Source organism: Solanum dulcamara, chromosome 3, assembly GCF_947179165.1.
Source record: "Solanum dulcamara chromosome 3, daSolDulc1.2, whole genome shotgun sequence".
NCBI lineage: Eukaryota > Viridiplantae > Streptophyta > Magnoliopsida > Solanales > Solanaceae > Solanum > Solanum dulcamara.
In genome coordinates, this window is record NC_077239.1 from 70,547,088 (window position 1) to 70,614,633 (window position 67,546).

Consider the following 67,546-nt stretch of genomic DNA (forward strand, 5'->3'; position numbering starts at 1 on the left):
CCTATACTGCTCTACCAATCTCCTTAAGATATGAATGGCTTCTGTAGTCGAGCGCCCCGGCATAAATCCAAACTGGTTCTCTGAAATAGACACACTACTCCTCACTCTCATTTCTATCACCCTTTCCCACACTTTCATAGTGTGACTTAGCAGCTTGATACCTCTATAGTTGTTGCAGCTTTGAATGTCTCCCTTGTTCTTGTACACGGGAATGATTGTACTCCACCTCCATTCTTCCGGCATCTTTAAGGTCATTACATTAATATTCTACTTCGTTAGCTAACATTATACGATTCTTAACTAACGTATGTAAGATCGATAATTTCTTCTTGATTTGAAGCACCAACGAGAGTCGAGAAGACAATCTTATTAAATAATGATGGTATTTATCGATATTTGATATCTTTCACTAGTTATATATTATCGGATATTTCTTATCAGTATTGATATTGAGTAATTCTATCTATTAATGCATAGAAGAAACCACTTAATATATTTTCATTGGATCTCCACATTTTTTACATACCATAAATTACATTGTTGAGTGTTGAGCAAAAGAAATGACATCTTTTGTTAAAGCACATAAGAAAAGTAAAGTAAAATATGGTTGTCCTTGTCATCTTGCTCATACACACTATTTTTGTGAAGAGTCACAGTCAAATAACTGCTCTTGCTCACCTAAGTTACCATCTACTTCTGAATGCTCTTTTTCATTTTCTCCAGTAGAGGAAGGTTCTCTCTTTATTCTCTTGAGGGACATACTTGATAGGAATAACATAAATATAACCCTTAACTTGATTTCAACTGCCGACTATGATCTTTAACTTTACTAGTACACAAGTAGGCACTTTAACTATCCAAAATTAGAACAAATAGACATATTCATCCTACGTAACAATTTTGTGTCCTACGTGGCATCCTACGTATATTGTGTCACGTAGTACACATGTGTCTACTTGTTTGGTTTTATACAAGTTTAAGTACCTACTTGTATACACCCAAAGTTGGAGGGCATAAATACAAAATGAGATCAAGTTAAAGGGCATATTTATGTATTAAAATAAACGAAAAATAAATTAATTATTCTACAATCACTCACAACTTAAGTGTATATTTGGTATAAAACAAAATACTCTATGCTAATGTCTTCAAGAAAATATATAATTTATTTTCTGATGTTTAGTTATTAGAATCAAAAGGGAGAAAATGATTATTGTTTTTACTTATTTGCAGAAGTTAATTTTTTTTAATAAAATAATATCTCTAACTTTTAATTGTTAGATTTTCATTAAATTGTGGCTCACATAATACTAATTTATATATATATTATTAGTATTATATAGAGAGAGAAGAATAAGGATTCTAGAGGGAATAGACAAAGTTATCTTATTAGTTGTTCCTTTATTTATATGAGATAACTAATTCACTATTTCAATACAAATAATGAAATAAATAATTTTAAAATTAATTAATTCCTTTAATTAAATATAAAATAAAATAATTATGTATTTTATCATGAGATTACTATTTTTTATGCTTATATACCCAATTACTCCTAACTAGGATTCGGACTAGTGGGTTATTAAGCGGGAAACTTATATAAAATCTCATTAGTTTAGGAGTTAATTACTTAGATACACTTTAGTTTACAATATTACGTATATTACCAGATTTTGGTGCGTCCATCGTCCAGATACGTCCAAATACATGTATCTCGGGATAGCAAACATTAGGTGTAATTTATTCTAAATACATTATATCCTAGTGGATTCGCATATATTCGGGATACATAACATATCTCATTCACGTCTCTCCCATTTCACTCGCCACTCTCCTATATTTTTGGTATCTCAGATACGTGTGAATCATACCAGATACATATAGATACATGTATATAGTGTGTATCTAGTGTGATTCGCAGGTATTGGGGATAATGACGAATCTCGCTCTCCTCCCTCCCCATCTCACTTGTCTCTCTCCCTATTTTAGTATATCTGGTAGCAAAAATATATATATCTAAGTGTATCTCCTCAATATATAATGAAAAACTTTTAATTACTGTTAAGATACATAATATTTTAAAAGTATAAATAATAATAATATATATGGTAGTGAAGTGTGTCTAATTATGAAGGGTGTTAATACCTTCCATTCGAAATAACTTGAACTTTTATCTAGAATCATTTGGTTTGTAGACATTTCTATTAAATAATTAATTGGTTTCCTAATTATTCTAAAATTAGGTGACGACTCCTTAAATTAATTTTTTCTTTAAATTTTTTATTTTAAAATATTTAAATTGATATTTTATGAGTCTCACGATGTTGCTTCTTATTTACAAAAATAGAGATATCAACATCTGATATCTCAGATACATGCGAATCACACCAGATACATATAGATACATGTATCTGGTGTGATTCGCACGTATTTGGAATACATAATGAATCTCGCTTGCCTCCTTCCCCATCTCGCTTGCCTCTCTCCCTATTTTAGGTTTTTTGGTAGCAAAAATACATATATCTAAGTGTATCTCCTCAATATATAATGGAAAACTTTTAATTAGTGATAAAATAGGTAATATTTTAAAAATAAAGATAATAATAGTACATATTTGATAGTGAAATGTGTCTAATTATTTAGTTTTTCCTTATTAAACCACACAATATTCTTCTCTTTTTGTTCTATTTTAGGTTTACAATATAGGGGAATTTTCAGATATGACAAATTTTTTAAGCATAATTATTCTATATGGAAATAGTTTTTCTAATTACTTATAATGGGAAACATAAATTTGTCATTATACAAATGCTGTAACAAATTATACAAAAATTATAGCGAATTATACAAACATTATTGTAATGCCCCTGAAGGTCTTTTTTGAAATTTTATAAAATGACCATTTTACCCATCCCTTTAGTTGTCCCGAGTTATTTCTGATTGGTATCGGGTGTTGGTTTTAGAAATTCCTATGAAAAGTTAAGTCTTTGAAAATTTTGAGTTTTCATAAGCTTCAAGTATTTAAAAGTGATATTTGGGGTCAATCGGAGCTACGGATCTCGTAATGGAATTCTGTCAATTTCAACAGCTCCGGAATGTCGAAATTGGCATAGGAGAGTTTACGGAATCAGTTTTGGAATTGTAACCAAGATTTGAGGTCTTAAGTTGAAAATTTGAGAAATTTTAGGCCAAGGTTTGACTTTGGATAACTTTTGGAGTTTCGATACTTGGAATGGAATTCCAACGACTCCGTTGGATTCAAGGGATGGTTTTTGATCTAGAAGAAGTGATGGCTGAATTTTAAGAGGTCCCGAGCCCATTTTGGTATTTTGAAGGTCTAAGTTAGTTTAGTTGCGACTTTTTGAGTTTCGGATCAAGTAGATCTCGAATATTAATTCTAATGGTTCAATCAGCTTCAGAATAACCAAATTAGGCTAGTAACATGGTTGGAATGACTATCGAGACAATCGATATAATTTTGGGTCATTTGGCGCTTTTGACTTTGAAAGTTAGTCTATTGTTGACTTTGGTCAACATTCTTGAAAAATGCGCTCAAATGAAAATTCTGATAATGCGGTTAGGTACGAATTATCGAGTTTGGTCTAGAACGATCCTTCGTTTTCTTCCCAAATTTTTCAGTCTAATCCCGAGGCCCGTTTGGAATTTGGCTTAAAATGACATTTGGATGTGGGGTCCACTTTTCATTAAAATGACCTCGTATGGGAATTTTGAATGAACCATTAAGTTTGAAATGTCGAATTTAATGGGTAGCATATTTGGTTTATTTTTATCGAATTTCGAACGAATCTCAAAAAAACTGTTGGAGATTTTGGATTTTTCCAAAATCAAATGTTGCAGCAAAAATATGGTGCAAAGGCAAGCCCATTTTTGGGTTTTCTGTCAACTTTAAAATTCCATAACTTGAGTTGTAGAGCTCTATTTTGGGTGATTCAAAGCCCAACGTGTTTGAAAAATTTGTGGCTACGCATTGGAGTGCTTGGGGACTGCTGGGTACTCTCCGTTTGAGGTAAGATTCACGTTATAAAAGCTGCCTTTTCTATTTTCGGATTAGATTTTTAAAAAAATTTGAGAATTTATTTCTTGGTCTATATAAACCCGATTTTGATGATTCAAGGGTCTAAGTTCAAGAGAATTTCATGGAGAATCCGCTGGTAAACTCAGGATCTTGTGGGGAGGCTTCGTGTGAGGTAAATTTATGAATCTAACTACTATTTTGGCCATTTTCGGATTGAAATTGTGTGGAATTTTGGAAGATTGTATCTTGATCATTTGAACTATGTTTTTAGTGATTTTTTAGGCTAGATTGTGGTGGTTTTTGAAAGAAACGTCATGGTGTAATTTTTTTGGATTGAGAGGGTCTTGTTTTTTCAAAATTCGTTGATCAAGAAGCTGTCATTTTCATGTTTTAGTTCGAATTTTGTGAATTTTGGTTGCATACTCGTCCTGCGTAGTTTTCCACCCCGAATTGTATTATAGTCTTGATTTGTGAGCTTGGGTGACGTTTAAAACCTATTTTTGGACTCAAATTCGGAATTCCAGACATGGGTATCACATTCCCCGTTTTAGACCACAAAATTGGTCCGTCTTTAAAAATTATGAAATTAGTATCTAAATGATCGTATCGACGTTATGCTTTTATTTTTGATAGTGTGGCAACGTTTCGAAACCTCTTGGAAGGAAAAGGCTTTGACACTGTGATTTGGAGCTCGCACGTTTGCCTACAGGTAGGCTATGATTTTTCTTTCTTTAGATTGAGATGAAATGTGTGAAAGCATGTTGAAATAGTTGGAATTTGGGTTGAATAGCGTAATGGTATATCTTAGGTGTTAGAAATCATATTTTAGACTTGTTATCGAATTTTTCGGGTATTTGAAAGCATGTGTGTCTTACCGTTATTTGTTAGTATTATAAGAAGAATTGAATGAGAATGTTGCTCATATTGTGGAGTATATTGAACTTAGTATAGGTTGTAAACTTGCTTTAGTTGTCTCGGCGTCGCTCTGGCGGAATTAGATCCTTGTAGAATAGAGTAGCGGGCTAGTGCCTGGTAATTGGCCTTAGCTAGGCGATACCCTTGCTCTTAATAACACCCTTATTCATAACTCGGTATGATCATGACTTTAGGATGCGGCGGCAATACTAGATCTCGTGACCATTTGGCTTCGGCTCTGGTTCAAGTTTTGGCGGTATATCAGTTAGCACATTAGGGAGGAAATTCTCGGTTTGTTGTCTAGTTGGAAAGAAGAATATTCAGCACCATGGGATAAATTATCTGCGAGCATCCGAGTACCTAGTCTTGACCTCCGTTTTGAATTATCGGGAGCATCCGGGTACCCAGCCCTGGCCTCTGCCGGCTTACTAGTATGACGAGCATCCGGGTACCCGTCCTGGCCTCGATCATACCGATGCGTTACAGCGAGCATCTGGGTACCCAATCCGAGCCTCAACCGCATCGATGTATTATGGCGAGCATCGCGTATCCAGTCCTCACCTTGGCCGCGTTGGACATTAGGGCGAGCATCTGGGTCCCATCCCGTTCTCGACCCCTAAGGCACCCCTAGTTCATTGACTCTTGGAGATTCTGGGTTTGAAAATGATGCAGTTCTTCGGTTTCTGATATCATAGATTCTTGATTCCCAACCTTGGTAGTTGTAGCTATTCTGTGTACTTGGCGGGCTTATGGGGATTCATCCAGGTTTTTATTTAACTTACGCATAAGTGTCCCTGCTGGACTGTAGTTCTCGTAGATAGTACTCTTTTCACTTTAGATGCTTGTGTTGATTCCTATTTAGGCTTATTTCTCTTTTTCATATTATTTTCACTTTTTCTGCTTAGTCGGCTTATGATGCCTACTGGGTACATGATGTCTTGGTATTCATACTACACGCTGCATCTACTTTCGTGATGCAGGACCGAGCACCAACTATCAGCATGGATAGATCGAGCCTGTTGCAGTCAGCTTCAGAGACTAGGGTGAGCACTTGGCGTTTTTAGATCATTTATGTCTCCTTCAGTATGGATGGCCCGTCTTTTGCCTTTTGAGACTAGCCAGTTTTTGTATATATAGTTTCGGTCCACTTTCGGAACTTGTACTCGTCTTTTAGTTTGTAGCAGCTCGATACTTATGATTTATAGGTTGTGGGGGGGATCTTTAGTTGTTTATATCATGTTTTGGTTTACTTCCGCTTATTCTTTCTGTTTATCTTTATAATTTGTCATTCTTGTTTAGTTTCTACCCTCAAACCCATTACTTGAAGTTCCGGGTTGACGGATTGGCTTACCTACTAGTGGGTTATAGTAGATGTCATCATGACATGAGGAATCGAGTCGTGACAGTTATACCCATGAATTATTTATATACCGAAATATATAAACACTAGTATACATATGTATTTGTATATCTGACAAGCGAGATTGAGAGAAAGGAGGAGAGAGGCAAGCGAGATCCAGAAAAAGAGGAGAGAGGCGAGCGAGAGGTGAATTGTATATGTATATTTGTCAAAAAGTTGTATATAGGTAACTGGTATACATATGTATTTGTATATCGGGCAAGCGAGATTGAGAGAGAGGAGGAGAGAGGTGAGAGAGATCGAGAGAGGGTGGAGAGAGGTGAGCTAAATAAAGGGAGGAGAGAGGCGAATTGTATATTTATATCTGTCGAATTGTATATATGTATATTTGTCAAAAAAATTGTATAATGGTAACTGATATACATATATATTTGTATATCTGGCAAGCGAGATTTTTCATACTGCATAAATAGATAGCTATGTTTGTTGCGAGCCATAATTATTTTAAACTATACCCTAAACACATAATATAATAATAAGATTTGTTATACCACTTAATTTTCCCTACAATATTACTACGCTTCTGCACTTGATCATCAAACCGAACAGAACATTAAATTTTGTATCGTTCATATATGTATTTCGCTATTAAAATTTAAACTCCGACCACTAATTTCATATGACTGTTTCAACCAATAGGTAAACATTATATTATTACCGATCTTTTATTTAAAGAATGACTATATAAACTTTCATCTTATTAATAAATATTGAATTTTCATTAGCAGGAATTGTGGTACAGTAGTTGGACTGCTTCACCTTTGATCAAAGGTCTCGGGTTCGAGCCCTGAATATGAAAAAAATCCTGTTGAGAGCGTTATTTTCGAATCGATCCTGCAGTGCGCGATCCGAATTTAATCGAGGTTCCACACACTTCGAACACCGAATGAGAAACCAAAAAAAATATATTCAATTTTCCAACTTGTAATTTGCTCCTCAATTTTTTTCTTCTCCTACCCTTAACTTTTTTAATATAATAAAAAGTATCTTAAAAATTAAAATATTTGTACTCACCAATCAAACATTAAAAAAATATTCTTTTGAATTTATTTTAAGAACATAACTTATTTTTCAAAACTTCTTTTACAAAAATAAAAAAACTTAATATATATAACCAATTCCTTAAATTTATCATAATATATTTAGACACTTGAACTAAATATTGTTTCAATTAAATACCTCAACTCCTAAAAAAGTATTCAATTAGACACTTTCGATTCAAATTTTGAAAAAAAAAATTACATGTGATTTTATTTATCTATTAATATAGTAAAGTTAATCATATAAAATATACTCCTTTAATTATATGCATCAATCATAAGTAGAAAATATTTAAAATTTTATGATTTATTAAAGCGAATGTATAATTAAAATTAATGACATATTTTATGTGGTTGATATAATTATCTATTAGGCAAGAACACTCGCAAAAAAAAATGTAAAATTTAAATTAATATTTAATTGAAATAGACATTAAAATATTCATTTAAAATAAAACTGAATATCTAAATAAAATACTTTGACAAATATTTAATTGAAAATTTAATAATGGAATAACACGCCGCGACAAAAAAGAACACGGAAATTCACCAAAAAATTAACTCCTTAGCTCTCCCCTTTTCACATAATCAGCAGCTTTTTTATTCACCAGTAATCATTATATTCTCTGCAATTACAAAAGAATTAAACTATTGATTATAAGATCATCCTTTTATATAAATATATTGTATTTAAAAGTGACACGCTGTAGATCTACAAGGAATTAAATTAATCCATTTATATTGAACCTGAGGGAGTACCATTGTTAACTTTTATTTCTATGATAATAGTACAAAAATTGATTATAGATGGAGTTGTTAGACCAAAATTCTAGTATGATTTACAACATATTTAACTTGAGAATAGAAAATTAGAGTTTTTAAGTTTGTAATTTTTGAAATTGAATTGCACTTCACTCAACTCAAATTATATTTTTAAATTGTTTGTAATTACGACTAAAATAGTGTTTTTAACACGATGTATGTTTACACTTTACACCAAGCCATTGAAGTCAAGCTTTATATATATATACTATTAAAATGAAATTGTTCTATATAGAGTGATATCCTGAGTTAAAACAGGATTAATACGTCAATGTCAAAGATCACCAATCACCAATCTAAGAGGCCTACACAAGGACTGTGCAGAGCAGCAACTTCCTTCTGGATTTTGTGGTTGTTTGGTTGTTTGTATTTGGCTGTTTGTTTTTGCCTAGGGACATCAAAAACTGGCCCTCTTTGGAACTGCTATGAGGGATGCAATGTCCTGGGGCCTCTATGGAGCAGCCCCCCAACCACATTCTTTAACTTCAACACACCACAGCAACAATTCAACCAACTTGCAACACACAAGGAACATGGGTGCAGCAGCCTGCAGCTCTCTTTGGTGGTAAGGATTGTTGGTTGTGTTTGTCTATGCAGGTACCCCAACTACAGCCCCCTCCTGGAGAATGCATTGATCTCCATGATCAATCATTCTCAACTTCACCAATGCAGCTGGCAGACTCCCCATGCTAAAAAGACTGCAGTATCTTGAGGCTGCTTTGGAGCAACACACTCAGCTTGCCAAACACATTCTCAACTACTAACACATTCCAGCAACAACTCTATCAACCTGCAACAGACAAGAAACATATACAAGTTTGTTGTTTTTGTTTTTCTGTGCAGGTACTCCAAGAGGCCTAACCACCTCAAAACAAAGACCAACAAGCAACCTAGGGAACCTGCAGCCACCTGCAGATTGGCAGCTTTGGGTTTGGTGTTTTTGTTTTTGTTTGTCTGTGCAGGTGCAGATCCTCATAATTGTAAACAATTGGATACTAAAGCATGGATCATCTCTCCATGCATACCAGATGCATTCCATCAACATCTGCAACAGCTCCACCAACTTGCAGCAGCCAAGGAACAAATACAAGCTAATGCTACAACAGCTTGCACACCTCTTTGGTTGTATGTATTGTTGGTCTTGTTTGGCTGTGCAGGTACAAGAATGAACCACTTCAAAGCAAGGACCAACAAGCAGACTAACTACAATGGCAGCAACAAGGAGTTTGTACAACAGAACTCTTGGAATTGTTCTTATAATTGTGAGCTTGCTTGTTTGTTTTCTTCTTTGTTTATGCAGGTTTTTGGAGATACAGCCCAGAAGGAACTCCAACACCCTCATAGACAACATCCAAGGACCAACAACAATATCATGAGCAGCTGTAAAAGGTTACACCTCCATCAACTCCACATACATACTGTGGGAACACAGCACCAAACAACTACTCAGCCACACACCAAACAACAACTCAATCACAGAGCTGAAGCTGAAAGTGCGGAATTGAAAGATGAAGTTCAACAGCATCAGCAACAACAGATGCCAAAACCAACACACCCATGTACAGCAACCTCCAGACTTGGTTGCTTGTGTAGGTTTCTGGTTTTGTCCATCTGTGCAGGTGTAGGTCTGCAGCAATCATACATTTGGACCGCCATGCAGGTGTTCGAATGCAGATACACTTTCTTCCACAACAAATCAAAGGTTGTTGGCTACTATAACTCCATATACTTCCTATCCTTCCAGCCCCCATAGCTGGTAATCATGTTACTGATACAAAGGCATATTTCACCGGGATTTACTTGGTACGACAAGACTAAAAAGAGCAAAGATGAAAAGAATTTCCCATCCCATGCGAGATAGAAGTTTCGTATACTTGTTCTTCTTCAATATAGCTATGTCTGGTACGTAGCATAGTTGGAATAGGACTAGGTTACTTTTCTTTTTTCTCATGGAAGGGGAGAGTCGCCCTCATTTATGATTTCATAGTTGAATTGTACCGGGAGGAGTCCTCTCACAGGTTTACTGCTTTCTAGTTATAGTTAGTCTCTTTTTTGTATCGGGGATGAGTTAGCCGACCTTAATTGGTTAGTCGACTTATGAACCACCATAGGATCGGAGGTAAGGTTTATGTCCCCCTCCTTGTATTTTTTATTTTGATTATTTATGTTAAGGCTTGGGGGTGTTGCTTAACCCCTGACTGTGCACGAGAGGTGGGAGCCTCGTGTAGGGTCTGTTCCCATAAAAAAAAAAAAAAAAAAAAAAAAAAAAAAAAAAAAGTCATTACTAATATTATAAGATAAAAGAGTAAAGTGGAAAAGTTGCAGCAGAAACACTTGTGTAATTCTACCTAACGCACGCATTACGCTGAGAGACAAAAAGGGAAGGGAAAATTTCACCATAAATGTTGATAAAATAGGTCACTATGGGGCAAAGTTGCACCTCCATTCTACGCAACGCATTCAGGCCTTTAGCCAGCAGTAATAATTATATTCCCTACAGCTGGTAGAATTTCATGTCTAGATGTGCTTTTGGGACTTTTCTCACTAGTCGTCACTTATACTATTGAACCATCATAACATAATACCTAAGAGGTAACAACAGCCTGTTAGTTTTGGTTTCTCCCATACCTGAATGAAGAAAGACTTCTTTGATTTACCAACAAGTATCCTCTTCTGAATTTAACCAGAGAGCAAGCACAATGAACTTGCAACGTCAAAACAGCCACAAAATAAGGACTCATAACCCAAAGCACAAGCAATATAATGTATGAAAAGGTACATAAAAGAGAAGCTCAAGCTGCAATAGTTCCAGAATTTATTGCCATTATAACAGTAAAATACTAGCTGCTAACAAGCGTTTGCTACAATGAACACTTATGCAAAACACTCTTGAAAAATATCCAAGAACCGAACTGACCAGACCAATGACCAGCTCCAGCTCTCCTTTACTAATCTCTCGATACTATGTAAGTTTATATTAGTGGCATGGACTCATAGACCCTTACTATAAAATACGAAGGGAGACCACCGAGACAAAACCAGTAGGCAGTTGATACTACAACCCCAAATACTAAAACACACGGGGTTTTCAGCTCGAAACATATAACAGTAGACAAAAGGGTTAGGAAACAAGTCAAAATTTTATGTGTGGTCTTCAATCAGAGAAGTTAAACCGGTTATCTTCCTGGCAGTATTGCCTGGATCCTTGTGTTTAATCTCCAGTGGTTCACCTAGCTGCACCATCACATTCTGTTCATCTTCATCACAAGCAAATAGAGGAGATGTACTCACACTCTTGCCTTTATTCTCCACTAAAGGACTGCTCTCTCCTCCAAAAACCAGTTTCAGCTCCCCAAGAGAATCCTCTGAAGTCTCTTCCTTTATGGCTTCTTGTTTGATTTTACAAGCAGTGCCAGGTTCAGAAGCAGAGTTTGATACTATTGGCAGTAGAACAGGTGTCATACGGGTGTAGGTCGACAGCCATTTAGCTTTCACGTATTCAGCTTTACGCCATGGAGGACAAGGCATTCCTTTCTTTTTCAAGCTCTGCTTTGCAGCCTCTGTTAGCAAATGAACAATCTTCTGAAGGCGATCTGCTTTGCCTACAAAAATGTTAGGCAGCACCTGGAGAAGACATTTGTATGACCTAGTCGACCTTGCTATTTCAAATTCTGATCTGAAATCAATGTCGATTATAAGTCGTTCTCCTTCAATTACCACATCAATATATTCATAAGCTCCTGCAGAAAAGATAACGACTTTGTTGAATTCTAACTCGTCTATAAATTAGAACAAAGAATGAAAAGGCAGACAAAGAGAATAGTAGCCTACGAGCAAGCAGTAACTACTGACTGATGAATAGTTTTCAAAGGTAAGAGACATCTCAAAATTTAAAACAGAAAGTGAAGTGCTTCTGATTCTTCTCCTATCCAAAAGACCAAGTTTCTTATCATTAGGGTCATAACCTTCAAATATTTGGGATCATCATATGGATGATTTGTACTGTATGAACTACTCACTGGTACCCCCATTATATGAGCCTTTCTGAATATTTCTGCTCCATTTCCATCATTTACATTGCAATACCCTTTATTGCAATTATTTGGCAACTCCTCAAATTAAACTATTCAGGCTCTCACCATTACTGGTGTCTAATTCTCAAACCAAACTCAAGTGATTTACAAGTCTGCATACCTATAAGCAAGAAATTCATTTATTTTCCTAGTTTCTATACCTTTATATACCCAACACGGCAATAAATTATTTAGCTAAAAAACCCATAGCGGTGGTGTTGAGATTGTGGATTTACCAGCAGGAGTTGAAGGAGTTTTCTCCCAGCGAGACTCGCAGATTGAGGCGTCATATCCCACAGCTAGAAGGCCATCAACAACCATCTTTCGGATGAAATTGTCCTTTCGCTTAATCATCCTGTTTTTCTCAGTGATCTTTGTAATTTCCGCCACGACGTTCCTTTCAAAGATGGAAGGACAAGACACCAAACTCTGTACCAAAAAAGAAAAAAAACTTTCTGAGAAACACGCATAGAACAGACAGCGCATACTGATAAAAAATACTCATCCCACGGAAATTTACAGCATACATGTTAATTCAACTCTAATAAGAAATTTTAACAGCATAGTAATTGAATTACAAAATTGTATGTAAAAGATAGGTATTTGTTTCGTGCAAAAGACCAATATTAGGAGGTATATTCAGAACCAGGAAAGCAGAACACTGCCTGAGCACGTGCAATACCTTGAGGATTTCACAAGCATCGGTATAGCAAGTTTGATTCGATTCACCGAAGCAATTGACTGAATCCGCTTCCTCCTCTGAGCTCTCAGTTCCATTACAATTAAAGCAATTACATCGGTTCCGATTGCACCGATGTTTATCCTCGCCTTCTTCAATGAAAGTCTGTACCATTTTAGCCAAACAAATAGAGCTCGGCTCGAATTCTTCAGACGCATCCTTCCTATTTCCAATCAAATCCTCACCGGTTACCAGCTTCTCCGGCGCCGATGATCTCAAAAGCCCCGGAAATTGCCTCTCAAATAGTCGCTTGAACCGTGACTTCGGAACCGGCTTAAACGAGTCATATCGACTCGATTCTTCGACAGTACTGAAGTCAACAGGTTGAATCTTCATAGGGAAAGGCATAACCACAAGTTCTAGTACTAAAAATTCAAGTTTACCGTCTTCAAATCGAAAGCTAAATTTCAAACAGAAATGGATTGAGCCAAAACCGAATACCTTTTTATACGGTGAAAAAACCAATATTTGGAGTAGAAAATTAGTCTTTTAGCGGGAATAACTTGAAAACTCTGCTCTTTTGCTTAAGGTACAGCAAACAGTAGACGGCTAAAACTCGCCGGTTTTGCGAAGGATACACGAAATGACGTCATCACACCGACACTCCATAACAAAACCGATGGCCGGAAAAATCATATCACCGACGAAGATATAATAATAAACCCTAGAGAGAGAGAGCGAGAGAGAGAGTAAAAGTGTGGACTGTGGAGTCTTCAAAGTAGTGATCAGGAGAGAATTTGGGTCATTTTTAAAGTCCAAAAAAGGGAAGGAGGGTAGCTGACTAGGAGGGTGGTACCACGTAGCCATATGACGTGGCGTTATTTTTTTATCTGGTCCAACTGAAATACGTGGCGAAATGCATGTTGCGGTTCGGTTGATGATGGAACGCCACGTGTTAGTGGGGATGACGCGCAAAGAGACGAAATGACGAAAATAGGGTTATCCGAAGTAGTTGTAACTCGTGATGCCGAAGCAAATTCACGTTTGTGGCGTGAGCTACGGCACCTGTAAGCTTTTCGGTTGCTTCTCTATCTTAATAAAATAAAAATTATATCTATTTTTAACTTTATCATATTTTTAAAAAATAATTTTATTAATAATATTTAATGAACAAGTAAAAAAATAGATATGAAATAATAAATTAATTTTAAATATTTTTAAATTCAGTAATTAACTTTAACATATTGAAGTGTATTTCAACTTCCAATTTCCAGAGTTATATAAGGCTAGTCAATGTTGATGTACTTGGCTGGTAGTAAAAGTTAAAATAACTTTAGGTTTAACCTTAAGATAAAATTGACTGAGCAGCGGTAAAAAAAAAAAAAAGGAGAGAAGTTGATAGGAACTTCAATTGATGAAGACTCGTTCATTACTATTCAGTCAGTAGTCACTAGTAAGCAGGGGACGGATTCTTCAATCTGATTTTATGCTAGCCAAATTTTGATTTGATTTTTTGATTTTTTATTTTTTAAAAAATATACATCGAATATCGAATTAAATTAATTTCGTTCGGTTTAATTAATTTGGTCTTTTTAAAACAATTTAAAATGAGGACAAAATTAAAATATAAGATACTTAAAAATTTAAAATTATATTTATTTTTGTCAAAAATATTGTGCCTCCAATTACTATTTGAAGAAAACAAAAAGGAAGACAGATTCTTTTACATGACGTACATCGGCATAAATATGTTTGGATTCCTCTTGAGAATTAATATTTGAAGTTAACTTTTTGAATTGTAAATTTGTTGCTACTTTAATTTGAGCCCGTTTGGATGGGCTTAAAAAAGTAACTTTTATGTATGAAGTGCTTTTAGAACTTTAAAGTGCTGAAAGTTATTTTTATAAATAAGCAGTTGAGTCTTTGGATAAAAGTGCTTAAATGAGAAAAATTATGTGAACTTTAGGGTTAAAAGAATAAAAAGGGTAGTTTGGGAATTTAGTTAAAATATAAGGGATATAAAAGTAATTTCCATGGTCAAAGAAAATGACTTTAAGCACTTAGAAAAAAAAATTAGAAATCCTAACTTTTCATTTTTGACTGACTTTAAGAACTTTCTGGCTTAAAGCTAACATTAGGCAAACACGTCCAAAAGCTGAAAAGGAGCTTTAAGTTGATTTTGACCAACTTAAAGCCAATTCAAACGGGCTCTTTGTTCATGCATGATTTAATTGCTAGTTAACTTTTATTTTTGGTTAAGAAAATACCCATAAATATATACATATATATAAATAATAATAAAAGATTGGTTCTTCGGTATACCAAAGTTTAAAGACCTTTACATCTAACACTAAATTGAAGAATCGAACTTTAAAAAAAATACTGATATAAAACCAAAAAATCAAAGAACCTAAATCGAATAACTAAATTAGTTCGATTTGATTCAATTTTTGATTTTTCGATATTTATGCTCACCCCTATTACTAAGGGTGTTAAAAGGGGCTGGGCTGGACTGATCCGATCCACCCAAAATTGCAGTCGATCGATTTAGAGTTCAGATTGGATATCAAATTGAGGGTATCAGTCCAATCGAGGTGGGCTATATAGGATTTGAGCAAACTCGTGCGGAGCGAGCCTAATTGGACCGGTCTAATTAACTACTAAAATATTGAAAACACTATACAAAGTAGATTTAATTGTGAAATATTTATTCAAATTAGCTCCAATTCAAAATATTTTTTCTTAATGGACTCATGACCCAAACTATTTACCCTCTTACCCCACTTTCTCCTTTCTTATTTCGTGCATGACGTCGGTGTCATTGCTATGAATTAATCCTCGGTGATTACTGATATTCCATCGGTATATTGATACAATTTCGGTATCATATAAGACTGAGATTAATTCTCTAGGATACTACGTCGGTGTATTGATACCCTATCAGTATCATATAGGATTAGGCTCATTTCTTAAGAAATAAAAATGACACAATTAAGAGAAAATTATAAAGTCACAATCTTATTTATTAAACTCTAAATTAGTACAAAATATATTATTTGCGTTACTCCGTCGATATATTAATACCATATGGGTAGAGATGTCAAAATGCGCTTGGTCCGTGAGGTCAGCCCAACCCAACCCTTGAATTAAGTGGGGTTGGGCTAAATATTTTTAGGCCATTTAAGAATGAGGCTTTTTAGCCCAATCTTATTTGGCCCGCCAGCCTCATAGGCTCAACCACCGAGCCTCAGAGACCAGACCGTGGGTTGTGAATTTTAAAAATATTTGTTATTTATATTTAAAGTAGTGTTTTATTTTGTCAAATCTTCAGCAACTAGGCAATTGAAATTATTATAACTATGAATCTTTGACATTTTTACTCTTGTGTTTATGCCTAATTTTTCGTTTCTTTTTTCTTGCCTAGTTTATGAAAAAATGACCATACAATGTATGTTGTTCTAATGAATCGTTGAATACAACGATTCATTTTGAATTTAGAAGAATGAATCGTTGGTGACCTAAATATTGGTGAATTATTTCGTATTTATCAAAACTAATTTCTTGAAACTTGAAGATGATTGTGAAGCAAAAACTTAGAATAAATGGTATTGATTCATTGTTGGCTCTAGACTATTTAATTCTAAGTAAAAGAATTTATCACTGTAGCAGTTTGCACTTTCCTATAAAAAATGATAACCACAATTAATTTCAAAACAATTGAATCTAAAGAACCTAAGCTTTAAAAAAGTTAAAATTAAAAGCACTGTGTTGACATTAGTACAAGTTGCAAAAGAAACTAATGATAGAAACGAGATATTAATTTTGTCGAAAGTCGGAATTAGTAACTTATATTCCCTCTATATCATAGTAAATAAATTTTTGGGCCTTTTATCATTATTCAACATAATGAAAATTTTCAAAATTCAAGATAAATATTTTAATTTTTTTTTATATTTATCCTTTTCGTTAATGAAGTTATATATTTTCTAAGAGATAAATTACATTTTTGGGGAAATAAAAATAAGGGCAATAGTGGAAATTATAATTTAAATTATGTCCTTAAACATTTTTTGTAATCGTGTGCTAATTTACTTCACAAAATTCACTTAATATGGAATAGAGATAGTATTATCTATGTTTCAATTTATGAGGCATATATTTTTAGTTTATTTTAAAATGAATGTTATATTTCATTTAAAAATATATTTTAAGTTTGTAATAATCCTTTTATCCTTAATGAAATGATTTATAATCACACAAATGATCAATAATATTCTAGACAACAAATTTTATTTTAAAAATCTTCTTTATTAAAATTTAATACCAAATCAAATAATGTCACATAAATTAAAATAGAGAAAATAATAGGGAAAATGTCACGACCCCGATCCGCTGTGAATGACACCCACTCTAACTCTCCGGTGGGAGAACCATCCTAAACAGCCCAACAACTAGGGATGGGCATAAAATACCGGAAACCGAATTACCGAACCGAATCGACGATTTCGGTATTTCGGTATTCGGTACTTCGGTTCGGTATTCGGTACCGAAATTTAATATTTCGGTATTTCGGTTTCGATTTCGGTATTTATAATTTTCCCGTTCGGTATTCGGTATTTACCGAATACCGAAATTATTTCTGTTGGGCCCCTTAAAAGATGACTTTTAAACATAAAAGGCTACAGGCCCATTCCTATAATTTAACTTGAAGTCCAGCCCAGTTTAACAGCCCAATTAAGTAGTTTTTCATTCACTACGTCTAGCCCAATTGAACAAGGGTTCCTAACTTCCTATGCTTCTCTACAGCAATAGAAATGGCAGAAACGGCTGCATCTCTTTTCTCCTGGAGCCTCTGAAGTGAAGCATGCTCTTTAGCAATAACAGTTGCTTGATGCTTCTCCAACATCTCTGTAGATTGAACAATTTTTGTCTCAAACTCCTTCTCTTGGTCTTCCAGTTCAGTGAAACGCCTCTTCAAGGACTTCTGAAGCCCATGAAAGTGTTCTTCAAGTTGCTTCCATTGCAAGTTGAGAGTAACAGCACGACGACTTTCCAACTCAGCCCTTCAGCTTCACCTTCACCGCTTCACGCTGCCATCCGCTTCACTTGAAGGTAAGTTCTCTTTGCTTCTTCTCTTCCTCTTCCTCTTCCAGTCTTCCTTCACATTCTGTCTCTATTTTCCCCCTAATAATACGCGTACCCTAAATTCCATTTCAAATAGATTATGAAGTTTTTGTCCTTTTTTGAGTTTAGTTGAAAAAAGTGGACAAATATATCTATACACCACGATTTCTGACTTGTGTGTTCTGAAATCTGAACCCATATACGAATTGCTTCTCACTCAGCAAAATACCACACTGACTTGTGTGTTCTGAAACAAGACTCACATATTTGTTGTATTGACATTTTCTGAACCAAGACTCACATATTTGTTGTATTGACATTTTCTGAACCAAGACTCACACAAGACACAACACTTGCCTCCTAACTGTAAGTCATCCCATCCCTCCTTTTAATAACTACTCTTAATTTTTGTATATGGGAATGTGAATTTTTTATTTTATTTTTGTGATTCTGCATATTTTTTGTGTGTTTTGAATGATTGTTAATTTATGTCTTAAGATTGAGCAGGTTTCATTTTTTATATACTATAAGTGAAGAGGAGGAATTCTATGATACCATCAAAATGTGCACTGCCGACAAAGCCCCTGGAACTGATGGATTCACTATGGCCTTCTTTCAAGAGGCTTGGGAAATAATTAAAAAGGAGGTCATTGAGGCTATGATTCATTTTCACCACAACTATCATATGGTTAAATATGTTAATACCTCATTCATTGCTTTGATTCCTAAAAAGATTGGGGCAGTTGAGCTCAAGGATTACAGAGAAATCAGCCTTATTAGCAGTGTTTACAAAATTGCTTCTAAGCTTTTGGCAAAAAGACTTAAAACTGTTATTTGAAGCTAGTCTCTGGTAGCCAGAACGCCTTTGTCAAGGGAAGGCAAATCACTGATGCAATCCTTATTGCTAACGAGGCAGTGGACTGGAGACTCAAAGTTGGAAAGCCAGGGGTGCTGTTTAAATTGGTTATTGAAAAAGCTTTTGACAAAGTGAGTTGGTCCTATTTGATCAATATGTTGAGACACACAGGATTTGAGGAGAGATGGTTAAGATCGATTAAATTTTGTATCTCAACTGCAAGAGCCAAGTACTCTGTTTTGGTGAATAAGGTGCTAGTGTTGCAGCTGAAGCATTTTGTTGCTGTTGTTGCATGTTGTATGCTGTTGCAGGTGCTGTTATTGTGTTGCTCCTGCCAATTTAGTGCTGCTGCAGGTGTTGCCGTGTTGTTGTTGCAGGTTGTTGCTGTTTTGGTGGCTGTTGTAGGAAGCTGCTGCAGGTGGTGTTGTTTTTGTGTGTAGTGTGCTGCTGTTGCAGCATGCAGCAGGTGTAGTGTTGCATCTTATGTTTGTTGTTGTTGTGTGTTGCAGTTGAAGCACTTTGTTGCTGTTGTTGCCTTTTAGTTTTAGGTTTTATTTTAAGATGGTTTGTGGCTACTTATCTTGTAAAAAAAGTGCTTGCATTTGTGTTGATCTTATAAAATGCAGAAATTTGGGTATTACCGAATACCGTATCGAACCGAATTTTTATTTACCGATTACCGAATTACCGAACCGAAGTTTGAAAGTTTGGTATTTGGTATATACTTTGAATTACCGATTACCGAATTATCGAATCTAAATTTTGAAAATACCGAACCGAATACCGAACGCCCAGCCCTACCAACAACAATAATCGCAAAGTATCACAATCGCAAAGATGCGGAAGCAAGTTTAAATCAAGAATAAATGCTGAGTTTTCATAAACTCAGAAAATGCCTGGTTATCAACCCAAAATATGCAGAAGTAAATACATCTTAGAAACTAAAAGTCGTCCGTATCAAAACTCTAACAAATGTTAATGTAAGAAAAGGGGGACACTTCCAAAGAGAAGTAAAAATACTAAATAAAGTCTAAACATCTGAGTCCCGAAAGAAGGACTGAGACTAATGAGGAAGTCCACAACAACATGACAGAATAGCTCACTCTTGGATTTCGTACAAGTTTTTACTCTTCTAAACAAGGTCTCGCCGCAGCCGGTTGAATATGTCCTACACTCAACAAAAGGCAAAACAAGAGTAGTATTAGTATATAAAACAACGGTGTACTGGTACAATCACGCGATTAGCCAATAAGCGGATCATAGACAAGTAAATTACACACAATAGGCATATACATATACATTTTAAGTCAACTAATCTCAAGTTCAACTATGTTCAGCAATATCACAACTCAATGTCCTCCACATGCTATAATTTCACACAAGGGTCCTCTGAAGGGACCTATAAATAATCAACTTTGTATCGGAAAGTGACACCCGATTCAATATGTGTCAAAATATGACACCTGATTGAAATATATGTCGAAACGTGACACCCGATCTAAGCATAGCACAATCACAAATACATTTCGTATTTATATTATTTATATTACTAAGACAGGTTCATCACAAAACAGGCCAACAAGTGATCATTTCACACAAAATCTAGCATGTTTCCCTATTCCTATACACACATGCATATTATGAAGCAATTTAACAAGTATATGAGACATATACGAGAAACTAAACAATTACCTACCTCAAGTCCAAGCTTCAACAACCTTATAATGCAAGAGTCTTCCCTTTTCGAGTTTGTTCTTCTCGTTCTTGGTCGAGAAAACAGTCAATACATATAAAGGATCAACACAATGACCTAACTATCATGAAATATAATACAATTCACACCCTAGGCCAAACCCATGATCTTAACCTCACTCTAGGGATATTTTCCACCATTAGGTTTAAGTTCAAACCCTCCCTCAATGATTATCAACCATACCTTCTAGGTTCTAGGAATCTAAGTATGAATTTATGGAGTAAAATCCTTACCTTAAGCATGGAAATCTGTGGGGAATTGATAGAATTTTTCCTAGGTCGCCTCTTAAAGTTTTAGAAACTGATTTTGTAGAAAAAGACCATTTCTGAGGTTTTTCATTACTTAAGTCGCGACTGCCCCACTCTGGCGAGACCCATCCCGCTCTGGCGAGGTCGCTTTGGCGGGAATAATTCCGCTCTTGTAGGATATGCAAAAATAGTGAGCTCAGAGTTTGAGCTCTAAGTTCCCATTTCACAACACACACTCTTCTAAAGACGTATTAAAATATACCCTTCACGCCAATTTTGATTTCAGGAGTTTTACTCGCCCGAATGTGATTTTGCAAAGCCATAATTTTTCCCTTATCCGATCAAATTAAAGGTTTGACCTCCCATCATTCACATGATCACCCTAGACTTCACCTGGCTCAGAATTCGTCGAAGTATGGCCTAGGCTAAGTTTTTTCGAAGTTATTACCCAAAGCTTTCTCGCTCAAAATCCTTCCTCACTGGCCTATTCCTAATGATGGAGACAAGTCGTTACAATAGATATCAATTTACCCATCACTCATCCCCGAGTGACTAACTAGGGAAAACACGACTAAAGTAAAGATAGAGTAGTACCTGTTTCATCGAATAGTTAAGGATACTTATTGTCACGACCCAACTCCGTAGGGCGTGACTAGTGCCCAGACTAGACACCCATACACATATCTGTTGTCTATAACCAATTCACAACTAAACATGATATGGGACTTAAGGAAACAGGATCTCATATCAAAACTGTCCCATATTTATATATTTATGCGACCGGTCTCCTGAGGAGTTATAACATCAAAGGTAAGGTGGTACGTAAGCCGACAAGGCTGTCACTACACATCACATTCCAAAATACATATGTATATACGCAAGCCGACTAGGCTTCCACTATAAATAGGAACGTTCCAAAATATATATCATACTAGTACAGCTGAATAACATCTATATACCACCCACATATATGTCTACAGACCTCTAAGAATATCAACAATAACATATGATGGGACAGGACCCCGCCATACCCATGGATAAATAAATATATACACCAAAATATCTATATCGAAATTCTAGGCTCTGGGACAATAAAGCACTTCCAAAATAGCTGAGTGAAAATTCTAAGTTGGCGGATCCCCGAAATTAATATTTGTACCTGTGGGCATGAAACGCAGCCCCCCAAAGAGAGGGGGTCAGTACGATATATATACTGAGTATATAAAGCATAAAATACCATAAAAGAGTTCACATTTGAAATAAGCAATCAGGAGACAAGTATAATATCGATAATCAAGAAATCACTGTGCATGTGCCTTATGAAATAAAATCATGCATGATCATATCATATATCATATCCGGCCCATTATGGACTCGGTGAATCTGTCATATACATGTATATCATATTCAGCCCATCATGAGTCTCGACACCATCATTATATCACCATGTCATCATATCATATCATCATATATATATATATCGTATCCGGGCCTCTATTGAGGGACTCTGTAAATTATGCAGTGAAACTATGCACGAATACATACCCGATCCGTGACTCGGTGAAAGATACATTAAGACATGCACGAGTAGAGTAGTGAGTAACCATATGCATTCAAATCATCATTTGAGACTCAATAGAATAATTCAAATGAACAATCATTTGAAAATCAAGACAATATTCATTTCAAGTAACCTCCGATTGACATTATAAATTATTCCAAATATGAATTATACAGAAGTATTATTTATACTAAAATATGACTTATACCAACTTAGATGGCTGGAATCATACATATGAGTCAATACATAATGATATAAATTCTAAAAATTACGAACATTCGCCATCCTAATATATCTAAGAATAAGAGCTTCGTTGGAATTTTATACATTCGTCGTCCATTTATTTCATAAGATCATGCCAAAAGAAAGAAAGGTTAGCTTTACATACCTTTAGCGTTTATACGAATATGTTGCCCAATATTTTCTCAACCTATATTAAAACGTTAAGCACTATGGTTAAGCTATGAACATGAATAAAACGTACTCTACCGTTAGTAGGTTATTTCTAAAAAATTTGGACAACACCTCCCTTATACCGCTCACTTTTCCCACTTTTAAATCAGCCATATAATCATCAAGTAATATCAACAATCCAAAATATTGACATAAAACAAAATTTATTATTGATAATAAGCCTAGAATGTTGCCACCCGAATTATATTACCCAAAACAGTAAGTTCGAAAAAACCGAGTACCTCAAGTTGTGGCCACATTTTGAAATTGCAAAAGGTAACACTGGACTTAATGACCTTCATGAAACTTTTAGAGATATGTCTTAAGTTTTCAACCCAAAAAAATCAATTCAAAACTCAGTTTTTACAAAAAGATATCATCAAAACACTAACAGCTATACATGAGGGATTTTTCAATCCAGAATCTGGACAGAATTTGTCTCATGATTCATTCCCTTTTTTTCAACATAATAACAGCAGATATAGACTACAACATAAGCATAAGAGTTGTAGGTACGTGTATTAGATTTCCAAAACATGTTTAATATCTAAAATCAAAGGTCTACACAATGAGATATTCCAGAACTACTACCAGCTACACAATCTCAAAAACGGATTTGAACCCTCACAATCTTCATACACTTTTTTCCTCCAAATTCAAGAACAACAACTCATCAACACCATCAAAGCAATATCAACCATTATTATACATCATGACTAAGCTAATTCCATCTATTTAAGCTACCTAAAACAACCCTTTAACCCATAAATCTCAATAAATCACCAAACTAATTTATAACGCTATTTTCTCCGTTTTAATCCGTTAAAACTCTAACTAAACTCGTTAACAATGAAAAAGGGACTTTAATATTACCTCAAGTGTGAAGCAAAAAAAATTAAATCTTCTCCTTATTTGCTGATATCTAGCTCAAATTGAAGCCAACGCGACGTACAACAATTTTTTCTTCATGAGCTTCGAATTTCGGAACTTGAATTTTTGATCGGATTGGGATTTTCTCTCAAGAACTTCCTCTCTCTCTCTCTCTGGAAATTTATGGATGTTTTCTTATTTGAGGATGAAGGTAGAAACTTAAACAAATCCTTTAAGGATGTGGTTATTGGGCCTGACCCAAGTTAGAATCGGGTTGGGCCGAATCTACTATCCAACTTGATCCCTCTGTCTTAAAACATGCATATCTCCTTATTTCGATGTCACCTCTAGATCTACAACCTATGGTTAGAAAGATATTTTAATTTTCTACAATTTTCATTTTGAGGGTTTTCCCAAATTACCCAATTATAAAGGGGTTATGGCCTCCCGAAGTCAGCTTACCCGAAATATGACTTTAAGAAAAAAAATATTTGATGGTTTCTATTTTGATTTGGCTCAAGGGTATTTCTTGAGATGTCTTTTACTTCACATAAATTATCCATATAACTAGTCATTTACAACAAATCATGTCATTTTAAAATTCAAAATTAAAAGTTCTTGAATTTATATCCGTTAGCTCACGAATAGTCCAAGAAGTAAAAATACGGAATATAACACTTATCTCTCATATTTCTCAGTCTCACAAGTAGCTTCCTCTATCGAACGATGTTTCCATTGCACTTTAACCATATTGATCTCCTTATTCATTAACTTTCGGACGTCACGATCAAGAATTACAACTGGCTCCTTCTCATACTGAAGTTCCTTGTCTAATAACACCGAGTCTCATTTAATGATGTAGTCCCCATATCCGTGGTACTTTTTTCAGCATAGACACATAAAACACCAAATGTAACCAAGACAAGCTAGGTGGTAAGGCTAATCTGTACGCCACTGGCCCTACATAGTCAAGAATTCGAAAGGGCCAATATAACGAGGACCAAGTTTGCCCTTGTTGTCAAATCTCATTACCCCTTTAATAGGTGACACTTTTAAAAGTACTTGCTCACCAGCCTAGAATGTCATATCCCTTACTTTTTGATTAGCATACTTCTGCAGTCTTTAGTGCTCATATTTCACCTGTTGGCAATTCTGACACTTGACTATATAGTCGGCTATGTCTTTCTTCATACTAGGCCACCAATATAACCGTTTCAAATCTTGATACATCTTAGTCACTCCCAGGTGAATAGAGTATCGTGAACCATGAAATTCAGACAGAATCTTCTGAATTAGTCTATTTATCCGGAGAACACAAATCTTTCCCTTGAAGTGAAGCACTCCACATGCATCAAGTGTTGAGTCTTGAGGCTTGCCCATCAACACTTTTCCTCTAATTTTATTTAAGTTCACATCCTTAAACTGCTTGGTCTTAATCTCTTCTATAAAAGTGAGTCTTATATCAACTTCGGCCATTATCCTACCTTTCTCTGAGATGTCTAGCTCATGAACCTGGCTTCCAAGGCCTGAATCTCTCTAGCCATGGGCCCCTTAATAGCCCCCAAACAAACTAAATTTCCCATGCTCATACGTTTTCGGCTCAATGCGTCTGCTACCACATTAGCCTTACTTGGATGGTATTGGATAGTGACATCATAGTCTCTAAGCAAATCCATCCACTTTCGTTGACTCTAATTCAAGTCCTTCTAGGTGAACATGTGTTATAAGTTGCGGTGATTAGTAAACACCTCACACTTGACGCCATACAAATAATGTCTTCAGATTTTCAGTGCAAACAGTACCGCTGCCAACTCCAAGTCATGAGTCGGGTAGTTCCTCTTATACATATTCAATTGACGCGAAGCATATGCTACAACATTCTTATCCTACATCAACAAAGCACCCAAACCAGAATGTAAAGCATCACAATAAACAATAAAGTTTATACCTTTGATCGGTAGGGTCAGGATTGGTATTGTAGTCAGAAGAGTCTTGAGCTTTTGGAGGCTCTCTTCACACTTAGCAGTCCACTCAAATGGCACCTCCTTTTTAGTTAGCCTAGTCAAGTGAGTGGCAATAGAAGCAAATATTTTAATGAACCGATGATAATAACTGGCCAGTCCCACAAAACTTCTAACCTTGATCACGGAACTAGGCCTAGCCCAGTTCTTAATTGCCTCAATCTTTTGTAGGTCAACCATTGCCTCTTCTTTTGAAACAACATGGCCCAAAAAGGCAACTGAAGGCAACCAAAATTCACACTTAGATAATTTTGCATACAACTTTTGTCTTCCCAAAACATCTAACACAATTCGAACGTAATTTGCATGTTTCTGTTCACTCTTTAAATACACCAATATATCATCTATAAACACTATCACGAATGAATCCAGGAATGATTTGAACACCCCATTCATCAAACTCATGAAGGCTACAGGTGCATTGGTCAACCCAAAGGGCATTACTAAAAATTCATAGTGCCTATACCTAATCCTAAAAGCTGTTTTGGGCACATCTTCAGGCCTAATTTTAAACTGATGATACCTAGACTTGAGATCAATCTTTGAGAAGAATGAATCACCTTGCAACTGATCAAAATGATCATCAACACGAGGCAAAGGGTATTTATTTCTGTTGGTGACCTTATTTAGTAGTCAATGCAGATTCTCATACTATCATCCTTTTTCTTGACAAACAATACTGGAGCACCCCAAGGAGAAGCACTAGGATGAATGAATCCCTTGTCAAGAAGCTACTGAATCTGAGTCTTAAGCTCCCTCAACTCTGTCGGAGCCATACGATAGAGAGGAATAGAAATTGGATGAGTACCTAAATTTAAGTCAATACAGAAATTTATATCTCGTTCAGGAGGCATACCAGGCAAGTCTGAAGGAAAAACTTCTGAAAATTCACCCACTACTACAATAGACTCAATAGTAGGAGATACTACCTCCATATTTTAGATATGGTCAAAGTAAGTCAAACAATCCTGTCCCACCATTTTTTAGCCTGTAAAAAGGATATGACCTTAGCTGGCTTAGGCTTGTACGCCCCTTCCCACTCTAACCTTTTCCTCTTCGGGATCTCTAGAACTACAATTTTTGTATTACAATTAAGTACAGCAAAGTAGGGGGACAATCAAGTCATGCCTAAGATCACATCAAAATCTTTCATGTCTAGAATCACTAAGTCAACCCAAGTTTGGTATCCCATAAACACAATAAAACAAGCATAATACACATGGGTGACTATGAATGACTCTCTAATAAGGGTAGAAACATGCACAGGGAAATCTAATATATCACACAGTGCATCAAAAACCAAGGCATATTTTACAAACACATAGGAATAAGTGGAACTCGGATCAAACAAAACAATAGCCATCCAATCATAGATAAGAATAGTACCTGTGATAACTACGTCAGATGTCTCTACCTCGGTCTTGCCTAAAAATGCATAAAACTAGGCCAGTTTATCCTGACAGGCTACCTCCCTGCCCAACTGAGCTTCTCCTCGACCTATACTACCATTATATCTGCCCACACGGCCTCTCGAATTTCCTCTTAGTCCTCCTTGTGGATGTCTTCTACCATTGCTCCCTCCAGCTGCTGGAGCCACTGTTCTAGCCTGCTGAGGTGTTGAAACTGTCCCACGGGGTGAGGGCACTCCCTCCGTATATGTCCAAGCTCCCCACAATTAAAACATTCGTGATCAAAGGACGGGCGGCTACTTAGGAATGATGCTCCCTGACCCTCATAGGATAGATGCTGCTCTGAAGTACTTGATAAACTGCTAGTAGAAACGGGCAGTGCTGATTGAATTGGCCAGGCAGCAATCACCGGCCTGCTTGACGTATGGAATAGGATCTCTGGAAGTTACCTTCACTCTTAAGCTTCTTAGACAAAGCTTTGTCCTGCCCATCTTTCCTCACACCTTCGACCTTCTTAACAAAGATTGTGACTTCGTTGAAACTCCTGTCAGATGAAGTCATATAGTAAGAAAGTACCTACAGCTCGGGGTTCAACCCCTTCACGAAAAACCTGATCCTCTCCTCCTCTATAATGACCAGCTGAGTAGTGTACCTGGACAATGCATGAAACTTGACCTCATAAGCAACCACTGATAACCCTCCCTGCTCAAGGGCTATAAATTATTCCTTCTTTTTGTCCCTTAGAGTACGGGGCACATATTTTTCTAAGAACAGAGCATGGAAATGAACCCAAGTGAGTGGAAACAACACAGACGAATGACACTCCACATAATCCCTCCACCACTTCTTGCCTCACCCTACAATTGTAAAGTCATAAACTCTATTCTATGCTGGTGCACTATACCCAGCATGTGCAACTTCTCATAGCAATCAAGAATAAATTCATAGGCATTTTCATTTTCAGTACCATGGAAGACTGGAGGTTTGAGATTGATGAACTTGGTGAGCATGTCGTGCTCAGTACCGATCATTACAGGACCCATTAGTGGCCTGGGGAATGCATTTGTGCCTACCACCTTATTTGCTAGCTGAGTTGCAATAGCAAACGGATGAGTAACAGGAGCAGGTGCTGCAGGCATGGTGGGGACAGCGCTAGTGCCAGCCAGCCCACTCAAAAAGGCCATGATCTGCTGAGCTAATACTGAATCTAGAGGGGCAATACCAGCAACCCCAATTTTGGTGTCCTCCTCTGTTCAGCTTGCTCTTGCTCTTCTCCAACTTCCACCTCTCCCTTGAACTCATTCTGGGGAGAAAGAGGGGCCTCATCTACCAACACCTCCTCCATCCAATCTGGCAGGTGCTTCTCTCCCTCTGCCCCTGCCTTGCCTCCCTCTCCTGCCTCTCCCTCTTCCACGCACTCGAACGGTTGGCTCTTCTTTTGGCTCCACTAAAGCTACGAGCCTGACACCATTATAGCAAGTGTTTACCATTTGCGGACAAAAGAGTGAAAGAGGTTAGATACCAATTTGGATCGCCAAATACAATGAAACTTTTTCTAAAATCTGATAGCCTCTCAAAGAAAAGTAAAGACGTCTCTGTACCGTTCCACAAAACTCTACTAGACTCATCTTGATATGACGAGATCAACGAACCTAGGCTCTAATACCAACTTTTTTACAATCTCGATCCGCCGTAATTGGCACCCACTTTAACTCTCCGATGGGAGAACCATCCTAAACTGCCCAACAACAACAATCGCAAAGTATACACAATCTTAAAGATGCAGAAGCAGGTTTAAATCAAAAATAAATATTGAGTTCCCATAAACTCAGAAAATATTTAGTTATCAACCTAAAATATGCGAAAGTAAATACATCCTAGGAACTAAAAGTCATTCGTACTAAAACACTAACAAATGTCAATGTAAGAAAAATGGGAACACTTCCAAAAAGAAGTCAAAATACTAAATAAAATCTAAACATCTAAGTCCCGAAATATAAGGGCTCATATACAAATTTGAAAGCGAATATACAAATCTCTAAAGTAAATATACAAATCTGAAAGTGAATATATAGCGAATATACAAATCTCTAAAGCAATTCTGGAAGTGGATATATAAGATTGGAAGCGAATATACAAATCTCTTTGAAATCCCAATTTGTATAATGCAACGAGATATACAAGCGAAAAAATCTAATTTGTATAATGCAGTAAGATATACAAACGTTAATGACCATAGCAAACATAAATATAGCTATGGAGAGTAATTATGAAAACTATACTCATAGAGAATTATTAAGCTTGATATGTTTGTCATTTATGAAATTTTTCCAAAATAATATAGCAACAAATTTAAAACATAGCAACCAGCTGAATATTAGATGTAATATTCTTTTACAATTAAATAGGGAAATTGGGTAAGTTAAAAATGATTGAAATTGAATAGGAGAAATTGATATGTTAAAAATGAAAAAAGTTGTCTGCCACAATAAGGGGTGTTCACGGATTGGTTTGGGTCGGTTATTGATCAAAACTAAAATTAAATCAATTTAATCAATTTTAAAATTATTAAACCCAAACCAATTAAAATATACATCCAACGGTTTGGTTATTATCGGTTTCGGTTTGATTTGGTTTGGTTCGATTATTCGGTTATTAACCATACACAAAAATAAAAGAAACGATTCATTCAAAATAAAAGAAAAGACAATAATTCATTCAAAAAAATAAATTATCTTCTTGTCATTTTGGATCTTATAAATTTATACCAGAACTTTAATTATGTTTAACTTCCTGCTTATATTGTTAGCTAATCTAATGGACTAAACAACATAAACTTACTAAATAATGCATAAATTAATGATATGATTGTACAAATAAAAAACGTATCATATTTTACTATTTTAAATTAGTGTGATGTATTTTTTGCATAAAAAATATTCATAAAAATAATATATTGTGTATATATAATTATAAAAAAATATGTATATAATTTATCGGTTCGGTTCGATTATTTCTTTGATTTTTTTGAACAAAACCAAATATTATCAATTTTTAAAAAATGTAAAATCAAATCAAACCAAATTAAATAAAAAAATTAATTTATTTAATCAATTTGGTTTGATTTTTCATTTTGGATCGATTTTTATCCAAACCGTAAACACCACTAACCACACTGAGATGTGGACCCACTTATAGAATGGAGTATATATGGCTTTGTCAAAGGGCTAAAGGGTCCACACAAAATTAATAGAGGGTGGACTAATCAAAAGTTAGAATTATCAATAAGGGTTGTGGTGGAGTAGTAAGTACTCATTCATCTTTAATCAAGAGGTTTCAGGTTCGAGTCTCCTTGAGTACGGAGTCGCCTTTGTTAGGGAGCGTTTTCTTCCCGCCGTGAATCCAGATTTAGTCGGGCTCCAATGTAAGTACCAAACACCGGATGGAAAACAAAAAAAAAATCAAAAGTAGGAATCGAACACAAATTACTAAAACACCACTAATAAATTAATTAATGACTCTAAACACACAGGTTGACACCAGCTAGGCAACTACTACTCATGCTTCTATATAGTAGAAAAGAAAAGAAAAGAAAAGTACATGAGATTTTGATGACGATATTCAAGTGATTTATATTTATGGAATTTTTTATTTTCGATTCATCAGTTGAAATTAATTAGGGGTACTAGTTAAAATATATAAATTTATACATTGATTATATATATTATATGTGTATTTTATTTATACAAGATGTATACTCATACTTGATATACAAAATCTAAATTAAAAAGTGCACATATTAACAATGCACGAACTAAAAAATTTATGCACAAATCAAATGTTACATAAATCATATTAAATTTTATATTGGGATAATTTTTCTCTGTGGGGCAAAGTCTAACGACCTCAAAGAGCTCTTTGTTCTTTTGAGTGAGTTAATATTATAAAAAGTTTCTCCTATTATATAAAATAAAATTATCTAAATTAAGTTTGAAGGGTTATGTAACTCATAAATTAAGCAACCCCATAATCTCTTAGTACCAAATTGTAGGTGCACACGATTTTCTTTAGTTTGTTCAATATTATGTTAATTTACATTCTCAACTCGTGCGTTTTTGTTAAGTTCGAGACAATATCAAGTATGATAACGAAGCAAAATGAGTCCGAACAGGAAGGAGCAGGAAGAATGAGGATGTATAACAACCTTCAAAGATAACTCTTTGGCCTTTCGATTCGGTTTGGCGATTTTGCCTTTTTAACACCTTGTTTGGATGGTTGTTCTCCGTTATATTATATTATATTGTTAGTTTAAATACAATATTTATTTTGATTGTTACTTAAATTCTATTGCATCGTATCGTTTAAATCCATCGTTAGGTAACGACGAAAAGACTCATTATGTAATGATCGATTTGGTGTGTTCGCGTCGTTACCTTTATATTTTCTTCTCATTTTGTTTTTATTTATTATTTAATAATTATATTTCATCTATTACCTTACCATTTCATAGTAACTCTACCTCATATCATACTTTTCTTGTAAGTTTTATCATTCGAATCATGGATGTGCCACATTATGTAACGACAGAGAACGCTACAAATCTATCCAAACAATATATTCACTAAAATAATACAGTATTATATAATATAACATAATACGATATATTATAAAATAATACATAATAACCATCCAAACAAAATATAAGTGATAAAGAGATGATGTTTCAACCAGAAAGCGATAGTGAATTTTAAACTTGACAAGCTCATCTAAATTGGCCTCAAAAAGCCGTCGAAAAGCGAACGGGTCAAAACTTTTAAAATTTTCTTCGACTACTATCCTTACAGTTATTTTATTATTTTTTTAAGGAAAAAGATAAACAAAGACAAACTCATACAGTACATTCCTTGACTTAGTTGGTTTTTCAAGAGAATATTTTTTCCTTAGTCTCGAAGCAATCCAAATAATTCTTTTTGTTAATCATTTAGTTTAAAGATCTGATTAATTTAAATTAATGTTAAGCAGATTTACTAAGGTGCTAAAATGCTTCTTACCAACAAGTTTATCAAAATAAAGGTGCTAAAATGCTCCTTATCAACAAGTTTTTCAATTTGATGCTCGAATTTCAAATTTAAGATTCAAATTCTAAACCTCTTATTAAGAGTACAGAGATTCTAACAATTTTCATATTTCGAACTGATAAAATAGTGCACTTTTTTTCTATTAACATTCGATCAAATTTTTAAAATCTATTTATCTTAAAAAATTATTCCAATAGTATGATACACTTTTTCTTCTTTATTTTTCACTTTTCCCTTTTTGTAAGAGTTAGGTCCAAACCACACTTCTTTCCTATCGCTTTTTAGAAAAAAGTGTCACTCCTCTTTTATGAGCATCCGTTCGGTCTCAATTTCTCCATGAATTGGTGAAAAGAAAAAATGTAATGGAACCTAAAAGGTTTGGTGGTAGTTTTGAGTTTTACAAAATATGGATATCCCTAAAAGTTTGAGAGATTTTTATATTTTATATTACTTAATTAGTCCAAGCTCAATTAAAATGAGTTAATAGGATATAATTTTATGTTATAGTATAAAAGTTTATGTGAGTGTAAATTAAAAATATGACTACGTGGTGTAATGTGTTATATCTCTATCTTAAATTATCAATTGTGTTTTTTAATAACAGTTATTTTAAATTATTTGTTATTTTTGAAGTTCAAGACAAAATTTATAATTTTTTTCCATTTTACCGTTAGTAGTAATTGTTCTTGAAGATTACGAATACCTTAATATGATAATATTGAGATGACACATAAACAAAGTAAATATTCAATGAAAATAGATAATATGTTAAAAAATAAATAAAGATAAAATAGTCAAAATTCTCATAATTAATATTTTTTCTAAGGAACATGTGAGAAAAAATACAACAATTAATATGAGATGGAGGAAATATTTTTCTAAGAGATTCACCAAATTTTATATGGTTTCATGTTGTTTTCTTCTTGAAAATAAAGTTTATTAGATATTGGTATTGTTAACAATTGATATCATCACCAACATGAGTTGTTGTATAGTGGTGGGACTACTTCACCTATAACCAGATGGTCTCGGGTTTGAATCCTCGATATGAAAAAAATTATGTTGGAAGAGTCACCCCTAAATGAACCCTGCAATGTATAATCCGAATTTAATCGAAGTTCCACGGACTTCGGCCGTCGGGTGGGAAATCCAAAAGAAACAATCGATATCATCATTCAAGCTTTTCCATTGTTTTTCAAACTTTTTTTTAAAGTTTGGTTACATGTTAGATTGACTTATTATTTTGGTTAGTTTTGAAGATGGTTTCTTTAAGTGAATTCTTTAATCACTCATAAATTTTCAACCTTTTTTTTTAATTCTATTTTCAAATACTATTTGCTTTCAACTTTCACTTCAAAGGTTCCTCTCTCAAACTCAACTCTTTAATCAAAAAAATAAAAATTGTGAAGAACTTCAAACTTCAAATTTCTAATTTTTTTTAGGAGTTTTCGAAAATAAATAATAGGCAGTTGATCATAAAAATCAATTATTTTTCACTTTACGCTAAATTTGTTGTTGAATATTGTAAATAAATTTATTTTTTGGGAAAACTATAAATATCTTCTTTTTTAAAAAGTAAAATATGGGCTTTTATTGATAAATGAAAGAATACATGAAATAAAACAACTCATTTGGGCCTATTACCCAAATCTAATTATAGAAACAAGTAAAAAAGTATAGGTTTAGGCCAACTAATCTATTCAAATTCACCCCATGACCCTATATATCACCTTATCCTCCTCTAGGGTTTCCTAATCCATACCTCCTCCTAAAAATCCACCTCTTCTCGAGGAGATATGTTTTGGTGTTGGTTCACTCTCCAATTTTTCTTTTTCGCTCTTTGGATCATCAACAGTCTTCATTAGTTCTTCCATCTACTGTCTTGCTCAGCTAACAATGGTGACTGTCTTGTTGCATTTCATCATTTCTTCTAAGTCTGTCATTTTTGAGTTTCTTTCCTCTTTAGTTGTGTTCTCAGGTATGGTGGATAATGCATCTCATAAGTTGTTGTTGGGTCTTTTTAAATGGAAGTTTGCCTTCTCTCTAGGTAATAATCTCCACATCTTTCCCTCTTTGTTGTTTTCCCTCTTTAACGTTCTAATCTTCCTCCTGCTGCAGTTGGTGTCTGACCGAAGTACATGGGTAGCTCCAGTCCACCACTCTACTCTATAATATTGTGCACTTCCAGGTTTAACCATTCCCTGACCCCAGATCCTCCGTTTGCCAGGTCCTTTTTGCTGACTTAAATAGCCTAGGCTAGATAACATTTTCTTTATTTTTGTTGCCCTTGTGCCCCCTTGTAAATGATGTAAATATGGACTCTGTGGAAAAAACATTGTTATGGCTCTTTCCATCCCCCTATCTCCTATTCACAAATACTCTTAAGTATGGGATATTTAGTTTGTCACTGTTAATTGTTCCTCTCCCTTTTGTATTCATGCTTTGATAATCTGTGAATTTGCATATTCCTTCATCTATTGCTCTATTTGCTGAATCGTTTGCTAGTGTTATGACCCGTATTTTTCACATTAGGACAATTTGGGGATAATGGTAATAAGTCAAGGGCAAGGCTATGGTTGACCTTGTTGGATACAAAATTCTTATGACTAAATTGAAATGTGGAAATATTGGAAATTTATTAAGGGTAAAAATTGAAATTTCTCATGTGAAAATATCATAAAAGATTAAGGACAAAATTGGAATTACTCATGTGGAAATACCATAAAAGGTTAGGGGTAAAATTCGAATTTCACATGTGGAAATACCATAAAAGGTTAGGGATAAAATTGGAATTTCATACGTGGAAATACTATAAAAGGTTAGGGGTATACTTGGAATTTTACATATGGAAATACTATAAAAGGTTAAGGGCAAAGGTGGAATTTCAACTTGGAAATATTAGGAAAGGTGAGGGGCAAAATGGAAATTTCACATGGGAGCCTTAGTCATAAAATCCTAGAATTCTCTACACAATTTGAGAAAGAAGAAGAGCAAAGGAAAGAAGAGAAATCAAGAGAGAAAATCGGACAAGAAGACCAAAAAATTACCCCTTCAAATTTCATCCCAAAAATTATAATTTTCTAGTATTCCTACTAAGTCAAGGGTGCTCTACAACATGGTGTAGTTTTTTTGGAAGATAGGAGGCTTGTTTGGTTGATTTGAAGCTTTGGTAAAGTGAAGAAGTTGGAAGGAAAAGGTAAGAATTAATCCAATTTCTTTGTGTTATGAAGTTTGTTTATGTTGTAGTAAGTAGAGATGTGTAGAATCCATGGAAATATGGAAGTTATATGGTTGGATTTGGACATATGAATAAGTTATGTGTATGTAAGATTGTTGGCAAGAAGACTTGAATTTTTGTGTAGTATTTTTATGTAGTATTTTTGGGTAGTAGTTGAGTAGTAGTTATGATAGTTAATTGATGTTGAAAATGGAAGTTGGATGAAATTTATTGAAGTTGGAAAAATGGGTTAGGTGATGTAATGGGAAAAAAATTATGTTTGTATAATTTGTTAGTTGTGGTTATGGTTTTTGGGATATAAATGAAGTTTAAATGGTGTAAGTTGGTATTAAAATGGATTATAAGAATTATGTAATTTTAGTATAATATTATAAGAATATGGAGGTAAGTTATTAAAAGTATGAATTGTTGTTGTTGATTATGAAGTTGAAAGAAGGAAATGAATTTGATGATGAAGTTGAAAGAAGAAAATGAATTGTAATATTTTTGTTGTATTTATGAAATTTTGAGTGAAATATGGAATTGATGAAAATTGGATAACTTACTTGGAATATTTTTCACTTATGTTGGAATGAGTTGAAATTAATTATGGATATGAGATATTCATATTTATTTGGAAATGCAAAGTTTGGTTGAAAGTTGTTGCACTAATTGGAAAATTACACCAATTTATGTTATGGTGTGTTTAAATTGATTATTGATGGAATTGATGTTGTTGTTGGCTTGGTTGTTGATATTGTGGCCGAGTTGTAATCTCGGGGTTGTCATATATATAGGGGAGATGCTGCCAAAATTTTTGTAGACAAGTATTGGAAAAAATGAATTCTTAAAGTCTTATGAATAGTAATTGGTAAATGTGACCAATTGTAGATTTTGGAGAAAACGGAAATTGAACTTGGACAACCGTAAAAGGCCAAAAAGGTATGTAAAGCTTTACATTTTCTTCTCTTGGCATGTCCTAGATGTAATAGGAGTGAATACGAACCTCGGGGATCACTCTACTCTTCGGAATCGACGCTCGAAAATTTCCCTTTTCTATTCAATAGAATTGAATTAGGTAATTATGAATAGTTTTGGAAAAAATTGTCTAAACTTCTAGATTTTGCACAAATGAATTCCGAATACCTTGAAACTCTTCTAAATAATGTTATGAAGTCTAACGCACGTGATTTGTATACGCCACCTCATTTGATCGAGGTGGGCCCCACTATTCTGAATTTTTCTTCGTTATTCCGTTTGAATTACGGTAGGTAGAATTTGAAAGAAACTCTTTGCTATGCTTCCTAATATTATATGAATAATTATTCTGATAATTCCCATAATATATTTGGAAGTACGGAGATAATTCGGAAAATACTATTTTTACGTAGACTATTGTGATATTGGAAGTACTTGTACTATTATTATTATTCAAGTTTCCTTTTATGATTTGTTATCGAAATTATGCCATCGAGTCTGTATAAATGTTTTGTAATTTAAATTGCATTTAGTTTCTCACTACTCCACTCGTGGATGCCTCAATGCTTCTTTCACTGAGCCTGGGCCAGGATATGTTTTCGTGCGTATTTCTCTGCATTGTTCGCCGTGTCCCGACGTGAGGGGGCAGGTATGACATGTACATGGGGTGGTAAATATTATGCCACAGAGTTATGCTGTGCCATGTACATATATGTTTGTTATATGATATGATTTGATATGGCCATCTGATATGATATGATTTGTTACGGAGATATTCCCTACTCTGGTGTTATGATGTGCTGTGGCGCCAATGACAGGAGGGCGACCACGTTTTGTTCACCGAGTCCCATAAAATGGGGCCGGATACGGCATATGTATTTGCATATATGATTTGGGATTATGAAAATTATTTTGAAATTCTGAACATTTATTTTATTTTCTACACATACTATTCATATTATGATTTTATTTATTACAATTCATACTTTACATATTCGGTACATTTTTCGTACTGACCCCCTTTCTTCGGGGGGGCTGCGTTACATGCCCGCAGGTACCGAAGTTCGATTTGCTGATCCACCTGTTTAGGATATTTGCTGCGTCGTTGACAGTGCTCCCTTGTTCGGAGCTTGTATTTTGGTACTGACTTTATCTCTGTATATTTGGATATGTTGGTCAGGGGTACGACGGGGCCTTGTCTCGTCATATGACTATACTATCATCTGTAGAGGTCTGTAGACAGAGTTATATCGTGGGTTTTGTATATATGGTTTGGATTTTTATGTGTTTTGTGATAACCTTTCAACTCTCGTGCGTATATCTACTTTTATGATATATTTAGTAACTTCTACTAATCACTACATTTGTTTATTCAAAAAAAAATAGCCAAATTTGGGATAAGGGTACGTTTGGGTGCCCAACTCGGGCACCAGTCACGGCCTACGGGGTTGGGTCGTGACAGCTAGCTTGTTCCCTTCCCTCATTATATGTTGAAACTTGTGATTTATTCCCTAGGAACACATCTTTATATACTTAACTATGTCATTGATAGACCATGGGCTCCCCCATTTCCCTTTTAGGACTTTGTAGAGCAACATATAATTTGTTTGAATTATTACTTGATTCTTCTGATTATTTTTATAATGCTTGCTAGCCTCTAATATTGCATTTGCTTCTGTCACTGTGCTAGTTGAAATTTCAATAGGAGCACCTTCCGCATAAATAATATCCCCTTTCTCGTCCCTTAGGTTCAAAGCATATGCACTAAGACATGGATTTTCCCTTGATACACCATCTGTATTATACTTTATCCACCCTTCTGGTGGAAATTTACACTTAACTATTTTAGTAGTAGTGTAGGATTCATTTTCCTCTAGTTCTTCAAGCATAGTTGGCCACCTTCCTGAACATCTCATGTTAGGTCTTCTCACTCTTATTAACATATACAAATTTTTGATAATGTTATGAATGACTCTTGCAAAGGATGTACGTTTTTCATCAAGTTTCTTCCTGTTCCTTCTTTTCCATAGTTCCCAAATGATGAAGCTTGGTATGGCTCTATAGTATGGTTTCAAATCTGATATGCTATTTGATCTTGACAATTTCACTATTACTTCTCTTATTGTTAATCCTGTTATATTTATATCTACAAAAGAGCAAAAATAGGACCAAGTCCTATTAGCAAAATCTGACTTTAGAAAGACATGGGCTAGTGTCTCCTAGTTGGGATGATCACAACATCAATATTTAGATGGACCATGTATTCCCCATCTACTGATTCTATCATCAACTGATATTTTGAACTTCCACAATCTCCACATCAAGAAGGTCATTTTGAATAGGGCTTTCTTGATCTATATCCACTTATATATGTTGTTAGGGCTTTTTTATGCCTGATATACCGCCACACAGTTTTGAGTGACAATATACCCTTTGGTTCTAACATCCAGTAAGCTTTATCTTCCCTTGTTCTTCCCTTGGGGGGTTTAACATGCCATATTATATGATCTGACATCTCATCAGAGAACATGTCTCTTACCCTTTCTTTATTCCACTCCCCAAAATTATTGATCTCCTCTATTTTATTTGAACTTTCATCCCATTCATGCTCCCCTTCAGCAATTGTATATAAATCACCCATCCTTGTCCAATTATCATGCCATATTGTGGAATTCCCTCTTCGAACTTGCCACAAGATCTGATGTTCTATGAGATCCCTAGCATGTAGCATCTTTTTTCAAACTTGTGATCCACCCACCATCTTCCACATAACCAAATTTAGATGATTATTTCAGTAGTATTTATTTTTCATAAACTTAGCCCGTATAAAATTCGTTGTTCTAAAGTTCCACCACAACTTATAAAATAAAGCCATTGATACATCCTTCATTAATTTGAATCCCAGTCCTCCTTCCATCTTTGGCAGGCATAATTTTTCCCAACTATTCCAATGTCTTCCTTTTCCTCCAACACAGCTACTTTAGAAAAATTGAACCATAATTTTTTGAACCTGGCTTAACACATTATTTGGAAGATTCATGACTGATAGGCAGTAAATAGGGGTACTTTGCAGCACATGCTTAATTAATATTGCCCTTCCACCAAAGGACAATAATTTGCCCTTCCATCTGTGGATTTTTGCCCTATTCTAGTGATTAATTGTTGATAGTAAGTCTTTTGTTTCCTTTTATAGAATATAGGACATCCCAAATAGTTGAAAGGAAATTCCTTCCTTAAGATACATGTTGTCACTTTTGCAATCACACTTTCACCACCCTGAATACTGTGATGCATATAGATTGCACTTTTGTCTTTATTCATTTTTTACCCTGAAATTTCCTCATATTTTTTCAAAGTATCACATATCATATTCATAGTCCCCAATTCTGCTTTGCACATTATAACCATATCATCCGTAAAGGCCATATGAATTTCTTCTTCTGTTATAAAACATTTAAAGATCTAGACTAGCCGCCAAAATAAATAGCATAGGTGATAAAGGATTATCCTTCTTTAGTCCTTTAGATTACTTGAAAAAATCTTTGGGTTGACCATTGATAAGAATGGAATACCAGTTATAGTTAATCAATTTATAAACCATATCAATAATTATAACTCTAAAACCCATTTTCCTCAAAACCTTTGTTAGGTACAACCATTCAACTCTGTCATAACCTTTCATCATATCTACTTTGATGACTAGATTTGATGGTTTGCCGCTTTTCCTTACTTCAGCTACTATTTCCAATATCAATAAGACATTCTCCGCTATATTTCTTCCTTGAATAAATCCTGTTTGTTCCTAAGAGATGATTATAGGAAGCACTACCTTGATTCTTTCATGAATAATTCTAGAAAAGATTTTATTCACAAAATTACTCAAAAATATAAGTCTCGGGTCTAAGAATGTATTAATCTGCACCTTCTTAGGTATCAGAACCAGGTTAGTATGAGGAATATATCTTAGTAATTCAACACCACAGAAAAAAGCTTTAACTATATTACGAATATCATCACCAATAATGTCCCATGTGGTTTGGAAAAAAGCTCCTATCATGCCATCTGGATCTGCTACACTGTAATAATCTGTCCCCATTGTTAGAAATAGGCCAATGGAGAAGGATTTTTGGCCAGAAAACTTCAGAGAAATTTAGCCTAGGCCAAATTTGCAAGAATTCTGAGTCAGGTGAAGTCTAGGGTGGTCATGTGAATGATGGGAGGTCAAATTTCCAATTTGATTAGATAGCTTGATATCCAGGATGATACAGAATATTTATGGCTTCACAGAATTGCATTCGAGCGAGTAAAACTCCTAAAATTAAATCAGCGTGAAGGGTATAGTTTAATACGTCTTTGGAAGGGGTGTATTGTGAAATGGGGGCTTGGAGAAAAAACTTCGAGCTCACTATTTCCATGCGACCCGCCATAGCAAAATTTCTCCTGCCAGAGCGGCCCGGCCAGAGCAGTATGGGTCCTTCCAGAGTAGGGCCATCGCGACTTAAGTCGTGACAAAGTTCAGAAATGGTCTTTTTCTGCAAAATTAGTTTCTAAAACTTCAAGAGGTGACTTAGAGAGAATTCTATCAACTTTCCACGGATTGCCACACTTAAGGTAATGATTTTACTCCCTAAATTCATTATTTGATTACTAGAACCTAGAAATTATGGTTGATTATCATTGAGGAGAGGGGGTTGAACTGAAAACTAATGGTGGAAAATAGCCTAGGGTGGGGTTAGCATCATAGATTTGGCCTAGGGGTGTAAATAAAACATTGATTGTATGTTCTAGATGTTGTATGTTGTCGATAAACGATTATGATGGAAGTATACTATTCTCGATACTATATTCACCATTATTCTACAAAGATGTATCACAATATTATAAGATTTATGAGTTTTCTGGTATGATGAAATATATTTCTGAGTTTGTAGTACAATGTCCTAATTGTAAGTAGCTGAAGGTCGAGCACTAGAAACCCAGTAGATCGACATAGGAGATACCCATCCCGTTGTGGGAGTGGAAAGCAATAAATGTGGACTTTGTTATAGTTTGCCTCGCTCACGATATTTAATAATAGTTAGGCTATTGTGTTGATCCTTTATATGTATTTACTATTTTCTAGATCAAGAACGAGAAGAACGAACCCAAAAAAGAAAGGCTCTTGCATTGTAAGGTTGTTGAAGCTTGAATTTGAGGTAGGTGATGGTCTAATTCTCTGTATGTGTTTCATATAATTGCTAAATTGCTTCATGATATTCATGTGTGTATATGAATAGGGAAACATGCTAGATTATGTGTGAAATGATCACTTGCTAGCCTATTTTTTTGTGATAAACCTGTTCTTGGTGATATAAATATTGTAAATACTGAATGTAATTGTGATTGTAGTATATTTGGATCGGGTGTTATATTTTGATACATAATTGGATCGAGTATCATCTTCCGATATATAATTGGATCGGGTGTCACGTTCTGACACAAAGTTGATTTTTGTAGGACCCCTGAGAGAACCCTTGTGTGAAGTTATAACATATGGAAGGTATTGAGTTGTAATGTTGCTGAATATGGTTGAACTTGAGATTAGTTGACTTATTCTATATACGTATATGCTTAATGTGTTGAATTTACATGTCTATGATCTGCTTACTAGCTAACCGCGATATCCTATCAGTACACCATTGTTTTTGTGTACTGATAATACGCTTGCTCTACCATTTTATTGAGTATAAGGCATATTTAGCCGGCTGCGAAGTGACCTCGATTAGAAGAGTAAAAGTTTGTTCGAAGTCCAAGAGTGAGCTATTTTGTCATGCTACCGTGGACTTCTTTATTAGTCTCAGCACTTCTTTCGAGACTCAAATGTTCATACTTTATTTAGTATTTTGACTTCTTTTACAAGTGTTCCCTTTTTCTTACAATGACATTTGTTAGAGTATTGATATGGACCACTTTCAATTCCTAGGATGTATTTACTTCCACATATTTTGGGTTGATAACTAGACGTTTTCAGAGTTTATAGAAAATCAACAATTATTCTTAATTTAAACCTACTTCCACATCTTTAAGATTGTCTATACTTTGCGATTATTATTATTGGGCTGTTTAGGATAGTTCTCCCACCGGAGAGTTAGAGTGGGTGCCACTCACAGTGGATTGGGGTCGTGACAATATTGGTATTAGAGACTAGATTCGTTGATCTCATTGTACCAAAACAAGTCCAGTAGAATCTTGTGGAATGGTACAGAGACGTTTGTACTTTTCTTCGAGAGGCTACATGATTTTAGGAAAAGTTTCATTATTTCTTTCCTTCGTGCTATAACTTCATTTCAATTGGTATCTGACTATCCAAATTGATATCTAACCTCTTTCATTTTTTTGTCCGTAGATGGTCAATACCCTCTATAATGGTGTCAGGCTTGTAGATCCAGTGGAGCCAGAAGAAGAGCCAGTCGTTCGAGGGCATAGCAGAGGAAGAGGCAAGAGAGGAAGGTGAGGCAGGGGTAGAGTGAGTGCAACACCTTCCAAAGTGGAGATCCCCATTGAGGAGGTGCTGGCAGATGAAGCCCCTCCTGCTCTTGAGTTCGAAGGAGAGGTGGAAGTTGGAGAAGAGCAAGAGTAGGCTGAATAGGAGGAGGACACCCAAATTGGGGCTACTAGTATTCCCCCTCTGGATCCAATTTTAGCTCAGCAGATCATCACCTTCCTGAGTGGGCTGGCTGGCACTGGCACCATCCCCACCATGCCTGCAACACCTGTTTCTGTTACTCATTCATTTGCTGCTGCAACTCATCCAGAGATAAGGTGGTAGGAACAGATGCATTTTTCAAGTCACTAATGTGTCTTGTGATGACTGGTACTAAACATGACATGCTCACTAAGTTTCTTAAACTTAAACCTCTAGTCTTCTATGGTACTGAAAAATGAAGATGCCTATGAATTTATTCTTAATTTCTATGAGAGGTTGCACAAGTTGGGTATAGTGCATCAACATGGAGGAGAGTTTGTGACTTTTTAGCTACAAGGTGAGGCCAAGCAGTGATGGATGGACTATGTAGAGTGTCATTCACCTGTGTTACCCCCACTCACTTGGGTTTAATTTCATGCTTTGTTCCTAGAAAAGTATGTGCCTCATACTTTGAGGGACAAAAAGAAGGATGAGTTTATGGCCCTGGAGCAAAGAGGGTTATCAACGGCTTCTTATGAAGCCAAGTTTCATGCATTGTCCAGGTACGCTACCCAATTGATCACTACAGAGGAGTAGAAGATCAGGTTGTCCGTGAAGGGGTTGAACCCCAAGTTGCAAGTACTTTCAGTCCTTATGACCTTGTCTGGCAGAAGTTTCAATGAAGTCACAAACTTTGTTAAGAAGGTGAAAGGTGTGAAGAAAAATGGGCAAGCCAAAGCATTGGCTAAGAAGCCCTAGAGTGCAGGTAACTTCAAGGAATCCTATTCTAGAGGGTCAAGCAGGCAGGTGATTGTTGCCCGACCAATTCAGTCAGCACTGCCCGCTTCTACTGGCAGTTTTTTAGGTACTCCATAGCTGTAGTTTTAACTTCTTCTATCGTAGGGTTTGCTTGTAATTTTTCATTCATTTTATTAGTAATCACCTCTGGCAATTCATCTAGCATCCCAAGATCCTCACTGGTGTTCTACATAGTAAATTGTTTTTTTATAAAACTCTATTATTTTCTCTGTTATAGTTGATTGTTGCTCCAACTGTTCTCCTTCTACATTTTGAATTCTATTAACCTGAAGACTGCTTATTCTGCCTTTAAGTATTATGTGAAAGAATTTAGTATTTCTTTTGCCTTTTTTAAACCACTCCATTTCAGCCTTTTATTTTCAAAATTCCCCATCCCTTTTAAGCTGCTGTGTCAATTCTGCCTGGGCCTTATGAAATCTTTCTCTATTGCTTTCATTGGGAAGTAATTCAAACTGCATATCATAAGATCTGATAACTTTCTCTAAGGTAGCTCTTTAAAAATATTGTCAAACGTCTCCTTACTCCATTATGTCAAAGCTTTCTTCACCCTTTTGAGTTTACAATGATATATGCTAAAAAGATCTCCCTAAAAATCAACCTTCCAATATTGTCTGACCACTTCTTTGAAAGAATCTTCTTTCAACCAAAGTTAAGAAATTTGAATGGCTTAACAACCTCCTCTGTAGTCATTTTAAAAGTACATAAGAGTGGATCATGATGTGACCCACTTCTAACCAAGTGTTTGACCTCCAATACTGGAAATATATCATGAATCAGGTCATTACTTAGCACTCTATCTAATCTTTTAAATATGCATTCTTCATCAGTTCTTCCATTCCACCAAGTGAATTTTCTTCCTTTAAATCTAATATCATCCATGTTACACACATTTATACAATGATTGAAGCCTCTAATTTCAGCCTCTGTAACTGGTCCGTCCTCCAATTTTTCTCCCTCTCCGCTAACAACATTGAAATCTCCTCCTATAATCCAGGGCACATTAAACCTCTTTGATAGTTCTGCCATTGATTCCCACAAAGATAATCTTTCACTCAGAATACATTTGGCATATACAATTGAGATTATTACCTCAATTCCCATGCCTTGATTTTGAACTTTAATGGTAACCATTTGTTTGTCATCTCTAACTATTTCTACCTCCATAATTTCATCAATCAAGACCCAAATTTTACCATTTAAATTAGCTACTATATGCTGAATCCCCAATCTTCTCCAGTATTCTTCTATTTCATGCTTGTCTTCAAAAGGTTCAGTTAATCCTACAAAGTAAAATTGATATTGTCATAACCTGAATCCGAGTGAGATGACACTCATCTCAACCCACCGAGACAAGTCAGACCAAAATTCAATAAAAATGGATAGACTCGAAAATAGTATAATAGATAAGTACTACAATAAATGCAAAAGTCTTAAACAACGATAAAACCCCAAATGATTGGTTGTCACATATACAAGCCTATAAAATAATAAAATAGAAATAAACATAAGTCTCAAAAATGCATTTGTCTCACGAATAAAACAAAAACATGAAAAGGAGCAAGAGCGATCGTCGACACCAACAACTACCTCTCAAATGTCTCTAAAGGCCACGGATGAAGAGAAGGGAAATCTGAATCACTGTCCGGGCTTAGAACCTACATAGATATAGTTAGCAAGGGGTGAGTACCAAACAACATGGTACCCAACAACTAAAATAGTAAACAATATAAAGCTAAATAAAATGAGTAGCCCTGACACTCCATCCGAACCTCCCATAGCTACAACCTGATAGTAGAACAGCCCAATCTAATAGCCTATGCACAGATATAGCCCATGTAGCAAGTAAGTCAAATACATTTCCACAGCCCAACAAATAGTGTCAATATCGCACATATTCCACTCTTAATAGACCACATAATAAGGCAAGTAGTCAGATAAACAAGTCAATGCAAACAATGCAATGCGATGAATGCCCAACTTGATGCTAAAGTAACAACCACGAACGTCCCTCGGCGCAATAATAGTAACAACTACGATGCGTGGCACATCCCTTGATGCAATAATATAACAACCACGATATGTGGCATGTCCCTCGATGTAATAATATAACAACCATGAAGCGTGGCACATCCCTCGATTCCTCTTTGTTACTTTTTTCCATATTCATTTAACCAGAACCATTTCTCTTCGGCAAATTTCATAAAAGGGGGACCTCCATACATATTTCAACCCAAATGCAAATGAGAATAATTATGCAATCGATGAGAAGGGAATGAAGTCTAATATCATATACAATCCATGCCTCTAATAACACCAAGTAAGCTTCTTAACGAGACAACAAGGTTAAATCAATTCAATAAGCCAATTCATTAGGTTAATCTCTCATTTATGTTATAACCCGTATTTTGCGCATTTGGACATTTTGGGATAATTATAACGAATTAAGGACCATGCTATGTCTTGACCTTGTTTAACACATAAGTTGATTATGAAAATTTTGGAATTTGGAAATATTGGAAGAGGCTAAGGGCAAAATTGGAATTTCAAAAAAAATGTTTCATGAATTACAAAAAAAAATAGGAACTAAGTGAGTGGGCTTGGGAAAAAAAAAGGAAAACAAGAGAGGCCCAACACAAGGAAAGGGCCCAAGTCTTGGAAACTTAGCCCATTAATTGAGTAGCCTCTATATATATATATATATGTTGATGACTTTTAGTCATCCTTATCCCTTAAGTTGCAAATTCATTCAAAATATTCAAGAAAATTCTAGAGAAAAGAAAGAAGAGAAGAGAAGAAACTAGAGAGGGAGAAAGCCACGATTTGGAGGGAAAAAAGGTGAGTTCTTCGTTTTGCTCCGTGAATTAATTATCTAGGGTGCACCACGATGTTATGAAGGTGTTAGTAATGAAAATTTATGGTTTGGAGCAGCCCAAAACGTTACCAAACAGCCCCGAAGTTTCAGCTGCGCTAAGGAGGTTTCCGAGGCGCAATTTTGGCTAGTTTTGGCCAATTTCGGGTAAGGTAAGGTTTCTCCTTTAAATTTGGGCTTTATGGGGTTGTTTTGAAGTGTATTAGGTACCTTTTATACTGCTTAAAGTATAAAAAAATTGTGGATATGCTCAGCGAAAGCAACAATCTAAATTGAAGTCGTCGTAGTTAAATTGTAGTCGAAATGAGGCGTTGTGCGTGTGGGGGCTGCTGCTGGTCGTGTGGTGGTGTGTTGCAGGGCCTAAAATTGTTCTAAAGGAGGTGGGGGAGATGCTTGTTGCATCCACACGACCCCCGCTTCGTATGATTAAATGTTTTACAAAATGGAAACTAGAAACTCTATTTTTGTATCATAGTTTGGAGCTAGTTGTTTGGAGCTTGTATTGTGTAAGGTTGAAGTGATTAAATTATAAATATGCTGCTAGTTTTTGTTGTTGGTATGGTTGTTGATATTGTGGCCGAGTTGGAATATCGGAGATGTTGAAGTTGTAGGGGAAATGCTGTCCGATTTTCCGTAGCATCGGAACTAGTAACAAACTAGTCGGGGGTAGTGGATAAGGAAATGACTCCTATTAGTATTTGGTTGTGGAGTGGGCTATTGGAAAGTGAAAGGCTATTAATCTTAGTATTACTTTCATGTCAATAGGTTAAGGAGGTATCAAGGCAAGCCGAATTTCTATTAATCCCGAAAAAGGTATGTAAAGCTATCTTCTTTTCTTTTGGCATGTCTTAGCCTTAAGTGATTGATATACGAAATGTGGGGATAATTCCATTCATAGAACTCCAAGTATGACTCATAAGTCTTATTCACTTCTCGATGGTAGAATTCCTATACTAGTTAAGTTATTGCCTCTCAAGGCCTCTATACGATGGAGAGTAGTAAGTATGTAAAGCTAACCGTTCCTTTTTTTTGGCATGTATTTGACATAAGTATGTAAGGCTTACCCTTTTCTTTCAAGGCATGATTCCAATTTTATGGTTTCATAAGTGCTTCCATATTTTCTTTGTTTTCAAAAGCTAGGTGTCAATGGTCCCAAGGAAATGACTACTTTTCCTATAACCCGTCAAAGTTTTCCAAAATGTCTATAGTTTCCCAAAACAAAGGTTTGCAGTATTACAAGCTTTTATGACAATAACAAGGGATATGTTTTAAAACGACATTAATGATGTCGAGGATGAGAATATGTTTATGATAGCTATGATAAGAACGGCTTCATATATGTAAGGTTTACCCTTCTTCTCTCTTGATATGCCCTTGACGTAAGTTATGATGTTACGATGAAATGTTTATGGTACCGAGTCTCTTGATGGGCCAAGTGTGATATGTGTTACTACCTAAGGATCGGGTCGTACGTTCCACGGCACATATGTATATAATGGTTTTATGAGGGAAAGTAGAGGGTATGTAAAGCTTATTCTCTTTCTTCTTTTGGCATAGCCCATAGAAAGCCACGGATGAAGAATGCGCAAGTCCGCAAGAAGCTCTTATTCTTAAGTACACTAAGATGGTTAACGTTTTTAATTTCCTAAAACTTATGTTCTTTTGCCTCGATTCATGTGAAAGTGTCCAACCACCCTAAGTTGGTATAATTTAGGTTGGGGTATAAAGCATGACTCTTATTCACTCCTTTAAGCTAGAACCCTTCTAATAATTGGACTATGGCCTCTCAAGTTTTTTCTATACCTTGGGAAGAAGTAAGTAGGTAAAGTTAATCTTTTTTTTTGATACGAACTTTATGAAATAAATAGACGAAGTATGTGTGATCCCAAGGAAGCCCCCATTCTCAAGGCCACTAAGATGGCCATTTTCTTGACTTCCAAAAGATATTTTATTACGCCTTGATATGAGTAGATGACTCCAAAAGTGCTACTTTGATGCAAACCATAAGGACGCTCCAAAGGTACTTGTTATGGCTATTGTTTTAATTTTTGAGTAATAGTTCATTTGGATTAGTCCAACAAGTCTCCAATGATGGTTTAAATTGCATAGGGTTACTCACTACTCCACTCATGTATACGGTGATATATCTTTCACCGAGTCCCGGGCCGACTATAATATTATTATATGATATACGGATCGGGCCGAACATTCCTCGGTATTACTATATAATATATAGATCAGGCCGAACGTTTCTCGGTATTATTATATAATATATGGATCGGGCCGAACGTTCCTCGGTATTACTATATAATATATGGATCGGGTCGAACGTTCCTCGGTATTACTATATAATATATGGATCGGGCCGAACGTTCCTCGGTATTACTATATAATATATGGATCGGGCCAAACGCTCCTCGGCATTACTATATAATATATGAATCGGGCCGAACGTTCCTCGGCATTACTATATGATAAATGGATCGGGTCGTACGTTCCTCGGCATTATTATCTGTGATAGCACTAATAGCACATAGATGCTTATGGTAACAGAGTGATGTGGTTGTTACACCGGGTCCGCGAACGGGCTGGGTATAGTATGCGATGATAGTATGTATGACTTTATGTTATGAGATGCAGGTACAGGGGTTTGTTGAATGTTATACTTGCCCCTGCATCCCTATGTTAGTTGTGCCCTCCTTTTGATGTTTTATACTTTACATACTCAGTATATATGTCGTACTGACCCCCTCTTTCCGGGGGGGCTGCGTTTCATGCCCGTAGGTACAGGCGCGCGCTTTGGGGATCCGCCAGCTTAGGATTCCACTCAATAACTTTGGAAGAAGCTCCATTGAATCGGAGCCGAGTTTTGGTACTAAACATTCTATGTATATATTTATTTGATTATGGGTATGGTGGGGGCCCTGTCCCGCCTTATGTTACTGTTCTTACTCTTAAAGGTCTATAGACATGTATGTGGGTTGTATATGTATGCGTGTAAGATTGTGCCTATATGTTACGATAGCCTTATCGGATTATATATTATCTTGCATGTTGGTACGCCATGACTCAAATAGGGGACATGTTTACTTATAGTTAGCAGGGGTGTACGCGAGTGTACAGTTCGGGCACCCGTCACGGCCTACGGAGGTTGGGTCGTGACAATTTATAACTCCAATTAATTAATTCTAAGCATTTCTCATGATGCATTATCAATTTTATACTACTTTCAATCAATTCACATAGCACGTAGCAAGAATACACATTCTATGATGCTTACGAAAGTTTAGAATTCCACTTGCCTTGATATCGCACCCAACTATTCCAAAATTTAGACTCTTCCCTTCTTTCGGCGATCCAATTCATAAGAATCTAATCAAATATAAATTCTCAATCAAATTACGGAGCTAACGACACCAAAATTATATTTTTCAGAGACGGACTCAAAAATGGGGTCAAAGACGGAATTATGGGACCCACAATGGGGATCCAAAAATCAACTTTGTAAAAAGGTTATAAATGCACTATAGAGCATGTACCCAAAAAATAGGGCATAAATTGATGCTCAAAACGAGAGAAATCAGCCCAACAAATTAAATCATCATTAAATCTTGAAACTAAGCTAGGGCAGTAGCTATTTTATGAGTTTTTACCTCAAATGAAGGTTCCTCATCCCTTATCAATCATAGAACTATGTTCCCATGAAAAAACCACATAATTTAGAGCTTTGAATCATTGAATTCGGACCTAAAATGACAAATAAATCATCTTCCAAAGTTTATCAAAACTTGAATCCGAAAATGGCTGAGGCAGCACCTAAAGTCGCTAATTTTACCTCACATGAAGCTTCTAATCAAGATTTCGAGCTCACCAATGGACTCTCCATAAAATTTTCTTGAAGATAGCCTCTTGAATCGCCATATTTGAACTTGAAAAGCTTAAGAAATGGGGGTTCAAAGTTGGGAGAAAAATTAAAAATGAGTCTATGATGCACCAGATTTTTTTTCTATTTTTGCTATAATTAAAGTCTCCGAACGGACACTCGGAATTCGTTTGGAGTATGATAAAAATAAAACGGATATGCAATCCCACTAAATTCGATATTATGGACTCAATGAAATCATTGAATTTCCAAAAAAATGTCGTTATGATGAAATTACTCTCCCGAACTCTTTATTGGCCTAAAACTCAACTCTTGGACTAAAAACTCAAAACGATGATTAAGGTCCCGGGGTTCTCAGTCAATGTTCAACTAGAATAAACTCAACATTTTGGATGCAATTGAACTATCAAAATTCAAATTGGAGGTCTCCTTGACCCGAAATTCGATAAGACGCAACTAAACTAGTTTCGGCACTTGAAATACTCAAATTATCCATGAAGCCTCTAAATATTACAACGAAGCCATTTTTAGCATTAGAATCACCTTTCGGAATCAATGGAACTATCAGAATTCTAATCCGAATAATCGAACCCCAAATATTGATCAAAGTCAAACTTGGATTAAACTTTGACTCAATTTCCAGCTTCGGACCTAAATTCCACATTTTAACTCCAAATCTAATTACAAAAACTTTTCCAGAACAATTTCTACATTTAGGAACTAAAGGAATTGATGGAATTTCATTCCGAGACTCGAAACTCCAAATGACTTCGAAACTCAAAATTTGACAACTTAAGTCTTAAAAACTCATTTCTCAAGCAAAACCTCAAATTTTTATAAGATTTTTAAAAATCAACTTTCAAACCCAATCTAAAATGACTCGGGTCTATTGATGCGGGGGAGGGGTTAAAATGGTAATTTTTCAAAAATTCTCGAAAATGACCTTTAGGGTCATTACAAATATTTTTTCTACATTTGTATGCGTCTAGTAAACGCTTTTTGGGTGTTTACTGACCTAATGTTCCATATTAGCGTTCTCATTGACATTTGGGATTTCTGATAATATTTCTCTTTGATTGCCTAGAAGATGCATGATCCCCTATAAGATCCTTATCATTCTGCTTTTTCTGTTCGGCATATGTCTCCTTTAGTTTGCTTGTTTGGTTGGGGGATAAGTCTCCTTCCATAATGATCTTTTCAATATTCTGCATCACATTTGCTTTGCCCATACTTTCCACACCTCCCTCAATAGTCTACAATAGGTTATCTTTTGTATGGCCAACGGCAGCACCTTCTCATTACTTTTTTCATACATCACCATAGCCCTCTCATTATTGTTACTTTCATTGATCTGCTCCTGCTCTTCTTCTTTACTATCTGATGCTGTTTTTTCTTGGTTATCATTGTGGTTTTGATCATTATCTTTTCCATCCTGCTAAATGGCTTCCTAATTGTCTTCCACAAATTTACCTCTGCCCTCCTACTGATTTATCACATTTGTACTAGCAAAGTTTTTGTTTACACATTCTTTAGTACTTACTATATCTTCTTTTTCAATCTCCTCCTCCATTTTCTCCCCTTCATTGTCCTCCCACAGGAGTTCAAATGCATTTTCATCTTGATAATCTATTTCTCCTTCCATAGGTCCATTTTTATCTCTTGTATTTATTCATTCTACTGATCATCCATTTTTGTCTAGTCAGCTTGTCTCCTACCACCTTTCCACTAGTTAGAGTTTCTATTTGATTTGCTTTTGATCCCTTTCCTGCTTCACCTTTCTTCCACTGTTTTGCTTTCTGATTTTCTTTTGTTTGCATGTCATACAACTCGGGATGAATTGTCCAACAACTATCTTCATCATGCCCTTGGAGACAACATTCTTTGCTGTATTTCAGCATATAGTCATAACACACTTTGATCCATTTGTGTGTTATATGTCTTGTGTTATCATCTTCTTCATTTATTCTTATCCTTTGAGGCAATTTAGTAGTCAAATCCACCTCAATTTTAACTCTTGCACAATTAGGCCTGATTTGGTTTTTGGTCGCCATATCCACTATCAATGGTTTCCAAACTGCACTTGCTATAGAAAATATACCCTTCTTGACAAAGAAATTCGGTGGTAGATCCGAAAAGGAAATACACGCTACTCCAATTATTATTTCCACATCTGGTTCCAACCACGGATCCTATTTAAGGGTTCTCATTTGCCAGTATCTTTCTTTCAATTTCACATGAAAAGCTGCACTAGATAGCAGATGTACATATTCCTCCATTATCTTGAGTCGAATAAGAATATGTCTCATATCTAATACTCTAATTATGCACACTTTTGATTCCACACTATCTTCCTTAGTTCCTGTATCTTTGGTTTACCGTACTAGAATTTGCCTACAATGGCATATTGGAAATTCTCTTGAATAATAAGATAGTTGACTTCCGACATTTTCCACGTAATACTAGGTTCTCCTTGAATGAATTGCACTGGTTTCGGTGGTACCATTAATACGAGATTCATCAAAGGTTTGGATTTAAGTAGGTTGACAAACTGGGTGTTATTCGGTATTGTAGTGGTGGCTTGAACTTCAGGGTTGTCTTCATGGTGAGTGAGGGAAATTCCTCCGGTGGGGTAACTTCACCAGTGGTGGTGTTGTCCATGCCGGCCACCGTAGATGGTAGGTTTTTGGTAATTAGGGTTTTCTTTAGAGAGCGTTTTTCTAAGAAAAATTACTAGGAAAAATACTTTTTAATAAATAATTACTGATTTTAGCGATACTTTTTATTTATTACCATTTATAGCAATATATAGCAATATTATGATATATTTACTATGTATTAAAAGTGAATTATGCATGCAATATAAATGTATTATAAGTATTTTAAAATATATTATACTTGTTTGGTTATAAATTGACACAATGTATTATAAGTGTATTAAAGTATGTGATAAGTAAATTATCCATGAATAAAACTTGTATTATATGAGTTTTATAAATTATTCTCGCTTATATGTATTAAAATTATATTATAAGTGTTCAGTAAAAAAAAATATTATTGCTATAAATGATAAATATTTTCTTAATGTAGTACATTTATGTAAATTTCCCTTTTTCTTATTTCATCAAATTTTAAGTACTCTGGCACTTGTGACCACTAACCAGTCAGCAATCTCAATTTGGTAAACTGTAAATATCATTAACAAACAAAGGGCCAATACACATATAGAACGCCTAAAATCCATAGCCTATTCAATTCACCAAGCATTACATTGTAACTGGCGGAAATTGAATATTGGCCAGAGTGGCTAAATAAGTTATATGCGATATATTAGTCTGTGAAATTTCTTTTTAAATTGTATGTTTTCGTAGATATTTGAAGAATACAATTTTGTATATACTTTTTCATATTTTATACAAATTATGTCTACTTTATCAAAATCACAATATACATACATTTTATATACAAATTTATATGTAAAATATAAATACATATATTTTTTTTAGAAACCTAACGTGAACTTTATACATTTTATATATACATATTTCACACAAAATTTATATATGAAATCGCGAGCAAGATTAGAAGGCCTAAACGAGATTGAAAGCCTGATTTTATATACAATTTGAAACAAAACTCCCGCTATGTTTGGTAAACGGAAAAATACTGCAACATTTGGTATATATGTATCTAATTTCATATGTACATAGAAAAAAAAAATCTTTTTGAATATCAGTCCATAAAATTGAAAACAACCTCTTTACTTTTGTAGGAATAAGATCTACATACACTCCACCTCTTCAAATTTACTTCGTGGGATTATATTAAATTTGGTGGAATCCAGATACATCCCAAAACGTAGTGATGTATCCGATCGATACATCGCATAAAGTGATATATCTGACGTCGTGAAACATCACGAAAAGTGTTGTATCCGACGGATACATCGTATAAAGTGATGTATCCGATCAATACATCACGTAAAGTGATGTATCCGCTGTCCCGATACATCATGTAAAGTGATGTATCCGACCGATACATCGAGTAAAGTGATCTATTCAAGAATAGAAGAGAGTAGGAATTTTTATAATTTTTTTAAATGGTAGGAAATTTTAGAGAATCTATCTATACTATATTAAAAGCACGGAGACCCTTAAAATGATGATTGCACTTTTTTTCCTTCATTAAACGATTCTGCAATAGACAAAATCGTTATTTACTATTTCTTCAAATAATTATCATTTAATTATTATCTTAATATTTAAGACTTTAAAATCAACTAAAAATTGAGTTGTTAAATTTTCCTTATTAAAAATATGCAATGAACCATATTTATAAAAGAAAAGTAATAATTGAACAGTAAACTCACGTTAGAAAAATTTCTATCGCTTTGAGCTCTTTTAGATTTAGGAGTCTTTTTTTTTATATATAGTACTATATTTAGTAATTTAAAATTAGTTAATAATGCACTAAATCCAATTTGTATCCAAATGGGTTACCGTAGGACTGGAAAACATCCCTCAAAAAGGTCTCCAATAAAATATTTTATACAATTAGAAAAATTGAAATATTTAGATCTTTCTTTATATAGAACTTTGAAGGTAATTAAATTGTGAGTTCTAACTAATACTAATAGATGAGTTCTAACTAATACTTCATATAATCTCAATAAACTCTCATTTCAGGTGCATATATATTATAGAGTTTGCAACTTATTTGCTGTAAATTCAATTCTCGAGTGTATTATCCTTGAATTATGTGTTTTATAAAAGTATCTAAAATAAGTTTACGTGATTTTTTAGCAAATACCCTCACCCCTAAATTGGATTGTAGAGTACTACTTATATTTTTTTATTTAACTTGATATTATGTATAGGTTCTAAAAACCTCAAATGCTCCTCTACGCTTAATTTCCCTTTCTATCATTTTCTTTGGTAAGCATGGACTATTGATTATTAAATTTTTGTGTTGTTTTGAAGTTACGTGACATACGTATAATTCTTTAATCATATATATTTCTTCTTCTTTATCTCCTTCTTAGTTACGATTTAGGATATTAATACTTTTTCAAAGTGTGTTCAACTAATCACCCTATGTTTGAAATAATTCGTCGGAAAAATAATGAAGATATTGATGAAGTTATGAAATCTTTGTGTTGTTTCAAAGTTATGTGACATATGTGTGATTCTATAATCATATATAGTCTTTCTTCTTTATCTCCTTCTTAGTTTGAGCGGGGTTGGGCTAGAAATTGGGTTATTTAGAGAAGGTTTGATTTGGGCCAGGCTCCAAAAAAAAGGAGGGCAATGAAAATTTTGAAAACCAAAGAGTCCAAAATTATTGAGAATTCCCACCCAAAAAGAAATCTGTAGGCGGCAAATAGAGTTACCATTCAAAACAAAAACCCAAAATTGCAATAAAATGTGGCACTAAAAAGGAAGACAAAAACCACAGATCTGACGACTCTCTCTCGTTATCTTCTTCTCAAATATCTCTTTGCTTTTTTCTCTCTCTCTGCTTAAACCGAAAGGTATATGCTTTCTTTCTTCTCTCATCTCTTTAATTACTACTAGTTTTGCTTGCTGGCGAATCGGATTTCCCTAAAAACCCTAATTTTTTCTTTCGGTATCTTTCTTGTTTTCTCTTTTGAATTGTTCGTAAAACCCTTTTATGTGTTTAGATTTCTGTACTTCTGTCTTGGTCTTTCTGCTATATGAAAGATCTGTCTTCAATTAGTTAATTCCAGGAGAAAAAAATCAGATCTCTATTCTTTACTTCGTCTTGGGTTTTATCTTTAATTTTTGGTTATTCTTTATCCCTTTAAAGATTGAAAAAACAAAAACAAAGATACTGATTTTTTTTTTGGTTTATTTCAAAATTAATGAAGAACTGAAGATGGCGGGGAAAGGTGGTAAAGGACTACTAGCAGGAAAGACAACAGCTGCAGCAGCAGCAGCAGCCAACAAGGAGAAAGACAAGAAAAGGCCAGTTTCTAGGTCATCTCGAGCAGGTCTACAGGTAATTTGATTTTTTCCACTTTACGGAGAAAGGCTGAAAGCCATTGACATGTGCATTTGTCTTTTATACGAAGGATTTAGGCTTGGGTGTTACAGTTTTTCTGTTGAAGGTTTTAAGAGAAGCTGATTGTGAATTGCTTTCCCTTTACATATTGTGGTTGCTTGTTCAGTCTCATTTTTTTTGTGACTATTAGCTTTTTTTATTCATGTATGTGTCTTATACAATTCATGTCATCTGTAAGTGGACATGAGGATGCTTAGGTGTATGTGTGGGTATACTAGGAAAGATAAGGTTAGTAATGAAGATATTTGAGACAAGTTAGGAGTGACCTGGTGGTTGAAGAGGTGAACTAGTTGGTACTGAGATGAGGAGATGTGTAGGTGTCCCTATAAGGAGGTGTGAGAGGTTGACACGAGTGGGTTTAATGATGGTTAGAGGTAGATTGAAGAAGTATTGGGGAGAGTTGATTAGACATGACATGACACAACTTCAACTTATTCAGGACATGACCTTACATAGAAGTATATGGAGATTGTGAATTAGGGTAGAATGTAGCTGAGGGTTGTCTTGCTCCCTTATAGGGGGGCTTGGTGGGTAGATAGTGTTTGCATTGTGCACATAGTTTACATTGTCTCTATTATTTGCTATGCATTGTCCTATCTTTGTATTGTCTTTTTCAAACTATCATGTTATGTGTTGCTTGAACCTAAGGTCTTTAGAAAACAATCTCTCTATCTCTACGAGGTAGGGTTATGTTTGTGTACACTCTATCATCCCCATTCCCCACTTGTGGGAATAACTTGGGTATATTGTTGTTGAAGGTGTAAATTACATTGTTGATAAATGGCCAAAATCTCTTTAATTTTGGCATGAAGCTCATCTTTGGATGCATAAATTGTATAATGAACATACTACAATAGCATTATGATATCTATGTAGCTGCAACATAGAATGTAATCTCAGTCGTGATATTCAGTTTACATAAATGATAGGGAAAATACATATTTTGCACCCTAAAGGTGAGGCTAAAGCCTGCGTATACCATATCTTCCCTAGACTTCACTTTTGTGATTATACCATTGTTTTTGTTTAACTTGGAATTGATACCCCCTTGTATGTCCTTGAACTAGTTTTAAGCTCAGCTGTGAAGTGCACACTCACTACACGGCCAGCTTCCACCTTAGGAAATTCTTATAAATGCTATGAAATATTTGCTTTCCTATCTTCTCACTTGTTCACACTAGAAATAATGGGAATTTTGAACCACCAAACTGCATTGCTTTTCTGACTGCACCTTTAAACTTAGTAAATAATCTCTATACAGTCTGATTGGTTCATGTCAATTCCAATTTAACCACAATCAATTAAATCTGGGTCCTTGACCTTCACTCATCAGTTCAAATTTTTCTTTGATAAAAGCGACTGCATATTATTCTTATTACATTAATGTTCAGGTACCAATAGGTTTCCATCCACAAACAAACAGTTCAATCCCAAGAATAGCTCAATACCCATCCGGTGAAGTCTTGTGTTTCTTCTTCATTGACTATGGTTGAGTCATTATTAATGTTCCTACATTACTCATGTTTAGCATTTCAATATTCTCTCCAAACTCTTCCAGACAATTTCATTTTGCAGTTAACACCCCTCAAGAAATAAATAATGTTAACTTGAGTTATATGATGTTTTCACACCTATGTTACATAACACTACAAGTTTCACATTGGTGACAATTCAATTGTCACAATGGGAGCCCCCTTTGCTATCTGGAAGTAGTGAGTTCTTTCTACTTGGCCTCCAGATCTAAGACTGAAAGCAAGCCTGCAAGTGGGTAGTGGCTGCTGGGTTTTGTGGTTTTGTTGCATTATTCGAGGCGGTGATGGGTGGTGGCATGTGGAATTGTGGTGTGGTCATGACAGATTCGAAATGTGTTGTAGGTTCTGGTGGGGGATGAAAGTAATGGGTTGGAGGATTAGGAGGTGAGGGAAGTGGAGGTGGTGACAGGTGGCACCAGCTATGGTGTCTGGAAAGAGAGAGGATTGAGGAGAAGAAAAGAAAAAACGGAAAAAAGAGAATAAAAAAATATCAAAAGAAAAGAGCCCATAAAAAAGAGTATAGTTGAAATTTTCAGCCGATTTGAAATTTTGCAACCAGTGCTTCTCTGTCTCATTTATCGCTGTTGAAGTAAGTAGTAACTAAATCATTAAGATGTAATGTTTGGCTCTATTTAGGTCCTAATATGTTTGAAGGAAAGAAATAAGTTGGGTTCTGAGTTTGTGTGTTAGTTCTGTCGGTACTGTTTGATGTAGAATTAGGCCAAATTTATGTTAGTTCTCCTCTTTGTTTACTTTTCAAGCATGTTGTGAAAGCTTCGAAGTTTTATGGGGGTTTATAGTTGGATTCATGGAGTTATGTTCAAATTTCTTTCAACTACTGGATTTTTGATATTGTTTGGATGATCAGTTTGATTTTACTTGTGATCTTTAAGACCAATGTTATTGTTGAGAGACCTATTAGCTTTTGTGTATTACTTCTTTTAAGTTTTCAACCTCCTGTTCTTTTTCATAATACCAACTCGAGTTTAGTGTTATATTGCTTTGATTCCATGCCAAGATAACTCTGTTTAAAGTGGTTGTAATTGAGATCAATATCTGATAAATGGCAACTTATCATCTGATCTATAGAACTAGACTGATTTTACTTTGGATATTTTTCTAATTAAAATTTGCATCCTAAAGACTGTGTTGTCAAGCCCTAGTGCATTTTTGAAGTATTTTTGCCACTTCTCATGTGCCCTTAGGAAAGTGGATTTATTTTTCCTGCTACCTCACCACTTAAGGAGGTAATGGGGACACTTTGGACAACAATACAGGGGTAAGGGGATGCTCACAAAGTTAGTTGTGTAAAGTGTCTTACCTGGACAAGTGTAGGGTGCAAACTATGTAATTTCCCCAAGTGGTAATACTAATGTGAGCTCTCTTGCTCTACTGAGATCTTACTGCTAAGGGTATTGTTGTTTGTCATTCTGAAATCAATTTCTTACTAGGAGATTTTCGTTGTCATTGCATTTAGCACAGTGAAAAGAGAAGTCCTTTATGATTATTGGTGATATTATGAGCTGTATATTTTTTTCCCCAAGAAATGTTGTATAATGCTTGATATGATTTTTTTGACATGTTTGTGGGATTACAGTTTCCAGTGGGTAGAATTCACCGTCAACTCAAGTCAAGAACTGCAGCCCATGGAAGAGTTGGAGCCACAGCAGCTGTTTACTCTGCTGCAATTCTGGAATACCTGACAGCAGAGGTTCTTGAATTGGCTGGTAATGCAAGCAAGGATCTCAAGGTTAAGAGGATCACACCAAGGCATTTGCAGCTGGCCATTCGTGGAGATGAGGAACTTGACACCCTTATTAAAGGGACCATTGCTGGTGGTGGTGTCATTCCTCACATTCACAAATCACTGATAAACAAAACCACCAAGGAGTAAAATGCTCCTGCTTTAACTTTGTTGTGTCTTGACTTAATGACAGTTTGGTGTTAGCATCTTTTCTGTGTTATCTGGTTTGATATTAGTAGTCTTGTATTTTGATTTAGGAACAATTTCAGCTTGTCAGTCATGTTTGATCAAGTAAAACTTGTAGGGGTATGTAGTGGACAATGGAAATGTTAATTTGACATTTATATCGTGTTGCTATTAATTTGTTGGTATGGAGATGTATGTATGTCATTCCATCCGTCGCTGTAGATGCTTATTGTATTTTATTGGTTTGTTTAGAAGATTGTAGATCTTCTGACAGACTATAAGCATACTACAAATTTTATACTGCTTATGATGAGGACTTGTGTGTATCAACTTTAAGACACACATGTTTGATAAAATGTTTTTTTTTTTATCAGAATAGCAATTGGAGGTAAAATCAACATGAGATTTGGCAGTGGACTGGATGATATGTGCTTCCTGCACATGTATATCACTCTTAATTTTGATATACCAGTTTGGACAGTTGATGAGAGGAACATTATTTCTGTAGCCTCTGTGGAAGAAAATATCCAAGTCTTGGATTGATTCCATGATTAGCATAACAAGATATCTTGTTTATTCTAGTGATCATGTATCCAAGTTCACAATACATTCTAGTAATTTAAAAGACAATATACATAAGTAGAGTTTCCAAGTACGGTTCAAATTAGATAGAAAATCACAGCAACATAACAGTGAGCAAAAATTGAACAAAAACTAAAATATAGAAAGAAACAAAGAGGAGTGAATATGTATACCTAGTGGTATCACTATTAAGGCAGAGCAATATTTTTTTATACTAAGTAATTTTTAATTAATTTAGAACAGTTAATTTCTTACCTAAATTAAATAATAATTTTAATTAATTTAAAGTCTTAAATATTACGATAATAAGTAAATGACAAAAAATAAAAAGAACTCCAAATAATGTAATAATATGGAACACTATTATAAAAGCGATGTCATAGTTTTAACCAAAACAAAAGAACTATTGACTAATTTCATTAACTACGATGCATAGATTTATGTAGACCAACTTTCAAAAAAAAATACAACAATATAATCGTACATAAAATGAAATTGATTAAAGTTATATCTAAATAATTAGCATTTTATGAAACTTAAAATCTGACTTGAAATTTCAGTTTCGCTGCATTCTTCTGGATAAGGTCATAATCTAGCAAACATAAATTATGGCAATTAAAAAATATGAATCAATTTAAAAATAAAAATAAAAATAAAATCTCAAAATACCACAAAGCACATATAAAAATCACACAATTAGGTTAAAACTCAAATTTCTCAAATGGCGGTAAACCTCTGCAGCGTATAAAAAGAAAGCAAAGTGCAAAGAAAATATAAATAAAATAGAAAAGAAAAGGGACGAAAACTCTTTGAATTACTTGGATACTTGTTTGACTATTCCTTAGCATCATTTTGAATGTGACACTAAAGAAACAATGTTTACTTAAAATTCCATTCTTGTCGTAAGTCCACCAATTTTATCGTAGATAAATAGTATTTTCACACTAAATAAATAGTATTTTCATTGTAACTCTCGTGGTTTGTTACTGTAGATCAACCATTTTTCAATAAAATTTTGTCTATAAAAGGCAACATATTTTGCGCTATAGAAGAACACACACAGATAATATTTCTATGCTAATTTTCTCTCTGTCATATTATTTTTCTCCGTTTCTCTTCCTTTATTATACTTTCTTTTCTTTACCATCTATATATTATTATTATTATTATTATTATTATTATTATTATTATTATTATTATTATAATACCTTATCAACACGAAACTCTAATTTTCTCCGGATAAGTTAACTTCTATTTCAAATATTGAAGAAATTTAATTTTAGTTGTCTTTGTTATTTCTAAATTAATTTCTATCTAAGTTTTTATTATGTCAAATTTATCAAAACTTGAATTTGTGGCACTTGACATTACTGGAAAAAGTTATTTGTCATAGATCCTTGATACTGAAATTCACCTTGATGCTAAAGGTTTTGGTGATACAATTAAACAAGGAAATAAAACATCAAGCCAAGATAAATCAAAAGCCATAATTTTTCTCCATTATCATCTTCATGAAGGATTAAACTGAATATTTAACTATAAAAGACCCTATTGAATTATGGACTAATTTGAAGGATCGATATGACCACCTAAAACTTATGGTGTTACCAAAAGCTCGATATAAGTGGATACACTTTCGATTTTTAGATTTTAAAACTGTATGTGAGTATAATTCTGCTATTCACAAAGTATGTTCCATATTAAAATTATGTGGAGAAACTATCACTGATGATGACTTACTTGAAAAAACTTTTTCCACTTTTCACGCTTCAAATGTGTTGCTACAACAACAATATCGTGAAAAAAGATTTAAGAAATATTCTGAATTAATTACATGCCTAATTGTGGCTGAGCAAAATAATAATTTGCTAATGAAAAATTATGAAGCCCGTCCCACTGGGTCTGTTCCATTCCCTGAAGCGAATGCTGTAGCAGCACATAATCAGTCTGAATTAAGACAAAATAATTATCATGGCTGCGGCCGTGGACGTGGGCGAGTACGTGGAAGAGGACGAAACAATTATCGTCATCATGATAGAAATAAACATGAGAACAATAAAGTTCCTCAAAATAATCTTTCTAGAGGTAAAATCAATTTTTGCCACCAATATGGTATGAAGGTCATTCGGCACGTGATTGTCGTACGCCTGATCATTTTGTAAGACTTTATCAAGCCTCTCTCAAAAGAATAGATAACAATGTGGAGGCACATTTGAATTTTCGAAATGATGATAATGAAGCAACTCCCTCAAATAAATATGAAGATATTGAGGCAAATCTTTCTTATAAAGATGATGATTTTGAAGGCTTCCCGAATATTACTCATTTAGAAGCCGAAGACTTCTATGAGAATATTAACTGAAGAATTATCATCTAATTAGGGATAAAAATTTATTTTCCTACTATGTTTGCTACTATATTGTCCTTCTTAAATATTTTTCATAGGGCATTATGTCTTACTAATTTCTACATTTTAGTGCATTTTGTTAAGGTTTCTTATGTTGTTAGTTTTCACGTTCTTATAATATATCTTTTTTTAAATGAAGAATATGAAAATTCCTTAGTCATCAGTTGGATTCAAAATCAGTTATGATAATATGTGTCCTATTGATAGTGCCACAACACACACTATTTTAAGAGATAAAAAATACTTCTCTTATTTGATTATGAAATAAGCTAATGTCAATACACTATTTGGTAGTACAAGATTAATTGAAGGATCTGAAAAAGCTAAAGTTGTACTTATCGAAGAAACAAATTTGCTAATTAATGAAATATTATATTGTAGTAAGTCTCAAAGAAACTTATTAAGTTTTAAAAATATTTATCAAAATGGCTATCATATTGAGACTACAAATGATCAAAAGAATGAATATCTTTATATTACTACAATGATGTCGGGCAAAAAATTTATACTTGAAAAGTTACCCGCTCTTTCATCCGTTTTATACTTCATAAGTATTAGCATGGATAAAACACATGCCATAGTAAATATTTTTACTAACTCAAATGATTTTATTATTTGGCATGACCGGTTGGGCCATCCGATTCTAATATGATGCGCAAAATAATTGAAAGTTCACATTGTCACTCTTTGAAGAACCAAAATATTCTTCAATTTAAAGAATTTTCTTGTGTTGCATGTTCTCAAGGTAAATTGATTACTAAACCATCAGTAATCAAAGTGGGAATTGAATTCCCAGTATTTCTGGAACGTATACAAGGTGATATATGTGGGCCCATTCAAACATCATGTGGACCATTTAAATATTATATGGTTTTAATAGATGCATCTATAAGATGGTCACATGTGTGTTTATTATCAACTCGCAATATGTCATTTGCGAAATTACTTGCTCAAATAATTAAGTTAAGAGCAGAATTTTCAGATTATGCAATAAAGATAATTCGTCTTGATAATGCTGGTGAGTTCACATCTTAGGCATTTAATGATTATTGTTTGTCCACTGGGATAACAATTGAGCATCCGATTGCTCACGTTCATATTCAAAATGGTCTGGTAGAATCATTGATTAAACGCCTCCAATTAATTATTAGACCAATGCTTATGAGAATAAAATTTTTCATTTCATTATAGGGTAATGCTATTTTGCATGCAACAAGTCTTGTGCGGATCAAACCGACAAGTTATCATAAAGCCTCCTCATTACAATTGACTTTTGGTTAGGAGCCGAATATTTTCCATCTTAGAATATTTGGATGTGCAGTATATGTTCCAATTTCTCCATCACAACGTACAAAGATGGGTGCACAAAGAAGGCTGGGGATATATGTTGGGTATGAATCTCCTTCTATCATAAAATATTTGGAATCTATGACTAGAGATTCACTTACTGCAAGATTTGTTGATTGCCATTTTGATTAATCAGTATACCCAGTGTTAGGGGGAGAAAATAAGAAGTTGAAAAAGGAAATAGATTGGAATGCATTATGACTATCACATCTAGATTCTCGTATAAATAAATGTGAATTGAAAGTTCAAAAGATAATCCATTTGCAAAATATTGCAAATCAACTGTTAGATGCATTCACTGACCTATTAAGAGTTACTAAATCTCATATTCCAGCTACTAATGCTCCAATTCAAGTTGATATCCAGTAGGACAATTAATTAATGTAAATGAGTCTAAACTATGCTTAAAACGTGTTAGACCGATCGGTTATAAAGATAAAAATCCTCAAAAAAAAGAAAGAGAAAACAATGAAGATGGTCATAATATGGAATAACCTGTTCAAGAAGAATAAGGAGACATAACAATTGATAAAACCTTGGAAGAAGTTGAGGTGAATGAAAATAATGAATAAATTTAATAAGTTATGTCTCATCAAAAAATGTATGGTACCGAAATAATGTAATTGTCGATAATATTTTTGCTTATAATGTTGCTATTGAAATAATGCAACAACATGAGGATCTTGAACCAAAATCTTTCGAGGAATGTAGATAGATGAATGATTGGCCAAAATGGAAAGATGCAATTCAAGTTGAATTAGCTTCGCTCGGACCTATAGTCTAACCACCTGAAGGTATAAATTCAGTGGGGTACAAATAACTCTTTGTGCGAAAACGAAGTGAGAAAAATAAAATAATAAGATATAAAGCACGACTTGTAGGATTTTCGCAAAGACGTGACATTGATTATATGTAAATATATTCTCCAGTGGTGGATGCAATCACTTTCAAATATCTTATAAATCTGGCAGTTCATGAAAAACTTGGCATGTATCTGATGGATGTCGTTACAGCCTATTTATATGGCTCTTTAAAGAACGATATTTTTATGAAAATTCCCGAATGATTTAAAATGCCTGAAATATATAAAGATTCTCGAGAAACTTTCTCAATATAACTTCAAAAATCTTTATATGGGTTGAAACAATCAAGGCGAATGTGGTACAATCGTCTTAGCGAATATTTGCTAAAAGAAAGATTTAAAAATGATACAATTTGCCCTTGTGTTTTTAGGAAAAGGTCTGCATCTGAATTTGTCCTAATAGTTGTATATGTTGATGATTTGAATATTATTGGAATTCCTGAAGAACTTTAAATGACAGTAAAATGTCTGAAAAAGAAATTTGAAATGAAAAACCTTGGAAAGATAAAATTTTGTTTTGGTCTATAAATTGAATATTTTGCAAATGTGATATTTGTCCATCAATCATCATATACTGAAAATATTTTAAAGAGATTTTTCATGGATAAAACACATCCACTGAGTACCCCAATGGTTGAGAGATATCTTGATATTAATAAGGATCCATTTTGACCTCATGAAAATGATAAAGAGCTTATTGGTGCTGAAATATCATATCTTATTGCAATTGGTGCATTAGTGTATCTTGCCAACAATTCTAGACCAGATATAACATTCTCTGTAAACTTGTTAGAAAGATTTAGTTCTTCTCCAACACGAAGACATTAGAATGAAATTAAACATATATTTAGATACCTTCGAGGGAACACCAATATGAGATTGTTTTACTCAAATGAATTTACGTTATAATTGATTGGTTATGCAGATGCAGGATATTTGTCTAATCCCCATAAAGATCAATCGCAGACAGACTACTTATTTACATGTAAGGGTACAACTATATCATGGCATTCAACAAAGCAAATTATGACTACCATTTACTCAAATCATGCAGAGATAATAGTCATTCATGAAACAAGTCGAGAATATGTTTGATTAAGATCAATAACTCAACATATTCAAGATATATGTGGTTCTTTGAAAAAAGATGTTCCAACAATATTGTATGAAGAAAATATTTCATGTATAACTCAATTGATGGGAAGATACATCAAAGGAGACCGAACAAAATATATTTCACCGAAATTCTTCTTTACTTGTGATCTTTAAAAGAAAGGTGAAATAGATGTTCAACTAGTTCGTTCAAGTAATAATTTAGCAGATATGTTCATCAAGGTATTGTCAACTTCAATCTTTGAGAAATTGAGATACAAGATTGAAATGCGTCATCTTTGAGATATTAAATGATGTCTTCATCAGGGGGAGTAAAATACGTACTCTTTTTTCCTTAACCAATGTTTTATCTCACTAAATCTTTCTGGTAAGGTTTTTAATGAGGCAGCAACCAATGCGTATTACAAATAATTATGCACATATTTTTTTTGTACATGAACATCCAAGGGGGAGTGTTGTAAAATAAGTGGATATCCATGAGACCCACTTTCACTGTAGATGAATAATATTTTCACTATAACTCATGCGTTTTTTACTGTAGATCAATCATTTTTCAACAAAATTTTGCTAATAAAAGGCAATGTATTTTGCGTTATAGAAGAACACACACATATAATATTTCTACTCTAATTTTCTCTCTCTGTCATATTATTTCTTTCTCCCTCTCTCTTCCTTTATTATACTTTTTTTCTTTACCATCTATATATTATTATTATTATTATTATTATTTTATAATAATTCTCTATTTTAAGTACAATTCTTACAAATATAGGCGCTACATATTAATTAGATATAGAAAAATAAAAGAAAATACAAAATTACCTAAATTATGATTAGTAATTATGGTAAATTCGCACTACGCTATTTCTACTTTTTTTATATATAAATAAAATTCTAATTGATTTTG

The 67,546-nt window shown here is 34.6% G+C and overlaps 3 protein-coding genes and 2 long non-coding RNA genes across 6 annotated transcripts; 3 read left to right on the forward strand and 2 right to left on the reverse strand.

Moving 5' to 3' along the window:
• Nucleotides 1-11,018: 11,018 nt before the first annotated feature.
• On the reverse strand, nt 11,019-13,752 carry LOC129882787 (uncharacterized). The gene is made up of 3 exons (XM_055957230.1): nt 12,989-13,752; nt 12,543-12,735; nt 11,019-11,973 (listed from the first exon to the last, which is right to left on the reverse strand). Exons 1-3 carry the CDS (start codon nt 13,391-13,393, stop codon nt 11,375-11,377), a joined length of 1,197 nt encoding a protein of 398 aa, XP_055813205.1. The 5' UTR covers nt 13,394-13,752; the 3' UTR covers nt 11,019-11,374.
• Nucleotides 13,753-35,187: 21,435 nt separating this feature from the next.
• Nucleotides 35,188-37,809, forward strand: LOC129881732 (uncharacterized). Its single transcript, XR_008765682.1, has 3 exons — nt 35,188-35,554; nt 36,467-36,517; nt 37,608-37,809. It is a non-coding gene; the product is annotated as an uncharacterized LOC129881732 (long non-coding RNA).
• Nucleotides 37,810-46,965: 9,156 nt separating this feature from the next.
• Nucleotides 46,966-49,700, forward strand: LOC129881733 (uncharacterized). The gene is made up of 3 exons (XR_008765683.1): nt 46,966-47,057; nt 47,671-47,718; nt 49,690-49,700. It is a non-coding gene; the product is annotated as an uncharacterized LOC129881733 (long non-coding RNA).
• Nucleotides 49,701-51,825: 2,125 nt separating this feature from the next.
• Nucleotides 51,826-52,430, reverse strand: LOC129883644 (uncharacterized). Its single transcript, XM_055958262.1, has 3 exons — nt 52,329-52,430; nt 52,080-52,220; nt 51,826-51,993 (listed from the first exon to the last, which is right to left on the reverse strand). The coding sequence occupies exons 1-3, from the start codon at nt 52,428-52,430 to the stop codon at nt 51,826-51,828; spliced, it is 411 nt and encodes a 136-aa protein (XP_055814237.1).
• A 3,736-nt stretch (nt 52,431-56,166) lies between these two features.
• Nucleotides 56,167-60,517, forward strand: LOC129882788 (probable histone H2A variant 1). Of its 2 annotated transcripts, none has more exons than XM_055957231.1 (3): nt 56,167-56,315; nt 56,673-56,803; nt 59,996-60,517. In XM_055957231.1, the coding sequence occupies exons 2-3, from the start codon at nt 56,681-56,683 to the stop codon at nt 60,290-60,292; spliced, it is 420 nt and encodes a 139-aa protein (XP_055813206.1). In that variant the 5' UTR covers nt 56,167-56,315; nt 56,673-56,680; the 3' UTR covers nt 60,293-60,517. The 2 variants fall into 2 exon arrangements, with proteins under 2 accessions (XP_055813206.1, XP_055813207.1); XM_055957232.1 differs by lacking the exon at nt 56,167-56,315 and adding an exon at nt 56,324-56,410.
• The last annotated feature ends 7,029 nt before the right edge of the window (nt 60,518-67,546 follow it).

Coding starts and splice junctions, on each gene's coding strand:
- LOC129882787 (XM_055957230.1), bottom strand. CDS start 13,393: ATGCCTTTCCCTATGAAGATTCAACCTGTTGACTTCAGTACTGTCGAA. Junction 12,736..12,988: donor ATGCTTGTGAAATCCTCAAG/GTATTGCACGTG, acceptor TTTTTGGTACAG/AGTTTGGTGTCTTGTCCTTC. Junction 11,974..12,542: donor AACTCCTTCAACTCCTGCTG/GTAAATCCACAA, acceptor TCTTTTCTGCAG/GAGCTTATGAATATATTGAT.
- LOC129883644 (XM_055958262.1), bottom strand. CDS start 52,430: ATGGAAGGAGAAATAGATTATCAAGATGAAAATGCATTTGAACTCCTG. Junction 52,221..52,328: donor AGATTGAAAAAGAAGATATA/GTAAGTACTAAA, acceptor GCCATTTAGCAG/GATGGAAAAGATAATGATCA. Junction 51,994..52,079: donor ATGAAAAAAGTAATGAGAAG/GTGCTGCCGTTG, acceptor AATGTGATGCAG/AATATTGAAAAGATCATTAT.
- LOC129882788 (XM_055957231.1), top strand. CDS start 56,681: ATGGCGGGGAAAGGTGGTAAAGGACTACTAGCAGGAAAGACAACAGCT. Junction 56,804..59,995: donor CATCTCGAGCAGGTCTACAG/GTAATTTGATTT, acceptor GTGGGATTACAG/TTTCCAGTGGGTAGAATTCA.